At 50.8% G+C, this 70902-nt stretch overlaps 1 protein-coding gene across 2 annotated transcripts; it reads right to left on the reverse strand.

Moving 5' to 3' along the window:
* Nucleotides 1-3529: 3529 nt before the first annotated feature.
* SEMA5B (semaphorin 5B) lies at nucleotides 3530-44166 on the reverse strand. 2 transcript variants are annotated; one of them, XM_027106530.1, is made up of 22 exons: nucleotides 43970-44123; nucleotides 38693-38792; nucleotides 35347-35392; nucleotides 23304-23366; nucleotides 22841-22939; nucleotides 22161-22374; nucleotides 21209-21494; nucleotides 18543-18678; nucleotides 17163-17370; nucleotides 16836-17043; nucleotides 9907-10024; nucleotides 9576-9757; nucleotides 8326-8469; nucleotides 7977-8124; nucleotides 7614-7839; nucleotides 7208-7426; nucleotides 6937-6941; nucleotides 6575-6632; nucleotides 6323-6472; nucleotides 5867-5911; nucleotides 5229-5434; nucleotides 3530-4992 (listed from the first exon to the last, which is right to left on the reverse strand). In XM_027106530.1, exons 1-22 carry the CDS (start codon nucleotides 44121-44123, stop codon nucleotides 4834-4836), a joined length of 3174 nt encoding a protein of 1057 aa, XP_026962331.1. In that variant the 3' UTR covers nucleotides 3530-4833. The 2 variants fall into 2 exon arrangements, with proteins under 2 accessions (XP_026962331.1, XP_026962338.1); XM_027106537.1 differs by lacking the exon at nucleotides 6937-6941 and having other exon boundaries at nucleotides 3531-4992; nucleotides 6575-6745; nucleotides 43970-44166.
* Nucleotides 44167-70902: the final 26736 nt, after the last annotated feature.

Genomic DNA, 70902 nt, shown 5'->3' on the forward strand with positions numbered 1-70902 from the left:
GCCCACCAGGCAGATCTCAGCTTGTGGCGCCCTCAAGGCCAGGTCCCCAGACCCTGCCCAGCCATCACCACTGAGGACGCCGGGCACCCAGGACCCAGCCGGCCCTCAGGCTTTTCATTTACACTGGAGAGAATCATTTGTGTAGGATCATTTGTGATCCTACACAAAATCATTTGTGAAGGAGTACATGTTGTGGCGAATACCAACCAGGCGAATTCACAGCTCACCGTCGCCCTTCTTTGAGAACAGCCCACCACAGAGACGGACCTGAAGAAACGAAGGGTGACGTCCTTGCAGCCTAACCCTGACCTCTGGCCGCCTCCTAGGGGTAGACAACCGGTCTCAGCGTATCAATTTTTGAAACTTGAACAGAAAGACTGAAGCTGGTTGAAGCTGTTACCTTAATGGCAGTGTCCATATACTCCAGTTGCTGAGGCCTCCATGGACTGCGACCCATGGAGACTGTCACCGTTATCAGGTCGCAGAGCTGGGTCCTGGGCCCGGCCAGTGGTCGGCCGTGGCGAGGGCTCTGGAGCTCTGCGGGACACAGCCCTCAGCCTGTCCCCGGGCCCCCCAGCTCACCCACCGGCCCCGAGGCCAGGGGACACGGAGGGCCCCAGGTAGAAGGCCGGGATCCGCCTCTCACCGCACTCTGCCAGGAGAGCCCTGCGAGGCTGACTGCTGGCGGAGCCTGACCTCTAACTACTGCGCTAAGGTCTCACCCTAATGTGCGTGCACTCCACCCGTTACAGTTGAACTTCCAAAAGCAGAGGCTGAAGGCCAATTCACAGATTTTGGGCTGAATAGCAAGGTCAAAGCCAAACTTCAGTGACACACAAATACACATCATATGCATGTGTATCCACTGTCCACCTCTATCCGCCTCAATGAAGGGGAACTTGGGGCCCAGGAATCAAAAATGGGAGACTCTGAGGAAGACATTTCCCCAGGTTCCTGTGTGAGGACAGCGGGTTCAGGGTGCCTGGTTTCCCCTGAAGATGACCCAGCCCTGAGTAGCACAGCCGACTCTGAGACAAGTTAAAGGTGGCAGAGACAGGGCCAGAGTGACACTGGAGCACTTGGCTAGCACCAAAGAGGAAAAAGCACCACGTACAAGAATTTTTCCCAAAGCTCTAGGAATCACAGAAGTTGGTAGAGACTCTGGGCCCAACCCTGACATGACATAGGCCAGAAAACTGAAATCCAGAGAGGGAAGAGATTTGCTGAGGTCACACAGCTGGTGAGCAGCAAAGCTAGAGACTGAGCCATCCTCCCACACAATGAATAGGAAGAATGGCTGCTGGAGGAGGATTGCTTGTCCAGCTGTCAACGCAAGTTTGGTCAATATCCTCTCTCTCCAGACGATAGGCGCTAAATCAAACTCAAATTTAACTTTGAATATAGAGGCTTGAATTGTGCCGTGTGACTTTGGAACCAGGACTTGGAATCCAGCCTCTAGTCGGGGAAGCCCAGATCCTCACCCAGGTGTACTGCCTCCCGTCAAGGCCACCTGCCTGACCACGTGGGGAGATGATCTCTTTCATTGTTAATGGGCTCCTAGCCATCGATGCTTGAGGGTCATATTTGACCTGCTCAAGGACTGGGCTGTGAGACAAGGACCCTGTACTCTGGGTCCCAATGACTGTCCACCACATGGCCAGTGTCTGCCACCAGAGAGAGGAGCCCAGTTTTTGTTTCTTGTCTAAATCTCACCTGCCCTGACAGGTAGAGGGTACCCAGCTCTACTTCCTCCTCCCAGAGAAATGAACCTCTCAACACACACTCTGTTCTTTTTCTCCCTCTAAAGCACCCCTTCCTCTGGAGTGCATAAGGCTGTATGCTCCCCTAAGTCAAGTCCCAAACCAATAGATCCCCAGCCTGGATCCTGTCTTTGTTTAGAGTAACCGACACTATGCAGCATATGCAGAAGGAGAGAACTGTGTCCCCTAAAGCCTGCATCCCTGAGATTCATGGTGGTGACAGTGAGAAAACTCATTACTTCAGTTTCATTCAAGCAAAATCCGTATAGTTTCCTTTAAAAAAAAAAAACACAAAAAAACAGTAGTTCTATGTGAAAAATTCAAATATCTATGTATCAAAACAGGCATAGGATCAATTAAGGAAATATTTAAATCTTTTTTTTTTTTTTACCAAAGGTTAATATCTTTTAACCAAAGGTTAATATCTTCTACAAAGCAATAGGGAAAAGATGACCACCTAAGAGAAAAGGTACAAAATATCCTTCTTAAAAATAAGAAATGCAAATGGCCAATATGTAAATGGAGGGAAATGGTCACTCAGTAAATATTTTAAAAACTTAAACAATTACGCTTTAAAAAATTATCAAGCTGATAACAAGCAGTTGGACTGCCTGGGTTGAACCGTCACTGACTAGCTGTGTGACTGTAGGCAAGTTATTTAAATTTATTAAACCTCAGTTTCCTCATCTGTAAAGTGGGCATGGCAATAGTACTTTCCTCTCAGGATTGTTGTGAGAACTGAATAAGAGAAATGACCAGCACTTGGTATGGTGCTTGGAGGTGACAGCACTTATCAGAGTTAGCTACTAGCATTAGAAATAATGCAATGAGAACATGCTGCTGGTGGCTGTGTACTCCCATCAGCAAGAGATTTGGCCACAGAGGTTAAGGGCAATCGCTTCTGGGAATTTATCCTAAGGACATAGAGATACGGAGAAGAAGGTCCATAATAGCATTCTTTGGTAAAGAAAAATTTGAAACAAATCAGAGTGGTTTAAATAAATTATGATTAATTCATGTGAAGGACTGATACTTTTATGTAACAGATGGTGCGTGCATGCACACACACGCGGTGTGTATTTTGCCATGACACACATGGGTTTCCACTCCACTGATGCCATTCCAGTCAAAAGTGGCTGGGCATGACCCGGGAATTCTTCATGACTGCTTGCTACAGACCTGACCAGTGCCTGACATATATGAGTGGCCCCTGTGAAGCAGGCACCCTGGGCCCTAGAACACTCTTGAACTTCATTGGCTCTACCAGGTTCAAGGGAATCCAAAACCCCAAGATCTAACACAGGCCCCTACAGGCTCTGGATTCATGGGGTGAATAGAAACTCAGTGAGGAATCCCCAAACTGCAGAAATACTCATTATGTCCCCTGAGCTCTCACTGACTGGGCTCCACCTTGGCCTGAGGACACGGCTATTGCAGTTGAGCCAGTAAGCACAAGGGAGTCCAAGACACGAGGTCCAGGAGTGCTCCTTTCTTCCTCCTCCTCCCCTCCCCAAGATCCTCTACTTCCTCTACCACCGGGATATCACACTTTACAGCCTGACCTACGAATAGATTTTGCTGCAAATCCTGTAATTGATCCAGCCAATTAAGTCAGGAAATTCCTCTCTAAACTTAACATGTCCATCAATCTCATCCAAAATGGTGGCACGGATGTGGTGGGCTGAGGCTTTGAGGCTATTTTGATTTAATCCAGCCAAAACTACAGAGGGCTTCCCCCACCTCACAGATTTACTCATTTCTCAGTCAGTTCTGGTTTTATTAAACTCAGCAATGTAAGCACCTCATAAAATAATCTTCATCAATACTCCCCTGCTGGACTCACACATTTCCACTGTGGAAGTGTTGCCGATTAGAGCTGCTAAGGCAATGGGCAGAAATCTCCTGTTGTATTGCCTTTGGTGTACTTGTGTCCCTACTTGTGAATCTGTGATCATCCCTCTTTTCCAACAAGGGTTTAGGGCAACGTGTGTATGTGGAGATTTACTCACAAATGGAAAGTTATCCTCTATTAAAGTCAAACTCTACTGGGGTCATCTCCCCCACCCTGAGAAGACCATCTGTCACCCCAGTGCATTGCTCTAATTGACCAGACCGGGCCAAGAGGAGCCCACACACATATGCACGAAGACGACGTTACATTTGGAGACTGGATATCATCTTTAATAATGCCACAGCCCAACATCCTTTTTGTTGCTGCGGCAGATTGTGATTGTGTGTGTACATGTGTGCGTTCCTGAACAGATGAGGGCCCAGCAGAGACTCCCACGCAGGTCTCAGCCAACAGCTCTGTTGAGCAGCAACTGGAAAGCCATCTCCACTGGCCTCCCACCTCCCTTCCTCCTGGGTCACCTTTCGTGCACTCTGATTGAAAGGCCGAGGAATGTGCCAGCCCAGATTAAAGGACTTCTCAGCACAGTTCAGTCTCCAGCCCCCAGTCCTCACTGCCTCTGACCAGAGGGATGTCGCTGGGTAAAGCACAGACTGCTAGGCAAACGTGGACAACCTGCTCCAGCCTTGGTCCCCATGTCACACTGGGGCAGCACCACAATGACCCAGCCCTGGGCAGAGAATCCAGAACTACTGGGGTCATTTGACTAGTTTCTTTCAGAGATAATCAGGATGTAGCCCAGGCCCTTCCTGGGGCCAGCCAAAGAGGGGCAGACTCAGCCCCTGATAGCTACACGGGCTGTCATTTCCAACCCAAACCTAAAAGCCTGCCCTCCTGCCATCTCCACTCTCCAATTCCCTCACACGCCTAGTAGGTCCACAGCCCAGACATGGCAGGGGAGATCAGCATGACGGTGGGTTCCAAGGAGGCCATGAGAGACCCGGGCTGAGCTGGAACTGCAGCCGTGTGCCAGCCTGAAGCCAGCCCTCTCCCCCATGGTCACCGCCAGCCAGAGCTCTTTGAAGCCAGATGGGACCCCACAAGGCAAGGCAGCAAGTTCTTGGCCTAGTGCAGAGGGAGAAAACCAAACTGGCTCCACCGTCCCACCTCCACCTGCTCTGTGCCTTAGGAAGGCAAGGAGCCCAAGTCCCCAGGACAGTGGTATCAGCTGTTGGGGAAGCACCGTTGTCCAGGTGAGGCCTCGGGCCGGAAGCTGTGTTTGTTCAGTGGACTCGGGTAGTAGGTGGTCGTGTACACATTGGTCTGCTGCAATGGGTAGAAGTTGGCTCTGTCATCGGGGATCAGGTTATTCTTATTCAGGGTCTGTGGGAGAAGGAAAGAACAAGAGAGGAAGGGGTGAAGGGAGAGACGGGGAAAGAGGACAGGCCAGAGCAAGGAAATCAGGAGCCAGTCAATGAGAGAACGTCTGGCTGCTGACACAGTGTTCTGCCCACCATGCCACTGCTCTCTCCCGAGTGCCCAGCCTAGTTATGTCCAGCGTAGGGCCAGGACCACTGCACCCTTCACCCTGCCCTCTGCTTCTCCGAGAGGACTCCCACCTTGAATTCCATGGGTGTGTACTTCTCATTCTTGGGGGCACCCCCGCCCTTGTAATGCAGGTGGTTGGGGGTGGCGGGATGGACGAGCGTGGACTCCTGGGACTGGTGCCGGCAGTGCTGGCAGTACAGGTACACCGCCAAGGTCAGCAGCCCAGAGCCCACGAAGCAGGAGATGCCTGTGGCCACCAGGTGGAGGAGACTGAACTCTGGGAGAGGGAAGAGACAAGAGGTAAGAAAAGGGCCACTGTGAAGACCCCCAACTGCCCCCCAATAGGAGGCTCTGAGACATAAAGGGAAGGGCTTTGAAGCCAGAGTCATCAGAAACAGGAAGGCTGCGTGGCCTGTCACCAGGGGCCTGTCTCACAGGACCACCTGTGGCTTGGGTCGGAGGAGGCAGCCAGTGGTGTGGAGTTGGGTGACTCTTCTTGAATACAGACTTGACCACCACTTCTTAGCTGAGGGGCATGGATGGAATTGCCCAGACTCTCCTACACGTGGTCTAAAGCAGTGCGGGACCTCAACAAGGTTTGTGGGTCTGGAGCGAGAAGTGGAGAGACTCCAGGTTTCAGAGTAGGTGGGTCTCCTCCTTGGGGAGGGGGGGGCGTGGATCATCATGAGGTGGGGCAGGTTCCTTTTACCTCCACAGCCAGTGGCCTCATCCACACTGGAGGCAGGCAGGATCACTGCAGGAAGACAAGCAGAGTGGGTATAAGAGGCAGGGAGGAGAGGACGTGAGTCCCTCCAGGGCGGTGTGTGTTGGTGTGTGTCTCGGAGGGCCCCTGGGTCAGCGCCGACCTGTGGGACTGCACCTGGGGACCTTCATTTCCCTTGGTCTCCCCCCAGGCCCCACCTCTAAGAAAGGTAGGCCCATCCGTCAAATGAGGACGTGCAAAGGCCCAAAGTGTGTGAACCTCCCGCCCCGGTATTTCATCCTGCCCCCCGCAGGATGCTTCCGAAGGGGAAGGAAGCTGGGGCTCAGGGCAGGAAGGGTTGGTGTGAAGGTGCTGGCACCCCGCAGGATGCTTCAGAAGGGGAAGGAAGCTGGGGCTCAGGGCAGGAAGGGTTGGTGTGAAGGTGCTGGCTCCAAGACCTACCGGGCATCTCCCTGGAGGGGCAGGGGCGGCTCTGGCTGCTGTTTCCAGCACAAGTGCTGGGCCCGGGGACCAGCTCCTCGCAGTACCGGCCACGGCTTTGGACTCCATCCTCCGTGCACGCACTCCACTCAGACCATGGCGACCAGCCTTCTGTGTGTTGTGGGTTGGGATGAGGTTAACCACCCAGACCCCCTTAGTGGGGATGCGCAGGCTCCGCATTGCTCCCCAGGCCCTGCCAGATGCACTTCGTACCTGGGCAGGCCTGTGTGGCACACAGCGCCTCCTCCGTGTGCAGCCCGAGACAGATGTCCTCGCCCGGAGAGGGGGCAGGGCTGCTGCAGGAACGGGTGCGTTGATAGTGGCCGCCACCGCAGGAGGCTGAGCATGGGGACCAAGAGGTCCAGCAGGACCAGGCACCCCGCACTGCAAGGCGATGGGGTGGGTGAAGAGGGGCTGCAGGTGCAGGCATGGCCCAACCCAGGCTAGGCCTCTCAGGGCCACACTGCCCTCAACATCCGCCCTGCCCCAGCCCTACGGTCCACTGTTAGGGAGTCCCCCTCCCCTCAGGGGTGGCAGGAGAAATGCAGGCTGCAGAGGGGACACCAAAAACCAACCTCGCCTCAAATCAAGCTCCTTGTCTAGCTAACCCATTAAAGGAGAGAAAACAGCAACTCGGAGGGTGAGGAAATGCCCTGGTCCCTGCGAGTAGCTGCCGTGTCCATGTTCAGGGTAGAAAATTGCTCTGGGGGCCCTGTACAGAGTTGGCAGGGAGGAGAGGTCTCCAAGCAGGAGTTAGTTGTAGCCTGGGGAGGCCTCGGAGTCTCCCCGATGGGGGTTCCCTGGGCGAGGGGTTCCCTGGGCCAAGATTCCTTAGTGGAGGGTTACCTGGACAAGCTTGGGGGTTGCAGTCCTGGTACTCTGCAGCGTCACCCACGCACGGCAGGCCCCCGTTGCGGGGCTCCGGGTTTGTGCATGTTCTCTTGCGGACGCGGAAGCCCAGCTCACAGTCTCGGGAGCAGGAGGTCCACGGGCCCCAGGCGGCCCAGCCCCCGCTCACCGTGTGCGGGGAGGTGCCCCCGCTGCGCAGGAGCTCCTCCACCAAGGCTGGGGGGATACAGGGGGGCTGGCCTCAGCCACAGAGGGCTCCCACGGCAGCCCAAAGACCTCCCGCCTTCTTCCAAACCGCACATCCCCTCCCTGCCCCCTCCTCCCCCAGCTCTCACTCCCGGCCCCGCCCCATCGCTCTGGGCCTGGGAGGGAGGGTGGCGGGTGGGGAGACGCAGGGCTGTACCGTCTGTGTCGCAGGCTCCAGAGCCGTCCGCGGGGCAGATTCGGGTCTCCGTCCTCCTCCGGCCAAACTGCAGCCCGTGGGGGTCGGCCAGCGGCGCGCGGCACGTGAAGCGGAAGCGCTGCTCCTGCCGCGCCCCGCCCTGGGTCACGTTCACCGGTAGCCAGGGCGTCCACGGCGTGTTGCGCCGCACTTCGGGGCAGCCTTCATGGTTGCAAGTCTTGAACTCCTTCGGGAGGAGGACTGGTGCTGTTGCACAGCCTCGCAGCCCCAGGCCTGTCCCGCGCTCCGCCCCCCGCCCCTTCTCTGCACTCCCCTTGGCTCGAGGTCCAGGCATCCCGCGCCCGCCCCCGGCCCGGCCCTCACCACGCCGCAGCCCGGGCAGGAGTTGCCGTTCTCACAGGCCCGACGCCGCGATTGCACACCGCTCCCACAGTGGCTGCTGCACTTGCTCCAGGAGCCCCAGGATGCCCAGAAGATGGGCACCGGGCAAGGCGTGTTTTCGTTACAGAACCTGACGGGGAGAGGGGGAGGAGTCGTTACTCTAGGGAACAGGCACCCCTTTCCCTATGAGAGGTCACTGAGATTGCGAGACTGGGAAAACGAGGGTCCACTGGACCACCTGGAGAATCCAGGCCACCTTCTAGGGGGCCCGGGTAGTCGGCGACCTCGGGGCTGGCTTGTCGCAGAAACCAATAGCCACGCCCTAGCTCACCGTTCCTCCCGGCTCTTGCCCACGCAGATGCGGCCCCCGTGGCGTGGAGCAGGGTTGCTGCAACTTCGCTGGCGGACCTGGAATCCAATCCCACAGGAGGTGCTGCATAGGGCCCACGATGACCACGGTGTCCACGCCCCGTTCCTGGTGGGGCCGGAGGGGATAGAGACAAATGACCCTCTGAGCTCTAGCTTCTCAGATCTAATCACATCTGCACAGATGGATTTTGTATTGTTGTCAGGAAGTGCGATTGACAGGAGATAGTTCCTAACCAGGCCTTCTCAGGAATGACTTATTCATTCATTTGTTCACTCCTCAAACATGCATTGAGAGCCTTCTTCCATATATCAGGCTGTGCTTAGGGTTAGAGCACAAAGATATACCCACATGGCCTCTACTCGCAGGGGAAAAGGACATATTCTCTAGAGAAGGCCTTTGCCATCTGCAACCTTTGTTTCAGCCTCGGTGGTTGGCAGACCCTGGTATTCAAACCCATGCTCTCTCCCCCGTTCTACTACTGCACATGCTTTGCTCCAACCTCAAGACACCACCCACTCTTGTCTCCTTTGCCCCTAATTTTCAAATTTTGGCACTACCAATTACTGGCTGTTTAAGGCTGGGCAAATTACCAAAACCACCTGTGCCTCATCATACTCTTATCTTTAAAGTAAGGATAATGATTGTATTCCTACACCATGAGGTTGTGATGGTTAAATTAATAAATGTAGTGTATATAAAATTATTTTAAGAGTGTCAAGAATTATGGGTTATTTATTTTAATCACTTTAGGGAGTCCTCAGGTAGTAGGCAGTGTGCAAGCTCTCTCTCTCTTTCTCTCTCTCTCTAAATATATATATAATATGATCTCATTTAACCCTCCCAACAACCTTCAGGGTGGGCACTGTAACCCTCATTTAGAGAAGCTCAGAGTGGTTAGGTAGCTACAACCATCCCATGCTATCCTGTTTGGGACTGCAAGGCTTATTGAGGATATGATCTCGCTAGGGATAACCCCCACGCCTCTTTGTATGAAGAGCACCGCAAGGCAGAAAGTTCTCTCCCACTGGAGTGGAAACTCTCCAGGGCTCATGTTTCCTGCCTCAGACATCAGCCACCTGTCCAGTGCCCCGCACAGCCCTGAAGTGTTTTCTGTCCCTTAGTGCAAACAGCTGGCTGGGGATGCCCCGTTCCCTCCATCCCCCCTCCCCCATTCCAAGGCCACCGCCAGCAAGCCCTGCGTCTTCACATACCTGGAGCAGTTGGCAACGTGGATGGCTGGCCCCAGGCAGTCACAGCCCCCACAGCGGGGTCGGGGGGAGTCACAGGCCCGGGCCCGACACAGGCAAGAACCTGAGTTGTCCCCATCTAAGTGCTCACACGGTTGCCATGGTGACCATGGGCCGAAGCCCCCATCCCGAGTCACATTTCGCACCTGAAGACACACACCAGGAGCAGGACCCTGTCACACAAGGCAGGGGCAGGGAAGGTACAAGGTCCCAGGGCTGTGGGGACACTGATGGAGAGTCAGGGCCTGAATTCGGGGGAAGAGGTCCCTGGTGGGGGGTACAAAAGGGTTCTCACAGGACATGCTGTGATGTTCTGGGTCCAGAGGCTCATGTTGGAGCTGTCCTCAAGCGTGCTGCAACGTTGCTGCTTCCCGTCCCAGCCGCAGTACGGGTCCCGTGCCCCCAGGCATGCCCTGCCAGACAGAGGTCCAGAGACTCAAGCCCACTGGACTCCCACCATCACCTGCATCCCAAGAATACACCTGGACACTCTCCTCTGGGCACTTCTTTCATTCAGTTGTCCTCCACAATAATAACGAAGTTCACTGAGTACTTACTGTGTGCCAGGCAACGTTTTAAGCACTTTAGAAGCATGAATTAACTCAATACAACAACTCAATGCAGAAGGTACTGTTATTATCTTCATGTTACATGGAGGAAACCCAGAGCCGACCATGGACTCACACTATGGTGCTCCAGAACCCACACACTTAGCCAAGAGATTACTGCCTCCCCTGAGTCTGGGTGCCCCACAGTCCTCATCTAGGGCCACAGGTGAAGATGTGGTGAACAGAAATCCAAAGAGGTAGTTCCTCCCTGCTAGACACTGTGATTATAGTGATGGAAAGGCCCTTACAGATGATCTGGCCCAGTGGTTCTCAACCCTGGCTGCACGTTAGAATCACTAAAGGAGCTTTTTAAAAAAAATTTCCTTCATTAAAAAAAAATAGTAGGTATTTATTTATTTGGCTGCGCCGGGTCTTAGTTGCGGCGTGAGAGATCTGTTGCGGAATGCGGGCTCTTAGTTGAGGCATGTGGGATCTAGTTCCCTGTCCAGGGATCGAACCCAGGCCCTCTGCACTGGGAGTGCAGTCTTAACCACTGGACCACCAGGGAAGTCCCTAAAGGATCTTTTTTAAAAATACTGATACATGGGCCCACCCCAGACAAGAATTTCTGGGTGGGTGGGCTGGGGATTTAAAAGCTTGAGGGGGGGGGGCTTCCCTGGTGGCGCAGTGGCTGAGAGTCTGCCTGCCGATGCAGGGGACGCGGGTTCGTGCCCCGGCCCGGGAAGATCCCACATGCCGCAGAGCGGCTGGGCCCGTGAGCCATGGCCGCTGAGCCTGCGCGTCTGGAGCCTGTGCTCCGCAACAGGAGAGGCCACAGCAGTGAGAGGCCCGTGTACCGCAAAAAACAAAAATGCTTGAGGGTGATTCTAATGGGAGCCAGACTGAGAACCACTGGGATCCATAAAACAACCTTTTCATTGTACAACGGAAGAAACAGTCACAGAGAAGGGAACAGGCGTTTCCCCAGGATCACGCAAACTGTACGTGGCAGAGCTGAGGCGAGAACCTAGACCTCCCCACCACACTCTTCCCCTCATGCACCTGCTTCCCAGCTGGAGGCTGTGTCTTACTTCACACACTGAGAGAACGTGAGCCCGTGCCTCAAAACACAGGTGCAGGGTCAGGGGACACCTGGGCATAGTCCAGGGTCACCTGGGCATCCACACGTTTGTGCTGCTCAGTGGCAGGGCCCAGAGTCCAATGCACTGGCATCATAAGAATGAGCTCAGGCTGGCATGAGCCAGGGGTCACATCCCAGGTCCCCATTATTCCTAGGCAGGTCTATCTCAAATGAGCCCGGAGAGGTAACGGTTCACACGCTGATGCATGTCCCAAAGCCCCCACTTCTCATAACCTAGGCTCCTCTCTTCCCTTTTTACTTCTGACTTAGTCATTGTATCCTCTACAGTTTTTAACAACAACAAGAGTTAAATCTCTACTGGTAAGACTCCAAGGAGGGGAAAAACAATATGGGAATTGTGGAATCAGGATTTGCTGTCCATTGCTAAGTAAACAGAATATCAGATTCTGGAGCCTGAAGGAAGTTCCCTCCAATACCCAGAGAGCCCACTGCCAACCTCAGGGGATTCGCTGGGTCCCTTCTGCCTCCTTTCGCCAATTTCCACCCTCTCTGGCCAGGTCTGGCTGCTCTACAGCAGTGGGCCTGCTGCAGAGGGTCTAGGAGAGCACTGAGAGTGAGAGTGAGGCAGTAATTGGAGGTTAGAAAGCAGAAGAAGTTTGGGGTTAAGGAGGTGCTGGATGACAAAGAGGGTGGGGGAGCCCATGCGATGACATGAGTCTGCAGAGGGATTTTCCTTTGGCCAAAGGGGCTAAGGCTGCCCAGGGCTAAAGGGATACACAAAGGAGTCAAGGGGCTGCCCCTTTTGGTGTCTTCAGGATAGAATCTTTCTTTTCTCTTGAAACTTCAGGCAAAGTCACCTGTCAGGTGAGTTCTTTATTTTCAGTGAGTTCAATAGACCAAAGAGAAAAGAGGTTATACAGAGACCTTATAAAGAAGAGGGTGGGGCTTCCCTGGTGGCTCAGTGGTTGAGAGTCTGCCTGCCAATGCAGGGGACGCGGGTTCGAGCCCTGGTCCGGGAAGATCCCACATGCTGTGGAGCAACTAAGCCCGTGCGCTACAACTACTGAGCCTGCACTCTAGAGCCCGTGAGCCACAACTACTGAGCCCATGTGCCACAACTACTGAAGCCTGCATGCGTACAGCCCGTGCTCCGCAATAAGAGAAGCCACCGCAATGAGAAGCCTGCGCACCGCAGTGAAGAGTAGCCCCCGCTCATGACCTCCGATAAAGGAGGTGATGCGTGGGGTTTCAGTGAGTGACAGCCTCGCTGGACCCCAGTAAACATACCCTGGCCCACCTGGGAATCCAGAACACTCTTCTGTTTCTCAAGACTATGTTTCCATTTTATTCTCTCAAGGACAATTTGTGTGAATTATACAACATACGGGTGCTCGTATTTTCATTTGGGATCAATGGTTTGATTTAGCTGTGTTTCGCCAGCAAATACATCAAACTAGACATCATAGGACTGAATACAATACATGCGCAAAAGTAGTCTCAGCATCCTGTGGTTTTGAGGTTCTGCTTACTGGCTGACATTTGGGTCAAATTTGCTGCTAGCAGATTCAGCCAATCAGAACTCAGTAAAGCCCACTCCTGAGTGTATTTCCCTCAGTTCTCAGAAATGGGCATCAAACTCTAGAAGCATTGATACGGCACTTTATAAGCAACATAGATTAAATAGCTTAAAAAAAAACTAGCCATGATGAGTGATTAATAATAATAATAATACATACATATATACGATTCTATCCATCAAAAACAAATGTCTGCCAGTAGGGAGAATGGATGAGAGCAGATAATTTGAATTGATCTACACAAGATAAAAACAGAAGATTCTGGAGGAATGCAATTTGCCTCATGCTACTTCTTTCATCTAGGGCCTAACCAGTTCTAGAACAGTTGTTCCCAGTCTTGACAACAAATTAGAATCTCCTGGGGATCTTTTAAAAGGCTTAAGCAAACGAAACAAAAATTCCTCCTATTTCCGGGCCTTCTGGACTGGAGTAAGCCCAGGCACCAGAGTCTTTGAAACACTCCTCAGGTGATTGCAATGAACAGCATTAGAACTGTTCCAGGGCCACTTTTGTCAGGGTTCTCAAGCCAAGAGATGAAGTGCCTTGTCTTTCCAATCCATGACAGGATAAGAAAAGAGTGAAGAAAAACACAGAGTAGATGCTGGCCCCAGCCCCTCACTCAGGATCCCTTGCCCTCAGCCTCTCCTGCTCACAATTCTCCCGGAGAAGAAAGAGGAGACCAGATTCTCCATGGACACGCCTGCCCTGCCCTGCCCCAGTCCTGGCCGCCTGAGGGGACCTGCGAGACCCCCCTGGCACCAGCGCCTGAGCTCTTTTCTTCTCCACATTTGCTGCTTTTGGCCAAAGGCCACTCCAGAGCTTCCAGAGCAGAGAATGTTCTTAAGAAAATTAAAGCTCCAAGCACAGGAGAGTGAAAGTGTCTCTGACTATAGGAGTGGGTGGCAGTTTAGAGTTCCTTTCATAAAAGCAGCCATCAGACCAATAATATATCGTCATGTCTTTTTTACTGCAGTGTCTCAAGCAGCCATTACAAAAGGCAACAGGTTCATTTCATGGGCTCTAAAGCAGAACAGAGATGGATGGGGAAATGTGCACGCAGGCGGATTCCAGCACTGCGTAGCAAGGGTGTCACAATGGGAGCTGTCCAGGGTGGAGCTTGGGAGCAAGTGGCCATTACTTAAGATGGTAGTGGAACGGGGCCCAGACCCCCTGCCAGGGAGGGAGGTTGGGATAAGCTGGCAATAAGGGGCCCCTCCCTCCAGGGCAGCATGAAAGGCGTGCTGGAAGGAGGAAGGGGGCAGTTCTCCATGCATAAAACACCTGCTTTGTAGAGCCAGTCAGCCATTCACTCGCTCTGCTCGTCCTCCTGTGAGCACCAGTCTCTCTGGCCAGGCCAGGGTCCTGGTCGTGCCCCATGGGGCTGAGGTTTGCCTGAGTGAAAGGAGGGTGCTGGAGACAAGCCCCTGGATTCTGGACAGAGGAGGGGGCCTGAAGGGGCCTCTGCTTAACCACCCTCAGCTTCCTGCCAGCTTTGGAAGGAATGAGGATAGACGCAGGAAAGGTCTCTCATGGGACACAGTAAAACCCCGTGACAAACTGCCTCACAACAGCATACATTCTGATATAGTGTGATGGGCAGTTGGCTCCCAGACTCCCGGAGCGCACAGCTTGCTGGCAGCAGGGGCTTACTCTGGTCATTTTAGAACTTTGCAGTAATGAGACCGCACATTTTAGATCCACCTATAGCTTTATGGCAGGGTTTCCACTGTACATATCAAGGCCTCTTATCCCAAACTCAGGAAACCAAAAGTATCAGACGCCGCACTGACCTCTGTCTACCTTGCTGTTCTACCTGGCCATGTTTCGCGAACTCCCTGTCCCCTGTCTGCAGCACCACGTGAATGGGGAAACGTCCGGCATTGTCCCTCCTCTCGTTCCACTGCAGACCCCATCACGTCATATCTGGCCTAGAGCCACAGCAGCTCACGCTGGCCAACCATCTGCCCCGAGACAATGCTGCTCGCCACTGTCTGATTGATCTTTGTAAGGCACCTATTCACACTGCCCATCACACCACTCCCCCGTTCAAAGACCACTTCAGTGCCTCCAGTCACAGGATTCAAGTCAAAATCCTCCCTTGGCATTCTCAGCTGGCCTCAATCCACTTTCCAGTCCCATTCCCCACTCCTCTCCTGCACCAGCCTGCTCTCAGGCCAAGCAATCAATCAACTGCAGGATCAGTCATGTGTAGCAGGCCACTTTGTGGCTGGGGCTGGGCATGGCCCCCTGGTGGAGTATAAAAAATACTGGGACATTGGACTTGCCTTCAAGGATTTACAACCTCTTAAAGAACACGGTACATGTGAAAAGTTTAATAACGACACAGCAGTTAAAGAAGCACATAAGAGAGAAATGCCATGCTTCATTGCCAAGCAGTGCTGTCTGTATTCAGCGTCACAAATCCTGAGACTCCGGAGAGCCCAGGAGACTGGAGGGCCCCTAAATGCATTGGCGGAGATAAAAAAGGAATAAGGACACTAGCTACCAATGATGACTCGCTGGACTAGGCACTTCGTGAGCATTATTCCCGATCCTTACAGCTCGTCTGCCAAAAGTAAATACCATCTGCTTCGTCACATTTCCCCCTATTTTCCCCAGGAGAAAGCCACAGCTCAAAAGGTTAAGTAAGTAACTTGCTCAATATCATATAGCTGGCAGATGACGAAGCTGAGATGGGGTCCCAGGTACATCCAATTCCACCACGCAAGTCCCTCCCATTATACCCCATTCTCTCCCCACATGTCAGATTCAGGCCAAGGTCTCTCTCCCCAGCCAGACATCTAGAGCCCTGAGGGAAGTGAGAGTGTTCCAGACCTATTTCATCTTGCCTCCCTCTTCTCACACCGACAGCCCCGTGAAGTGCTCTGAGCGTGGGAGGGCTTCGCAAACGTTCGGTGCTTTGCTGATGGAGCCCTGTGCTGGGGCTGAGGGAAGCTTGGGTATCTGCCCACTACGCTCGCCTCCCCCCCACTCCCCGCTGTCACACCATGACTTTCTAGCCTCCTCCCTGGCCCTCCAGGCCTCTGATCAGATCCCAGCACACTCCGCCGGGGCTGGAAAACAACCCTTGGCAGCCTGGACGCCATTTGTCTCCCAAATCTTGAGGACAGATGGGCACAGCCAGGAGGTCCCTGTGTTGCAAAGGCCACAGAAGCCCACATGGCTGTGGCTATGCCAGCTAAAGGCCATTTCTGAATTATCTCCAAAGTGAACGGGTGCAGCTCAGGGTAGCCTCACATGCTTAGGAGTCTGAGATACATGTGCATTTGGCTTTGGAATAGGCTTTTGTTTCCCCCTTAAACGTCAATGTCATTATTGCCAAATTTGTGAATCCACCTGAAGCTAAGGTATGGCGAACTGATTGCAGAAGCTGTTGGGAAGACAACGTCCCATCTCCACATGTTTCCTCACCTCCAACCCACCCATGCCAGGCCTTTCTGCCTCTTCTAAGTGGGGAAGTTACAGAAGCAAACTTGGAGCTGACTCAAAGTATCATCTCCTATCTGCCCTCACATCTGCATAGCAAGTGCTGTGATTTCAAAGATAAAGACCACTCTCTGAACTGAAGGGACTGAGAGTAAATCACGTGGTCTAGAGATGGCCACCAGGCCCTAACTGTGGGCTTGACAACAGGGATAACGACAGCCACCACCGCTTGCTCAACACATATATTCCCCAGGTGAGTGCTAAGTGGTTTCGGCAGATTATCCCACTTATCCTTCACAAAAACCCTGCAGAGATTTTATGAGGAGGAAACCAAGGTTCAGAGAGGTTAAATGACTTGTCCAAAGGCACACAACTGGAGATTGCACCAGGAACGCCATCCCAGGACGACCTGACTCCAAAGCTCCACCTCTTAAGCGCCAGCTCCCAGTGCGATCGGCAGGCATCTGCGTCTGGAGGCGCACCCGCCCGGCCGCCTTCCCGGCGGCGCCTTCCCGCGGCGCCCGCTCGCCTTCCCGCGGCGCCCGCTTACCCCTGGCTGCGGTAGGCGGCACACCTCTCCAGCGGCACCCGCAGCACGCCGTCACTCAAGCCCACGAAGAGTGCGCGGGCGCTGTGCAGGATGCGCAGGCTGCGCAGCGGCTCCCGGCGCCCGGGGGGCAACACGTGCAGCTCCTCCAGGTAGCAGCCGCGGAGGCTGCGGCTCGTCGTGGACAGCGCCTTCAGGATGGTGCCGGACTCTGGAGGGGCCAGATCAGGGTGGCCTTAAAGGCCCCGGAACCTCGCGGCCCAGACCCTGCCGCTCAACCCCCTCCCACCCCGAGCGCCGGCGGGGCGGGGCGGGGCGGGGCGGCCTCACCCGTGCCGATGTAGAGCACGTGGTAGAGCGTATCCTTGGCCTGCACAAGGTCCACCACGAGGTGTGAGAAGCGCACGCTGTCCTGGGTGACACAGGGCTCGGGTGTCACCGGCTGCACGGCCTCGCTCATCAGGAACAGGCGCTGTGCGTCCTGCAGGCTTCGCTCTGTCAGGTTCTCGTTGGGGCCCACCTCGGGCAGGGTGCCGCACTGCGGCAGGGAACCGGGTCACGCGTGACCAGCCGCCGGGCTGCCGCGGTCCCGTATCCCTCCTTCCTCGCAACCCAGACTCTGATTCTCCAATCCCTTCTCCCTGCCCCACAAAATCCCCCGCTAAGTGCCCTGCACCCTCTTCCAGGAAGATGTCTCATCTTTGGGAACTAAGGGAAAATGAGGCTGGGAAGACAGGATGAGGGACCTACCAGGGATGGAGAAGAGGACAAGGAAGATGAAAGGGGGGCTGGATTATCTAGAAACGGATCATATGAGTGTGGATAACAAGTGTCCTGTTATTTCATGCTGTCGCTGTAGGTGCCCCTCCCCCATGTTGGGCCAAGCCCTGCCTTCCTTCTCCCATGTCCCTATCAGCTCAAGGTTCTTATGCCTTCTAAACCAAAGCTGGAAGGCAACTACCATTTATTGAGCACCTACTACATTCTACAGACCACCTCAGGTGCATATCAACCCTCCAACGTATCTATGAGGTCGATGGTATTATCCCCATGTGCCAGATAAGGGTAAAGAGGCTCAAGGAGGTTGAGTGACTTGCCCAAGGTGACACAGAGAGGGCTAGATCTGGGTCAGGATTGTACTACTGAAAAGCCTGAGGTCTTACCCTGCTCCATTCTGCCTCCTGGTCAGGAAGTTGGATGGATATGCAAATCAACCATCTGCAGTTTTCTCTGTCCCATGGCTACTTCCCCTTCTCCACACTGGGGATGCTCACACCACCCATGGCTGGGCTCTGACCACTCCTGGCACTCAGAGATCCTCCAGGCATTAGTACCCATACTGGGTAGACTGCAAGCAAACTCCAGCTAAAAATCCCTGAATTCTGGCCAGATAGCTTGTGATTGCTCTCCTGATTCCCTACACTGAGTAGAGCTGAGGTCCACCCTCCCTGCCTCTCTGGAGGTGAGGGGTCATATTTAGAGATGGCTCAGAGCAGGCTCCCTTGTTCTGCATCCCACCCACTCTCCCTTCCTTGCTCCACAGTCTTGAGGTTACCACCCTCTTAGGGAACCATCGCAGACCCCACAGATGGGCATAGATCAGCAGGGACACATTTGGTGGTTGCACTAAGTAGTTGGGAATCAGCTTGCGGTTGGTAGTCTGGGGGAGGGTGGTATGTGAGGAGAGGGAAAGGGGAGGAGAAGCTGTACCTGGAAATTGGGGATGGGGTTGGTGATGGGGAGCCAGGCAGCCCTGGGGTTCTCCTGGTAGCGAAACGGGCCATTGAAAGCCTGAGAGATGGCACTGAGGTTGAAGGCGCAGACAGCAGATGCGGCAATGCTGTTTCTGAAAGGCAAGAGATGGAGGCATGCTGCCTTCCCTGGAGGCCTCGGCACCTTCCCCTTAAATCCCATGGCCAGCTGTCAAATCACAGCATGGCACAGCTCCAAGGCTTACTAGGCACCTATGATGACTCTGGTTCCTTCCGCACCACAGGGGTATCACAGAAGGAGGAACATGGTTTTCACACCGTGGAAAGCCTCCGGTAAAGAAAGACCCACTGATGAGAAGCACTGGTAGATCCTTCTGTGCTACCTCCTCATCCCCTTCGTTTATTCAGTGGGAGGGTCAAATAAAGTCAATGGTTTTCAAACATTTTAGTCCCTGGCCCACTGTAAGAAATATATTTTATATTACAGCTCAGTAGGACACATACATACATATTTGCAATGAATTTTCATGAAGCAATATGTACCCTTACTAAATACATTATACTCTGATATTTTTATTCCGATCGATTCTGCTTTATTTATTTTATTTAAAAAAAAGAGGGCTTCCCTGGTGGCGCAGTGGTTGAGAGTCCGCCTGCCGATGCAGGGGACACGGGCTTGTGCCCTGGTCCGGGAGGATCCCACATGCCACGGAGTGGCTGGGCCCGTGAGCCATGGCCGCTGAGGCTGCGCATCCGGAGCCTGTGCTCCGCAACGGGAGGGGCCACAACAGTGAGAGGCCCGCGTACCGCAAAAAAAAAAAAAAAAAGAAAGAAAACCCAACAACAACTTCGTTGCCAAACCAGTAATCTATGCTGCAGCCCACCACCCGCAGCCAGATGACCTCTCAGATCCCTTTCAGTCATGGATTCAGACGTTTCTATGAGTCTGATGTGGGCAGTTCGGAGAGAGGATACCACTACACCAAGTGTTTCCAGGGCTGTTCTCTGCACTCAGTCCCTCTCCCAAATGTGTGCATTTCGCTCCCCTCTGCCTGGTCGCAGTCCCCACTGTCTCCTCCAGGATGCTGCACTGTCCCTGCAGCCCGTCCGGTCTCCTCTGATCCATTATCCACACAGCAGCCGGAGTGAGTGTTACAAAATGCACATCTGAGCTAGTCCCTGTCCTCCTTCAAACCCTCCAATAACATCTCCTTACTCTTAGGATAAAGATCAAAACCCTTAAAGCAGTCTACAAGGCCCTTCCAGGCATAATCCTCCCATGCCCACCCCTCGGCTGACTCTCCCGTCTTCACCTGCCAGGTTCCTGCCACACGGGTCTCCTCTCAGTTCCTCAAACATTTTTTCCCACCCCAAGCTTTGCACATGTTGTTCCCTCGGGCTGCAACGCTCCTCTCCCCTAGCTACAGGATAATTCCCAGTCATCCTGTAGATGTCACTTTCTACAGGAAGCCTTCCCTGATCATCGACCCTCCACACTGATCACAGCTTCTCTGCACACTGCCCTTTCCCTCTGTAGGATTTATTACAGTTAAAACTGGCCCTTCTCGAGAATGTAAGGTCCTTATGGGCAGAGTCAGGGCTGCTCTTGCCCACTGGTGTGTCCCCCATTCCCCTGACTTCCACCATGACAAGAACCTGGGGCACGGTGAAGGTGCACAATATATAAACAATTTGCAGTCTACACTAATGCTATTTTCCCTTGATGCGTCTGCAGTGACTCCTGCCCTGTGCTCACGGCCGCCCACCTTCTGCTGCTGACAGCGGGCTGGTCACTAAGTCCCCGCTGTCAGCTCATGGCCTGTGTGGGCTGTGCTGCATGTCTGTCCCCTGGCTTGGATGGCTTCTCTGCTCCAGCTTCCCCGCTTTACTCTCCTCCCTGTCCACCCCCTTAGACTATCCTTCCTGTAGCTAACCTGGCCCTCATCCAGTGCCTGCTATCTGGGGCCCTAGGTAAGCAAACTCCACTCTATGCTTCATATGTTTCTGTCCTTACAAAGAACCCAGCACAGCATCCTGTACAACAAATGTGTTTCTTGGTCTCTGCCGCCCATTCAGCATTCTCTATAAAAAAAATCACCTGAATGGGTCAGCCTTTAAACAGAAGAGGCTGTGGAAGGAGGGTCTCATGATCTCCATGAGGGTTACCCTTCCTCACACTTAGGAAACAAAAGGGGTTCTAATTCCCAGCCTGGGTTTTCCAGGGCAGTCGGGATTGCCAGAAGACTCTGATCGATTTAGCAGGATCATGGAGTCCTGAGGTTGGAAGGGTGAAGAGTCCCCTCTGAGCCTCCCCGACGGGAAGCTGCTGGACCCTCCTGAGGCTGCCATCCCCTCACTGAAGGCAGCCTATTTCCCTTTCATCACCAGCAAGTTCTTCCTTCCCGGAGCCACAATCTAGCCCCTTTTACTGTCTTCATATCTGGCCTAGGCCTGCCCGTCACAGCAACCCAGAACAAGGGCTCACCTCTCAGGAGGCAGCGAGTCACAAAATCCTCAGAGGACCCCGTGCAGAAGGCACAGCAATCCCCATTTTACAGAAAGAGAAACAAGGGCTCAGAAAGGGACCTGCCCAAAGCCATCAGGCTTCGAAGCAGTTCAGAGCGCATTCCTGACATCCGGGGTGGGGGGAGGACAGGGACTCACACATTAGTGGTGAAGACCCCGTAGATGAGGTCCTGCTCCGGCAGGTGGAAGGCACTCTGCAGCTCGTTGTAGTAGAAGGGGACCTCACCCGGGCGGGAGCAGTTGAGCCGGGCCTTCATGAACGTGGTCCAAGTGTCCTCCAGCAGGAACCGGCCCCCCATGTCATTCTTGCACACGCGGGCCACCCGAGAGTACACGGTGCGTCCACAGTCATGCTCCACCGCGTTCTCCCGCAGCAAGAAGTACGCGAACAGCCCGATATCATAGGCTGCTACAAAGTTTGGCTCTGGGGGCAGAAGAGGAACAAGGGGTGGGTCAGGCCAGGAGGGAGGAAGGGGCAGAGTTGGGAGTACTCGACTACTTCCATTTCCTCAGATGGGCATCCTGACAACCCCCCACCAGCTTGGTGACCTGGGGGCTCTAACCCTGTTCCCACCTCCAACGCAAAGTGCAGTTATAATAATAGTTAACTTGGATGACTGAGCACTCACTGTGTACCAGACACTGTTATAAGTACTTTATATGCATTAACCCGTTTGGTCCTCTTAACAAGCTATGAGGTATATACTATGATCGTCCCCATATTACAGATGAGACCATTGTGGCACAGAGAGGTCAAGTACTTGCTCAAGGCCACACAGCTCGTTAGTGGAGAAGCAGGGATTCAACTCCAAGGGGCAAGAAACTCAAATCACCCTCCTCCGATCTCTTCTTTCCCATAACCTTTCCTCCTCATCAATTCCTAACTCTTTCTCTCCCTTCGTAGCCTGCCCTCTGTCTGCTCTGGGTCCTCAGGACATCTGTGATTTCATCCACAGTCCCTCTCCAACATGCTGTGGTCCTTGGGCGACCATCTGCCCCACTCTGGTTGGGCAGGAAGGAAACTGATGGGGGTCAGGGTGGGCTGGCTGGCTTAGGACCAGGGGAGCCCCCCGGGGCTGGATCTCCTTACCATTGAGCCACTTGGAGTTATACTGGGCAGTACGAAGCGGTGGTCTGCTGCCCAGGCTGCGGTAGATGGCAGGGTCCCGACCTGAGAAGTCGATGACCGTGGCTGCGTAGAGCTCCCCCTGGGAGGAGATGACGGCTGTGGAGTTGTGGCGCGGGTCGTAGGGGCAGCGGGCCACACCATTGATCTTCTCCACTGTCCGGCTGAGGTTCCCCACCTGGGGATAATGGGGAGATGGGGCACTTTTCCCCGAGATCCTGGGGCTGCCTGTTCTTTCCCCCCCAGAGTTTTGTTTCCTCCTGGGTCCCTGGTCTCTCTAGGCCTCTGCTTCCCTCCCCCTCCTCCTCACTGCCCACCCCACAGTCCCTCTGAGGGAGCAGCCGTCATGGAGGGGAAGGTGTGTCAAGAGTCAGGGCAATTGCCATAACTGCCTCATCTCTAAGGTGAGGTTGAATTGTGATGAACAACGAATAGTTTTTTAGTGTAAGGATGCCCCCAATCTTGCCTGGGACATACTGATACTAACATACTGTTTGTTTTTTACCTGAAATTCAAATCTAACTGGGCATCCTTTTCGTTTTGGTTTTTGTGTTGAACTGACAGCCCCATTCCCAGGCTGTGTGCCTGAGTGAGGGAACCTCTTGGTGTCCCCCTCTGTCTGCCGGACGCCGCACAGCCCTCACCTGTCTGCTGGAGCACACTGGCGAAAAGGCATTTGTCCCACACATGAACACTTTCCGGCCAGTGACAATCAGGACTCGCACGTAATTCTGACACTCCTCCTGAAGCAACAAAGGGGAAGTAATAGAGGGACGAGCTCTCCAGCTGCAGAGCTGGGTGTCTTTCCGGCACGCCACTGCACCGCAAATATTCGAAAGCACTCTGCTCCAGATCCACCGCACTCTGAAGCTGAGGTTGCATCTGTGCATGTCTCCCCTCCCCCCACCTCCCTCCCAGGCCGGCTCCCTGCCTCACCACCCACTCAGATGCTCAGGCTGCATCCTCGCCTGCACCAGGAGCCCCTGGCTCCTCCAGGCTGGGCCTCTCATGCAGGTGGCCTCGTGCCCACACGGTGCCCCTCCACCCCTAGAACCACAAGCCTCCCGCCGGCTCTAAGCCAGGCCCCTGGCTGCCAAGGCCACGTACCTCGGTCTTCCCTTTGCTTTGGCAGGAGCGGCGCGTGTCCTCGTTGGAGGCCCACTCTGTGGCCTGTGGGAGGAGCACACAGACATCACACGGCTGTGCCCCTCACAGCCAGAGCAGGCAGCAGCCGTGGCTAGAGAGGACAGAGAGCTGGGAAAGGGCCAGCCACGGCCTGCAGGGTAAGGTTCCTCTCACAACATCCACGTGGACCCGGCAGGGCTGCCAGACTCCTTACCCCTAGACAACCCCTCAGCCCAAAACCCTCTACACCTGCTCGGGTCGGGGAAGCCTGGAATAAAAACCGCCTTAGCCCACATCGTCCCCACGCGGCTCTGGCCTGGGACCTCCCCACCCCTTCCTTCCCCAGGTTAGCCAAGGAACTTTGAGTGGCCAAGGACCTTCATTCCCACCCCAGGCCCTGAGTGGGAGATCGGAATTGTGCCTCCAGTATGTGCCAGATGTCCCTCGAATGAATGGGAGGCAGGGAGGGAGGAAAGGTTAGATCGGCCAATCTTAGATACAGGAGATCGATTTCACCTGCCCACTACAACGCTGCAAAGTTCTGCATGACTTGCCGCTGGTATGTGGTAGAGCAGAGATTGGAACCCACATCCCTGGTTCAAAGGCTACGTGTTTTTTTCCTCTTCATCCCACTGTCTCAAGGACCTAGGACTTCCCCTTTCTTACTTGCTACCCTCGCCCCACCTCTGTACAGGCTGCTTCCTTGTTTCCCTGTAGTATCACTCATGCTCTATCGTGGGGTCATGTTTTGGGGACACAGCTTCCACTCAGGGACTCAAAGGACATTGCATGTTCTCCAGTGCCCAGGGCTTTAGGAGAGGGCTGTCCCCACCAGAAAACGCTGTTCCCCTTCATCTGTTCTGCCTGTACTCTCTGAGAGCCCTCCCAGTCACCGAAGAGCAGCTGGAGGGAGAAGTGCTACCCTTCATGTCCAGGCAGTGTCAGCCCTGGAGTGTGGCTCACTATATACTTCTGGGTCACATGTACAAACATGAACTGCCCACCTGTCCTGAGAGAGGGAGCCCTGAGCAAGCAGCTCCTCTATCCAAATGGGCAAACAAAAAGAAAAAGAAAAAGAAAAAGAAAGAAAAACAACCCACCTGCTTTTAATTTCTAACAAAGCTCCTTCTAGGCATGCAGTCACTGCCTGCCGAGCTCCAGGACCCAGGATGTGGGAGGGGAAGAGGTGCTGGGAGCCGTAGCGGCTGGGCTGCTCTCTGCAGTCCAGGCTGCAGCTCACCCACAGCCCCAGGGCGCCTGCCTGGTGGGGCAGTGGGAGGGCTGACTTCTGCAGACCCTGGATTTGGGAGCTGGGTGGTGAGTTTGGTCATGCCTCCATCAGATCGATGACCAGGCTGGGCTCTTCCTGCCATGCCAGGCCTGGAGCTCAGGTCTCTGCTCCCAGACCTTGGAGAAGGGCAAATGACCCCTGACATCTGGCCACAGAGCCATGGGCTTCTGGCCAGGAACAATGGAGCCATTGTCATACTCAACACCACATCAGCTCCAAGACTGAGCCTGATGTGAGAAGAAAGAGGGATATGAACAAGCAAACTCAGGGCCTCTGGGGGCAGAAAAGGGCAATGACCCACATATACTGCCGATGTCCAGGCCTAAAGCTCTGGACAGTGGGTGGCTGCAGGGGGACTGTGTGGACAAAGGGGCCTTGGGGTCCCTGAGCACTGGGGCACTTTAAAGGGGTCAGCCTTATTTCTAAGGGGGTGGGAAACCCATTGTGAGGGTTGGGGCTCATGGGGGACAGCTGTGTACAATCAAAAGGTGTAGACAAAGTCACATGGAGCTGAGCACCAGGACAGGCACTTGACACACCTCTCTCTTCATTTTACAGGTGAGGAAAATGAAGCTCAGAGAAGTTGAGCAATTTTCCCAAGGTCACAAAGCTAGTAAGCAACAAACCCAAGATGCAAACGCAGACAGCTGACACTAGAGCTAAGCTCTCTCTGTTACATCCTGCAGCCTCTCACAGTGAGTAGATTTCTCAAACCAAAAGTTAGAACATATGGCCTGAAAAGAATATGTATATTTATAATGACAACAGCACAGAACAGGCTTGAGTCATTTTATTTATTTTTATTTTAAAAAATATTTTTATCAAAATAATGATGCGCAGAGTTGAAAAAGTTAAATAGTATGAAAAAGTAATTTAAGAAGCCCCCAGCAACCGACTCCTCCCACACCCCAGCCCCATTTCCCAAGGAAACTACTTGAGACTCCTTTAGCTATTTTTCTGTATGTGTTTTTTTAAAAATCCAATTTCTCAAAAATATGTGTCATGGGCTTCCCTGGTGGCGCAGTGGTTGAGAGTCCGCCTGCCGAAGCAGGTGACACGGGTTCGTGCCCCGGTCCGGGAAGATCCCACATGCCGCGGAGCGGCTGGGCCTGTGGGCCATGGCCGCTGAGCCTGCGCGTCCGGAGCCTGTGCTCCGCAACGGGAGAGGCCACAACAGTGAGAGGCCCGCGTACCGCAAAATAAAAAAATATATATGTGTCAATCTCAGACTTCATCTTCTGACTTCCTGTTACGGAGGTGAAGATTTTTTTCCACTTACCCATCCCCATTTCTCCCCACCCCAAAGCACACATACATTTCCCCTCTCCCTGTCCTCCCATTATAATTATGTAATATTAATTATTTAATATTTTAATATAATTATTTAATACTTTAAAATCAACACCAGTATTTACTTTATTGTGAATGTGTGAAAATTGTTCACTGCTACCAACTAGAACCCCAGAGTTCACTGAATGTAAGACACCATCTATCGTAATAGGAACCATGAAGAAAGAAAACATACTGCCGAACTCCTTTATTACTTATATTTTTAAAGTAAGTTTATTGGAAGTGCTCTTATTTAGATATATATTTAATCAGATATTAATCTTGTGCACACAAAAAAGAAAAATGTAAGCAAAATTAATTAAATATTCTTAAACCTTCTCTGAATTCAGAGTTCATCTCTTCTGAATCACTTTTCTATTGTCATCAGTGCTCATTTTCTGTTGTTTTGTTTGTTTGCTTGTTTTAGACTATCGTTTTTTGAACCACCCAGGAGGCCAGTGATGCAGCAATTCTTCAAGAGTATTCCTCTCTGGTTTCCAGAATTTTCTTCCAAGTCATGGCCCCCATTCTGCAGGTTGGATGCTGGCACCTTCTTGATCTTACCAGCAGGTGTCCACAGAAGGTTTTCTGACCAACCAGGACTCCTAGTTCCTCCTCATATGATTCTAAAATGGTTTGTGGGCTGAGATATCAATGGGTGGCTGTTGCTGGGTGAGAACACCAGGAATAATGACCAAGTTCACACCTTCACAGGTAGAGACAACTCCATCAGGACTGTGGTCTGGCCAATGGTGACTGTAAGATGCCTTTGACAGAAAGACATGGCCTGACTTCAGACTCAGTAAAATGTGAAAACATATGCCTCTGAGAATCAATGAAATATACCTATTCTGATGAGGTATCCTTTCTTGACCAACTTTTTGTTTTTCCTGGACTGAATAATTGTCTTGATTTTCTTCATTGGCTTGTTTTACAACGTACCTATCACTGATTTTTCCCTAATGCCCAACAGTCCCTCTCAATATCATCTGCTAACTGTACACACAAATGGTTCAGATAACCTATTAATTCCCATTCTCTTCCTCCTGCCAGCCTCCAGCCTCCTGCCCCAGTGTGACCTGGTTGCTCTTGAGGTCTCCTGTTTGGCTGTTAACCTGGGACTTACCTCCACTCCTCTCCTGTTTGCTGAATCCTGTGTTTCCCCTTTCTTGAGTTACTTGCTTATTTTGGTAGAACACATCTCCAGTATCTTCCTATGAAAAGGAACATGGTAGATCAATTTTTTAAAATTCTTGCATGTCTGATTCATTCTATCTTCATACTTCATTGATCATTTTGATATAGAATTCTAAGTTGAAAATAATTTTCACTCAGAATTGTAAAGGCATTTATTCCTCCATTGTCTTCTAGATTCCAGTGTTGCTACTGAGAAGTCTGGTGTAATTCTTATTCCCAATCTTTTGTAGTGATCGTTTTCTTTTCCTTTTTCTCTTTAGAAAAAAAAGCTAAAAGCTTTTAGAATCACCTTTGATAACAGTATCCTGAAATTCACAGTGATGTGCCTTAGTGCAGGGTCTCTTTTGGGAACTCAGTCAGCCCTTTCAATGTGAAGACTCATCCTCTATTTTGGCAAATTTTCTTATGTTATTTCATCCATAATTTCTTCCTCATTTTTTTCTCTGTTCTCTTTTTTGTAACTCTTATTAATCCAATCCACTGTTGGCCCTTGTGCATTGATCCTCTAGTTTTCTGTTATTTCTCATTTTTTCTCTGTTTTTCATTTCTTTTTTTTGTCGTTCTAATTTCTGAGAGATATTTCTTCAACTTTATCTTCTAATCCTTCCATTCAATTTTTATTTCCCCAATCACTTTTTAAATTTTCATTTTTAATTTAATGTTTTATAAACAAAATATATTCTTATATCTCAGAAGATTCTAATTAGTTTTTAAAATTAATTTACAAAGTGTTTTCTTGTATGTCTTGCATTGTCCCTGTTTCTTACAGCTTCCTTCATTCTGTTTGCTTGTTTGTTTTGATCTTTCCCTTTCACTGTAGAGGCTTTCCTCAAATGTCTGGTGATTTTTGGCTATTGATATTTTAAAATAAATCATTAACCATTTCCCACTGAAAGGAGCCAAGGTTTCTTGGAGTAACGACTAATTCTAGGTCTGGGGCAGGAAATGTACAAGGTGAGCCTAGATATCTCCTCACACCAAATAGTAAGGAAGCAAAGACCACTAGGGTCATAGTGTCACAGGGCCAGGAGCCAATTTGAAGAGGCCCCCTACTGGCGAAAGATGGGATAGTCGTGAGAGATAAATGTAATAGGTTGCAACACCCACAACGTTTAAAGCCATGAGTCTGTAATAATAATAAAATTAAATTAACTGATCATCATTGACAGATACTTCCAAGCCAGTTCATTATTTGAAAACTGGTGAATAAAGACAGAGTATCAAAATATTTATGCTGCCTTTTCTATATGACTGTATCATTGGGTAATCAAATAGGAGATGAGGAGAAGTTTCTCCTTGTAGAAGTAGTCCGGCTAATATACTGTAATACCTAAAGAATTAATGGATCTGGGAAACAATCATCAATGGCTGCTAACATTAAAAAAAAAACAGAGAAAATCAGATACTATGTACCACCTAAAAAAGTACACAATAACACCTCTGAAGTAATCTTGCCAGAATCTAAACTAAATAAAGTCTTTAAATCTAACAATCAATTCACAGATGATACAGGGAACAGAGGAATACATTAAATTGTACCATTTGGATTACAATCAGCAAAGTCAGGATTGTGGGAAACACTATAGGACAAATGACCAGTTTTCTTCAATAAATAAATTGCACAAAGAGAGAAAAAGAAATATTGTTCTAGCCCCGTACCCCATCAGTGCGATTTCACCTTTCCTGGAATCTCCAAATTTGGAGGCTCACCAGTTGGGTCTTTAAAGAAAGGGTCTTAAAGCAGGAGGCATAACCCTCCCAGACTTCAGACAATACTACAAAGCTACAGTAATCAAAACAACGTGGCATTGGCACAAAAACAGACAGATGGATAAGTGGAACAGAATAGAGAGCCCAGAAAAAAACCCACACCGTAGGGTCAATTAATCTTTGACAAAGGAGGCAAGAATATAAAATGGGAAAAAAGTCTCTTCAGCAAGTCGTGCTGGGGAAGTTGGACAGCTGCATGCAAATCAATGAAGTTAGAAGACACCCTTACACCATGCACAAAAATAAACTCAAACAGCTTAAAGACTTAAACATAAGATATGACACCATAAAACTCCTAGAAGAGAGCATAGGCAAGACATTCTCTGACATAAACTATACCAATGTTTTCTTAGGTCAGTCTCCAAAGGCAATAGAAGTAAAAACAAAAATAAACAAATGGGACCTACTCAAACTTACAAGTTTTTGCACAGCAAAGGAAACCACAAACAAAATGAAAAGACAACCTACAGACTGGGAGAAAATATGTGCAAATGATGCGACCAACGAGGGCTTAATTTCCAAAATATACAAACAGCTCATGCAACTCAACAACAAAAAAACCCAGACAACCCAATCAAAAAATGGGCAGAAGACCTAAATAGACATTTCTCCAAAGAAGACATACAGATGGCCAATAGGCACATCAAAAGATGCTCAGTATTGCTAATTATTAGAGAAATGCAAATCAAAACTACAACAAGGTACCAGCTCACACCTGTCAGAATGTCCATCATTAAAAAGTTTATAAATAACAAATGCTGGAGAGGGTGTGGAGAACAGGGAACACTCTTACACTGTTGGTGGGAATGTAAACTGGTGCAGCAGCTATGGAAAAAGTATGGAGGTTCCTCAAAAAAACTAAAACTAGAGTTGCCACATGATCCAGCAATTCCACTCCTGGGTGTATACCCAGACAAAAGTATAATTCAAGAAGATACATGCACCCCTATGTTCACAGCAGCACTATTTACAATAGCCAAGACATGGAAACAACCTAAATGTCCATCAACAGATGAATGAATAAAGAAGATGTGGCATATATAGACAATGGAACGTTACTCAGCCATCAAAAAAGAATGAAATAATGCCATTTGCAGCAACATGGATGAACCTAGAGATTAGCATAATGAACAAAGTAAGTCAGAAAGAGAAAGACAAATACCGTATGATATCACTTATATGTGGAATCTAAAATACGGCACAAATGAACATATCTACAATACAGAACGACTCACAGACATAGAGAATAGAGTTGTGGTTGCCAAGGTGGGGGAGGGGAGGGAAGGAATGGGAGTTTGGGATTAGCAGAGGCAAATTATTATATACAGGATGGATAAACAACAAGGTCCTACTGTATAGCACAGGGGACTATATTCAATATCCTGTGACAAAACAAAATGGAAAGGACTATGAAAAAGTATATATATATATGTATAACTGAGTCACTTTGCTGCACAGAAGAAATTAGCACAACTTTGCAAATCAACTACACTTCAATAAAATTTTTTTTTAATGAAAAAAAAAGGGTCTTAATCTCCCTTTATTGGGGGAGGGGGAAATGGAGGAAGGGATTACTGTGTGGGATGGGACAGGAGATGTGGGTTCTGACCTCTCAATTTAGATAATTTCAACCATTTCCCCCTTTTAGCCTTGTACCTCATCCTCACATTCCACAATATCCAACACCCCAATTTCTGAGGCCTTCTGGGGAGTCATCATGCTTCTCTGGCATATCTCCCTCTGTAAAACTGTTCTACTCTACTAAATTGGTTATGATTTGCTCCATCCATTTTCCACCTTCCCAGAATACATTTAATCTCTTCTCTACTGACATCTCTTTTGTTCTCTCTGTCATTGCAGATCTGTACCTTTTAAAATTTCTCACTGTCCTTTTAGTGAATTTTGTGAAGGAGTGGAGATAAGATGTGTATGATAATCGGCCATGCAGAACGCCTTAAACTAGGACTGTCCCAGAAATTCCAGGACGGCAGTCTCTAGCAAAGAGAAACGGCATGGTTTTCTGGTATGGGGAGAGCAGTTGAGACAGCCAGGAATTGGATAATCTCCTTACAGACTCAGCAGCACCCCTGGACACCAGAGACGACGGCTGAACATTAAAACAGCTGAGCATTAAGTCCACCGCTCATCAGAGTTTAGATTTCAAAAAACTATGGAGCTGCCAGCTTAGTTTGGACAATGTGGAGACAACGAGAAAAGAGCTCAGGATCAGCCTCACCATCTGCCCAGGCGCAAACAAAGCCCCATGTGCATCCTGATGCGTATGTGCAGAACAGTCCCCATGTCTGCACGTGCAGGACACGTGGCAGCCCAAGATCATACATCCATTGCAATTAGGCCTCCAGCCATGTCATCCTCTGGAACTGCTGTGGCACAGGTGGCTCATGAGCTCCTGATTGACCAATCCAAGTAAGCTTATCATTCAGCATCCCCCTGACACTGTCGACCACTCGCCACCTTTTCTTTCCCACACCAGTTTAGTAAGTTACAGTGATAAATGACAATCACTGGTGAGTTGATTTGGTTTCCCCTCCCCTTCTGCAAGCACGGGCGTGCGCGCGCGCACACGCACACACACACACACACACACACACACACACACACACGCAGGCACGCACGCACCCTGCCCCCTCTGCCGCTACCTGCATCTCTCCTCCCTCGTTGCTTAGAGACTTGGAAGGAAGCTGGGTTTTTCTATTTTCCTTAAGGCAGAGTAGTTTACACAAATTATTTAACAGGGGTTAGGTACTTAGAAGTCCTTTTAATGGACACTGGTTTGCATAAACTGTTTGCATTTAGATTTTTCTTTAAGGGATGTTAATTATTTAAACTATCAATAAAGCACTGAGGTTTAAGTTTGGTTAAATCATACCCTGGGGCCACGTGGGAGGATCAGTTGTCTGTAATGGAGATTTATAACTGCGTGTGTGCACCAGGCAGGATGGAGAGTAAAGGAAGCTGGGCTGGGGAGCAGGGAGGCCTTGACCCTGTCTCCTCTTTTCAGCAAAGGGGTGCAGCTCATTTTTAGCAGTTAGTTGCTGTGAGCCAATTGTGATAGCAGATGCTGTGGACTGAAAGCTTATAAACAGGAACCCAAAGCCCCAGACAGGGCAATGGAGGAGCGCTCAATGAAGTCCAGCTTTCATGGTCAAAAGGCAGGGCTTTCTCATCAGAGTACAAACCAGGAGACCAGAGGCTGAGGTCGGCCTCCTGCCTGGTCGAGGGGATGCTGGACAGCCCGCTCTAACTTCTCTCTCGTTCCCTCCTCTTTGTGGCTAGGTGGTTCCCCCTATGGTGGGGAGGTGGGGATGTGAACATGAATTGTATTTATTTATCTCCTTAGCTCTGTTACAAAGAATCCAATCTGAACTCCTGGAGTCAGGCCCTAAGAGACACCCTGGGAAGGTGGTAAAACCAATTCCTGGTGCAGCTGTGGCTGGTCTGCAGAAAAGCCTTCAGAAAAGCCCCAGAGGCCCAGCTCCTGCCTCAATCATGAGTGATAGGGCTGGCAGAAGGTACCTTCCCATGGCTGAGACCAGATCCACACGGAGTAGAATGAACCAAACGCCAGGCCTCAGCATCAAGCCGGAGGGTCCTAACATCTGGTAAGGGACGGGACCCAGGACCTGCAGGTCAACTGTCAAGGACACCTGGGGAAGCCGAACCAGTTGGGCAGCATCTACAAAAAAGGCCTTAACATCCTAGAGCAGTGGTTCCTATATCTGGCTGCACAAAGGAATCACCTGGGAGCCTTTAAAAATCCCAGTGCCCGGCTGGCTGTACCCTAGAACAGAACCTCTTGGGCATCAGTGCTTTGTAAAGCTCCTCTGGTGATTCTAGCGGGCAACCGAGGGAGAACCAGTGTCTAGAGTCAGGCTAGCTCCAGTCCCATCCTGATTTATGCTACCCAGCTCTGCAAGCCAGAAACCTAGATGGTACCACTGTAGTCCAAGCCTTCGCGAAGCCCTCCAGGGCTGCCAGCTTCCCAACTCTAGGGGTCACCTTCACGCAGAAGACAATGTGCCTGGTGCTCTGTGGAGCCGTGTGATGCTGTGACGCTATGATTCTGCCACCTGGAGATCATTTCCTTTCTTCTCTCCACCCCCACTCTGCTGCCTTAATTCAATTGTCCCCATCAATTACCGGGATTGTTGCCGTTTCTCCTAACGAGCTCCTCTGCTAATGCATTCTCTGCATTGGGCTGGGTGATCTGAACACCAAATCTGTTCATGCCACTTCTCGGCTTATACCTCTTTGCCTTCAAAATAAAATATGGACCCTTCTGCTCAGCCATGAAGACCCTCTGTGATGTAGCCTCTCTCTCTTCCTGGGCCTCATCTCCTACCTTTATCCCACTCCCACCCCATGATCCTGCCACACTGCCCCCCTCAGTGCTCCATGCTATTTCACACCTTGTCTCCTCCTTAGCTGCCTGGCCAACCCCCATCCTTCAAACTGCTGCCCAAGGGCAGCTCTCTGGGAAGACTTTTCAGACCCTGCGGAGCCTGGGGGTTCCTCATGCCTCTGGGCACCTGGCACCTGGCATGCACCCCTTCTTACATGCTTCCCACAGCACTGCCATTATTTCTGTGCATCTGTCTCTCTTTCCCCACTTTGGCCACTTTACTGTTCCAGAAGACTTTCATTTGCTGACCATGGGAACTTAATAAAAAGCCAACTTTCTCCTGAGCATAAGGCAGGACCCTTGGATCCACTTCCTCCCACCCACTTTGGACCATCTGTGCACTGGCTGCCCCCAGGCCCTGACCTGCAGGGTTTGGCATCTTGGTTTCATTTCCCATGGAAGTCACTTGGAAACTAGGCTCTGGCTGGGCTGCTTGTGACCAACCAAGCTGGCAGGACATGGGATGCTGCCTCTGGGAATTTACTCCACCTTGCTCCAGCCCAGGCCCCAGGAACATGTCCCATCCAGGAAAGGGAATCATTTATGAACTCTTATATGCTTGCTCCTTCAGGCAAGGGACAGAGCCTGATTCACCTTGGGATCTCAAATGCCTAGTACCGTGCCTGGGACAGCACCCAGCATATAGTAGGTATTCCATAAATGTTTGTTAATGTTTATTAATGTTTATTAAAAATGGATGAATGGAATTTCTTTTCAATTTCCCCTAGTTCTTCCTGGCTCCTCCTTTCGGATGGTCACACCTTTTCTGCTCCCTGTGGAGCACCTCCTCTGTGGCAACCAGCTGCAATGGCCCCTGGGGGTCTAGACCCAGGTGCAGCTAGAAGAAACTAGACCAGAGTGTCACACTAGCTCACCAAGGAGGTCTCCCCTTCCCCAACTGCCCTTTGTAGTGAAACACGATACCAAATAGCCCAGGCCCTGACTAACTCCTTGTACCATTCTCTAATTAGGTTCTGTGTATCACTCATCATCTTTTCCTGGCTGTGCTGTGAGCCCTAGCGGCCAGAGACTCTGCTTGTCTTATAGCCCCTCCTCCCCCAGCTCACTTTTTTTTTTTTTTTTTGCGGTACGCGGGCCTCTCACTGTTGTGGTCTCTCCCGTTGCGGAGCACAGGCTCCGGACGCGCAGGCTCAGCGGCCATGGCTCACGGGCCCAGCCGCTCTGCGGCATGTGGGATCTTCCCGGACCGGGGCACGAACCTGTGTCCCCTGCATCGGCAGGCGGACTCTCAACCACTGCGCCACCAGGGAAGCCCCCAGCTCACTTTTGATACACAGCAAGTGCTCAAGGAACACTTGATCGCTGGAGACCAGCAAGCCTCCCCTGGACGCAGGAACTGAGGCCTCCCCTCACTGACAAAGAGATGGCCTTCCTTTCTCTAGAACGTCCAGCCTCTGCAGAGGTGATACGGCATCTGTTTCTCAATCTGGGATAAATGTTCTGGATCCAGGAGTCCCATCAAAGTGCCTCCCAAAGCACTCAGGGAATGATGCTGGGGGAGTCCTTCCTGGCAGCAGAGAACAAATCAGTCGCAGCTCAGTGAAAACGCTGAGCTACAATGGGATCACTCAGGCCAGGCTAAGAAAGGAACCAGGGCCACCCTTTCCCTCGAGGCCCAAACCCAGAGACCCTCCTGTGGATTTAGCAGCTGGACTTAGCATGACCAGCCGTTCCAGTTTGCCCAGTACTGTACTGGTTCTAGTGAAAGTCCTGCGTCCTGGGACCCCTCAGTCTAGGCAAACAGGAGCACCTAGCTCCTGTCCTCACAACGCAGGAGCCCCGCGTGTGCCCCCGTGTTTCTGTGGCCACGCCCCCACTTCCAAATATCTTCCCAGCCATTACCCCCACTGCCAGTGTGAGTCCACAGCCAGTGAAAAGAACACAGGGCTCCTGTTTTCAACCCTGGGGGTTGAATTCTGAATCTCACTCCTTGTGCTGCCCTGGCCCCAGCCCCCAAATACCAGGGAAATTACAGGGAAGGGAAGCAAATGTACCTGAAGGAGGGAGACATTGGCAAGGCTGAGTCTGAAGAGGTAGTTCCTGTGAAAACAGAAACAGAGATGGTAAGTCAGGCTGGTTCTGCAGGTAGGTCTCCAGGAACAGCTTCCTGGCTCCTGCCTCATGGGGTGCCAGGACTGGGTGCCGACTGCAGACGGCTGACAGTGGGCCGACCCCAGGGAGAGCTTCACCTCCATTTGCTCATTTAATCTGCACTGCCACGCCGGGAGTAGAGAGAAAACTCCATTTTACAGAAGAGGAAACAGTTTGGGTAAATGGCCCAAATCACAGAGATAGTAAGTGCAGGATGTGGGATTGAAACCCAGACGCATCTGCTCCCAAAGCCCACACTGTCTCTGTTCCCCGCCATCCCAGCAGGCCCTGGGCACAGCCTCCCACACCCCCTTCCCAACCATGGAACCTGTTTCTGTTCAACATAAAGCCTCATGGAGCTCTTGTGGGGACCCAGGCAGGTCATCTTCCTCCTTCCCTCGGCCACCTCCCTGGCCCAGCCTGTCTCCTCTTGCCCAAACTGCCCCTCTGCCACTTCGTGCTTCCTCTCCTCCACATCGCCACCTGCACGGGGCTGCCAGATTCATCCTCCTCAAACACTGTTTTCATCATATCAGCCTGCTGCTCGAAAACCTTAAATAAGGAAACTTATATCCACACAAAAACCTGCACACGGATGTTTATAACAGCTTTATTCATAATTGCCAGAACTTGGAAGCAACCAAAATGTCCTTCAGTAGTTGCGTGGGTAAACTGTGGTGCATCAGGACAATGGAATATTATTCAGTGTTAAAAAGAAATGAGCTATCAAGCCATGGAAAGACGTAGGGAAGCTTAAATACATATTACTAAGTGAAAAAAGCCAATTTGGAAAGGTTATATGCTGTATGATTTCATTATATGGTATTCTGGGAAAAGGCAGAACTATGGAGACATTAAAACGATCAGCGGTTGCCAGGGGGTGGGGTGGCGGCGGGGATGAACAGGCAGAGCACAGGGGACTTTTAGGGCAGTGAAACTACTGGGTATGTTACCCTAATGATGAGTACATGATATTATACGTTTGTCCAGACCCACAGATGTACACCACCAAGAGTGAACCTTAAGGTAAACGCTGGGCTTTGGGTGATGATGATGTGTCAGTGTAGGTTCATCAATTGTAACAAATGCACCTGTGGTGGAGGCTACTGGTGGTGAGGGAAGCTGGGCCTGCCTGGGGCGGGGGTGTCTATGGGAACTCTCTGTACCTTCCTGTCAAGTTTGCTGCCAACCTAAAACTGCTCTAAAAAACAAAAGTCTTAATTAAAAAAAAAAAAGTATAGCTTATACTCCATGTAAAGTTATTATAAAATATTGGCTTTATTTCCCTGTGCTGTACAGTTTATTCTTGTGGCTTATTTATTCTATAGATAATAGTTTCTCTTAATCCCCGACTCCTGTCTCGCCCCCCTCCTTTCCTCTCCCCACTGGTAACCAGTAGTTTGTCCTCTATATCTGTGAGTCTGTTTCTGTTTTGCTATATGAATTCGTTTGTTTTATTTTTTAGATTCCACATATAAATGATAACATTCGGTGTTTGTCTTTCTCTGTCTTATTTCAAAGGCATCAGGAGTCTAAAAACTACATATGTAAAGCTGGTGGACTCTGAATCAGGTGGAAGGATGGCATTAATGTCAGCTTCCTGACTGCAGTGTTGTATTATGGTTATACAAGATGTTACCACTGTGTGGGGGGGAATGGGGTGAAGGATATAAGGATGCGATCTCTGTATTATTTCTTACAACTGCACGTAAATCTACCATTATCTCAACATAAAAAGTAAAACAATGATTCTCTTTGCTTGGAAAATAAGGTCCACACTCTTGTATACTTGCATATGTAGAGATTACTTTCGAGAGGACATGCAAACTCACCACAGGGCACGCCTCCAGTGAGGGGTCCTGCTTGGTGTATAGTGGGCTGGCCCTGCTTTTCACTTTTGTACCTTCTGAATGTTATACCATAACACATATCACTGATGCAAAGTAATAAGTTAATTTCAAAATTAAAAAAATAAAATGCATTCAGCCCCAGCTTCTTAATAGCTCTGTGATGTTGGCAGCATCACATAACCCGGACTTTACGGATGAGGAAACTGAGGCTCACAGGTCAAGATTACCCAGGACAAGAATGCAGCTCATCTGGTCCAGAGCTCCGTCCTCGACTTGCCTCCTTTTCACGTGGCAAATGAAGGGGTGGGGCCACTCAGGAAAGCCCAGAAGTCAAGGATGGTCAGCTACACAGTGGAGCCTGGAGGCATCCAACCCAGTGACCATCCTCCCTCACCCCAGACCTGCTGAATCAGAACCCCTGGGGCGAAGAGCTTCTGAAAAACAGCAGTGCAGTTGGAGGTGGTAACGTGGGTTGGCAGAGAAAACTCTAGCCCTGAGGTTAGGGGACCTGGGTTCTCGTCCCCAGACTCTGTTGTCATCTTGTTTACGTGGTCTTGGGAAGGTCACCTTCCCCACTCCAGCCTCTGCTTCCTCATGTTGAAAATGAGGACAGTTGGATTAGGCCAGTGATTCTGAAACTCCAGTGTTCATCAGGCTTACCTGGAGTGCTTGTTAAAACACAGGTTGCTGGGCCCCACCTCCAGAGTTTCTGACTCATCAGGTCTGGGGTAGGGCCCAAGAATTTGATTTCTAACAAGTTTCCCAATGCTGCTGATGCTTCTGGTCCCACTGGAACAGACCATCTCTAAGCTCCCTTCCCTACCAGAGCTGAAGGTCTAGGATTTTGAGGACTCTCTCCTCCTACTCTGCTCTGTAAAGTCTCTACAAGTCCTCCCTAGAGTGTATTACCCCTTGAATACCAGATCTGGGCAGTGGGGCTAACTGATATCAGGCAACGGGGAGGTGAGGTCCTTCATAAAAGAAGCACATGGCCCGTGTCTCATGTCCCAGGTGCAGGCAGCCAGCCAGCCAGCAGGGGGCTCCTGGGCACCTTCTCTGCATGGGGAGGACACCAGCTAGGTAGGTCCTGGCAGGATGGCAGGGACAGGGGCTGGGAGGTTCCAGCAGGCATTCCTGCCCTTGATAACTGCCAGACCCTGAGGAATGTGTCTTGCTGAGATCTGGAGGTCACTTCCTTCCCACCTCCCCCCACCTACCCATCCACTGCTTCCTTTTCTGGGGGACTGACATTCAGACACAGAGAGGGCCTGGTAGGGCGGAATAGGAGCCCAGGGTGAGGGTCTGCCCACAGAGGGTCATGCCAAATGATATTCCCTCCACTCAGTTCGCTTAGAATTGATCCCCCAGTCCTGGCCCCAACCCTCCTGTACCTCATTACCTGGCTCCCACGATGAGCTGGTTTCTGGAAGGATCCAGAGCGAGCTGGGAGAAATCTTGGGCTCCAGGGTAGGTGAAGTTAGAGACCCATGGCTTCAGATCTGGGGGAGGGAGAAGCAGCCATTCGGTTACTGTTGGCCCAGGGGCTCCCAGCTGCACCAGCATCGGACCCAAGAACGGAAGGGCTGCAGTGAGGCAGGGGCACCCCGGAGATCTGGGTTCTGCCTGCCCACCTCTGTGAGCAGCCGGCTGGGGGACAGGGAGTGGGGGTGGTGTCACTGCTCCTGCTTTGTTCCCTAGCTCAGAGAAGGGCTCCACCCACCCCCTAGCTGCACAAAGGGACACCTGTAATCATCCTTGACCCCCCGAGACCCTCACCAGCCACGCCAAACATACTGGCAAATCCTGTCCGTTCTCTGAAATCCATCCATCTCGCCCTCTGCACCCTATTCCCCAGCCAAGCCACCATCATCTCTTGCCTGGACTGGCGCCAACAGCATCCTAACAGGCATGGCTTCCACTCTTGCCCCTCCAGCCCATTTCCCACAAGGCAACAAAGTGATCTCTCTAAAATGCGAATCTGGTTATGTCACTCTCTAGCTTAGAACTCTTTAATAGCTCCCAGTTTCCTCCAGGAAAAGTCCCAACTCCTTTGGGTTCTGGTCCACTGTCCTCCCACGTAGAATGAATGCCTGGCACATTAGTGATCTAGTGATCCACTGAAAGAATGCAGCTTCTGCTTATACATTCCCCCTTAAACCCTCCACTCCAGCCACACTCAACCAGAACACAGTGCACATCTCCAGATCTATCCCGCAGGAGCCTGCAAACCTTTGCAATTCTATTCTTCCTCAGTGGAACAGTTCCTGTTTGTCCCCGTCCCCACCCCACCTTCTCCAAGAAGCCTTCCTTGACTCCCCCACGCAAGGTGACGGGCTCCCATAGACCTCTTCTTGACTGCCATCAAAGCTCCTATCTCACTGGGTGTCTAATCGGGTAGTTTGCCCTGGGGGACAAGGAAAATCTTGCTTCCGGGAGCTCTAGCCTCCTCCCAGCAGCTGGAAGTATTTGAATGAATGTATGAATAATCGTCAACTCCCTTTTGTACAAGAAGCCTCAGGTTTTCAGACAAGACTCCACAGAGGTGGAAGGAATGGAGAGTGGGTGGGCAGCGCCCATCTCTGTCTCCAAGAAGAATCTTCCCAGCCAAGGCCAAAGTCTTTCATGGGGACCAGGTGGGCAGAGGAGACCTCGAAGCCCTCTGGATGGATGGGGCAGTGGTCTGGAGAGGGTACACCTGGGGAACAGTGCCCAGCTGACTTTCCCTCCAAATGGAGAACCACTTCCCCCATCTTGGCTCACAGTCCCTTAATAGCTCTCCTTCAGCTCCTTCTTCATGGATGTGAGGGAACTGACCAGTAAAGAGAGAAAGCTGTGGGGCAGAGGAACTTTCCCGCCGATAGGGTAAAGATGAGGGGAATGTGAGGAGGCCCTGAGATTTCTTCCTCACAGTGTATTAGTAACTGGCTCCCAGAAGGCCCAGAGTAGTGTGTGTGTGTGTGTGTGTGTGTGCGTGTGTGTGTGTGTGTGTGATCCAAGGGAAATAAATCAGTGCTCATTATCCCTCCACTACAGAGTAAAAGCAGTGCTTCATTTCTGCACGGCAGGCAAACACTTAATCGCTCCCTGGAGAACTGAAGGTTTTGCGAGTTGGATGTTTTTCAGAAAACTGTGATATGGACGATTACAAAAAAGAAGAAAGAAAAACTGCAGCAAAATGAAGCAAATCCTTTGTGTCTGCCTCTGCCCTCAGCAGGTGACTATAGGTTGGCAAGAACCATCACGAAGTTGCAATGGCATTTGGGTGATCACAGTATAAGGAGTGGATGTGGAGTCGGGTAGGCCGGGTTTTTAGCTGACCTCAGGGCTGCTCTCAGAAACCCTGATAGGATATCATGGTACCTTAGAGACTAAGCCAAGGGTCCTCCTTCTCCAGGAAGCCTTCCTGGATTATAACCTCTCCATCCTGATCTTATTTTGTTCCCTATTCTCTCCACCCTTCGTGTTCCATTCATACTGCATGTTTTTGTCACTCTGAATGTGCTCATCTGTTTTCCGGGTGGGGTGTGTGTGTATGTGTGTGTGTGTATGTGTGTGTGTGAGGGGTTGCCATCCCCAGCATACTGGGTGTTCTTCAATAGTAGCAACTGGCTTGCACTTTAATCCCCTTCTTCCATTCTGACAGGGGTATTCCAGATGTGGGCAGCTGAACAGGGGAAGACGTGGTATGACTGGTCTGCAGCAAACCAGGAGAAACTCCATCTGGAGATGGCTCAGCTCAGCCTTCATTCCAACCCTTTCTTGGGGAGAAGGGAGAGGAAGAGGAAAAAGGGCAGGAGCCAGGAAGACAGTGGGAGGTGGGGGTGGAGGAGGGGGGGCGGTCCCTTCCAGTTTCTGTCCCTCTTCCTTACCCCGAAGTGACTGACAAGGGCAAGGAGGAAGGGGCAAGGGGGGGAGATGCAGCGGGCACAGCGTGGTGATCCTGGGGGAGCTGTCTTTGGAAGGGAGCCAGCTTCCTCTTATTACACAGGCAAACAGGACCAGAGGGAAGGCTGTTGTTAAAACACCGAGCACGTTCTGAGCTCCATGTGCAGTGAACGCTTTGGACAGTGACTTTAAGAGAAAAATGACATTCTCCATGACGTGCCTGTGATTTTAATTATAGTCAATTCAATTACCCACTTTGTGGATTAACCACTGCCAGTGTGAACTCCATACTGGCTTCTCCCCGCCACCTCGACAGACCAAGCTGTGGCAAAAGGAATAACGTGCAGGCCAGAGAGACACACAGGTGGATCCCCTTAAAAGAAACCCATAGGAGAAAATTTAACCTTACAAAACAGAAGAACGTCTGTCAGATTCTGCAATTGGCAGCTCCTCTGGGGTATTTAGGGGTTATTCACAGATCAGCCAGGTGTCAGGGGAGACGGAAACTCACAGCTACAGGGTTAGAAGCCTACTCAACTGTCAGAAGTAAAATGTAACATCTGGAAGCTGGGGGCTGGTGCAGGGCTGGGTTATGGCAGCTTCTCTGGAACACGGCATCACCCAGAACATAGTCACCCAACATGAATGGAGTCCCTAGTCTGTGCCCAGCAGAACTAAAGGATGCGGGGAGACAAGAGGACCAGCCCTCATCCAGGACTAACTGCACTGGGGGACCAAAGGGAGCGACATTTAAGGAACAACAGGGACATGAGTACTCAAAGGAAACTTCTTCACCTCTGAGGCCCCGCAGCGTCCAGCTCCGTGCCTGGAGTCAGGTATTGGGTCAGGGGCCCAAGAAAAATTTGGCCAATAGACAGGAAAACCCAAAGCCAACAGAAAGAGGGAACGGGTGAATTTTGGGGAGGCCAGGAGGCCTGAGGAGGAAAAACAGAGATGACGCCCGTCTCCAGGGCTGTCAGTCTAGGACGGACCATCTCTGCTCACCTGGGGCTCAGGGGATTTCTTAGTCACTCTGTGTCAACTGCCTATGTCACTCTGGGCCTCATTCCTTCCTTCTGAAAGGGGGTGGGGTGGGAAGTCAGTTTCATTCAAGTAATTTACAGCTGAAGATCAGAAATGGTGTCAAGGAAGCCAGGCTTTCAAGGAACACATCCTCCACCTCTCCACCCTCCTCCCATCACCAGCCAGTTTGTTCCAGTACAGATCCGCCTGGCTGGGTGACAGGGATTTCCCTGCTCTCCTTCCATTGTCCATGGCCCCAGGATCAGCCAGGCCAGCCGTGCCCCAGCAAAGCCCCTGAGAAGAAAGGGCTCATTAGGAGCTGCCGCAGGCGGCCCCCGCATGAGGACACGCTCAGGATTCTGCTCGTTGGTCCCTCCCTGCAGTGACAGCCTCCAGAAGCCATCAGAAGTCGGAGGGTGTGCGTGCGTTTTGTAGGTTTAAGGACATTACTAATTTGCTCTAATCCACTTAAGCCTTCGAAGCCTCAGATCCCAGCTCAAACAAGACAGCACGGAGAAGACAGCTGGAAACCCTCCTCCCGGAGACAGGAGCCAGCCCACAGCTGGGAATCCCACACATCTGAAACGCCTCCAGCCTCCCCACCTCGCTGCCCCAACTCCTATCCATACTGCCTTCCCCACCCGCCGAATCCCATGCCCGCCTCGGTCTTATGGATTCATTTCTCCACTCTGGTTTCCATCTTGCCTCTCTCAGCTGGCTGTGTGGAATCACAGAGGATGGGCTGCCGCGCATCTGACGGTGGACGCACCTGGTCCCTTTGCGGCGGGTAATGGGAAGAGCCCGGGATGGAGTCAGGAAGCAGACACGGAGATCTGGCTCTGACAAGTCGCTCCAACCGTCTACACCTCAGCCCTCCCCATTTGTAAACAGAGGTGACAGCCCTTGCCCTGCCTCGCTGCCAGTGTTATTGTGAAGAGGAAATAGGATGGGTGTTTATCACTTAAGAACATGGGGACCCCTGAGACCACATCTGCAGATCCCAGTGTGAGCTCCATCATGGAGGTGACGGATCCTGAAGTGTCGATGTGGTCCTAACACCCCCAGTGACCACCAAACCGGCTAACAGGTTGAGGGAGAACGTGCAGGATGCTCCAGGATTTGTGTTTTGTTATGATTTTAGATTATCATCAAATGTATATACTAATTTTAGAAACTTATTAAGAACTTATGGACCCCTCAGAATATGTCCAGCGACTCACAAACTCCAGTCTGGGAAAGACTATGATAAGACACTCTCATGCCCTTCCTTGACAGAAGGAGTTATTTGTCATCAAGGCCCCTTTCCCTGGGGGCTCCCAAGGCGCCAGACAGGCATCCCTGCAGCCATCTTAGAGCACAGGGAACCTTTCCAGAGATCTCTAGGCACTTCCTAATGAGCGAGTCAGCTTCATTCTTTCCCAGGGTAGCCAAGAAATAGAGCTTGTGCTTCCAGAAGAGCTGGAAGCACAAGATGACCAACCAACCCTTGGCTACAGCACCCTGGGCATCTATAACCTCATTCTCCGGCAAAGGAATTCCAGAGAAAGACCACCTCCTCCCCCAGGGAAAAATGGATGAAGGGCCTGAACAAATTGTCTGGAGACTAAAATCAGACCTCGAGCCCATGGCTGCCCATCCTTCTTACATCTATCCCCAGAGGAAGAGTCTCCCGTACCCTACAAGAAATGACTTCCAACAGCCAAAGAGACACTAAGTCCTTCAGGACACAGTCATTGCAAAAAAGGACCGAGAGGGAAGTGGCTCTCACCTGCAAAGGCCACGATGGGGTGTTCCCTCAGGGAGCACAGCTGCTGCTCACTGCTGGGTTCACTGGCGACATCCTGGGAGCTGGCGAGGTGCACCACCAGCAGTGTGAGGCTGGGCGGCAGCAGGGTGACAGCCAGGGGTCCCGGGAACACCATGGTGGGCCCCTCTGTACTCCCAGCTCCTGGAGGCGGGCAAGGGGGAGACCTGAAATGCAAACACTCACTCTCACCACACACTCCCTCGGCGGTGCCCACCTCTCCCGATCTCCTCCGTGCCTGTCGGTAGCCCCACGGGATCTGTTTGTTTGTCTGTTTAAATAAATTTAATTTTTTTTACCATACTTAAGAGTTTGCTCTGCTCTAGTAATGTAAAGTTATAGATCATACCTTGAAAGCTAATTTCCCTTGTAATGGTATTCTGGACAAAACTGACAAATTATAGAGCTTTTTCTATTATGATCCCAAATGGCTTAAAATTTATTTTAATGATAAAGGTGGTATCTTAGGGATTTTAATAAATGGAGTTAGGACAAGTGGGTAGTCATTTGTAAAAAGATAAATTTAGATCCATAACTCACACCAACTAGGAAAAATTCCACTGGATGAAAGGTTTAAATGTTAAGGATAAAACCAGAAAAATACTAGAAGAAAATGTGGGCAGAATTCTTCATAACCTTAGAGTGGAGAACCACGACTCCAAATCCAAAAGCTATTAAAGAAAAGATTGACTAATTTACCTACATAAAACCCACAAACTTCTGCATGCTCCCTCTCTCCCCAAAACAAACATCAAGCAAAATCAAACGGCAAATGACAAGAAAGGGAAAAAGATTTGCAGTTCATATCAGAGACAAGGGGCTAATATTCCTAATATACAAAGAATTCCTGAGAATTAAGAGGAGAAAGACCAACAGTCCAGTAGAAAAATGGCAAAGAATATAAATACAAACAGGACTTAAAAATATGAACGATGCTATTCTCACTCATAATAAGAGCAACACAAATGAAAACTTGGACTGAGATATCGTTGTTCACCTGTCAGTTTAGCACATATCCAAGTGAGATGACAGCTCTTGGTGAGGCAGTGGAAAAAGGGGCGCTCTCATATACTGCTGGTGGGTGGGCAAAATTGTACAACCCGATGGAGAGGGATTTGGCAACATCTGGCAAAACAACAGAGGCGTCTACCCTTTGACCTAATTCCTGGGAGTAAAGCGGTCACCCGATCCACAAGCTGTGACCAGTCTGAGATAACATAAATGAATTTGGAGAGTGGTTTTTAAAACCTTTATAGTAATTTGACAGAGCAAATTTTTATTTTTATTTTTTTTTTTGCGGTACGCGGGCCTCTCACTGCTGTGGCCTCTCCCGTTGTGGAGCACAGGCTCCGGACGCGCAGGCTCAGCGGCCATGGCTCACGGGCCCAGCTGCTCCGTGGCATGTGGGATCTTCCCAGACCCGGGCACGAACCCGTGTCCCCTGCATCAGCAGGCGGACTCTCAACCACTGCGCCACCAGGGAAACCCGACAGAGCAATTTTTATGTCTATTGGATGTAATAACAAAATATGTGGACTCGTATTTTGCCTAGATTTTTTTTTTCAATTCACTCCTCAAGGAATTTGCTTTTATTGAATTTTACATAAGTATCCATCTGCGACAGATTGTAAATTGAAAGGGAAAACCTGCTCCTTCACCACAGTTAGTTAAGAAACAAAAATAGACTATAAGCGCACCTGCACACAGGCAAAGTGACTTAGGCACAAGATTATTCCTTGTGGTATTTTTTGAAATAACAAAAGACAGGAAACAACCAAATATCCAGCAACTGGAGACTGCTTAAATAAGCCACACTATGTCTTTGGAAGGGAATATGATGCAGCTCCAGAAAAGAATGGGGGTTTGCACCAGATCTTGCTATGGAGGAATCTCCAGGTATATTAAGTGAAAAAAGAAAGGTGCAAAACAGTGTAATAGCACCTTTGGTGTAAAAAAAGAGGGTAGAGGACTTCCCTGGTGGCGCAGTGGTTGAGAATCCGCCTGCCAATGCAGGGGACATGGGTTCAAGCCCTGGTCTGGGAAGATCTCACATGTCGCAGAGCAACTAAGTCTGTAGGCCACAACTACTGAGCCTGTGCTCTAGAGCCCATGAGCCACAACTGCTGAGCCCGTGTGCCCAGAGCCCGTGCTCCGCAATAAGAGAAGCCCCCGCTCACCGCAACTAGAGAAAAACCCGTGCGCAGCAACGAAGACCCAACGCAGCCAAAAATAAAAATAAATAAGTAATAGATAAATTTCTTAAAAAAGAGTGTAGAAATAAGAATATATATTTATATTTGCTCTATTAGCATTACGATACAATGGAAAAATAAACCAAAACTAATTCTTTAAAAAATGGTTACTTAAAAGTAGCAAAATGGTGATCCAGTCTTCTCAATATATACCTTTTTATTTTATTTTCATTTTTGAATATTAAATATGTTTAATACCTATTCAATAAAAATTTTAAAACCTTTTAAAAATTAGTGTTGGTTCCCTGAAACTTCTAATATGGAGCTGCCCAACGGTTCCTCTGGAGCCTGACCCAGACCCTCTGAATCAGTTCCCACCTCTTTCCTTCCCCGGGCCATCCAATGTGTCACCAAGCCCTGTTGATCCCACATCCCTCACATGTCCTTAACCCACTCAGTGACCTCTTTGATGTCACTTTCATTATTTGTGAAGTGAAAGGTTGAACTAGATCAGTGATTCCCCGTTGGGATAGGAGCAAATCAGAATCACTTCCACTGGGGGCGGAGTCCTGGGGCCAGCAGGTAAGTGATCCCAAAGGTGATTGTGATGAGCCTCCCCAAGCCCTAGAGGCCCCTGGGTTTCCTTCATGCTCTTTTTGCTCCTAACCCCTCCTCTCTCTTCCCTCCCTACTGCCACTACTTACTCAAGGTCTGGAAAGCTACAGCAGGATGATTTTCTTCTTAAGTTTCCTCACTTGTGTGTGCAATGGTATTAAAACCTATTACTGCATTGCTGCAAGGCTTCCAGAAGTACCCCAGTGACTACACCATCCATGCACCCTTACCCTACCCCATCCTGCACCCCACAGGTCATTAGTCCCCAGAGCACCTCTTTCATTCCTTCATTCTCAGGCTCAATTCTGTCCCTCCCCAGGAGAGCCTGGCCATCTCTCTGAGCAGAGACTCTCTGGGAGGGAGGTTTGGCTCAAACTTATTCCCTGAAACGATGTTTCACACACTTGCTCACTAGAACTTATTCCTCAGTGCTAAGCTGGGTCCTTCCTGCTGCAAAGGGCTTGGCACTGCTGTCCTGTCCTGGGTGCCCATCATCTCCTTTCCTTGACTCTGATTCCTGGCCTTGGGGGAGTGTGGAATCAACAGGCAAGGCCAACCCTCTGGAGCCAGTCAACCTGAGTTTAAATCCCAGCCTTCTCCTTACCAGTTGTGCGACTCTAGGAAAAAATACTTAACCTCTCCCTGCCTTAGTTTCCCCGAATTGGGAGTGAGCATAACAACATCAACTCCCTCAGCAGTTGTAAAAGTTAAGGGAGTTACAGGTGGCTATATCTGCGGCTTCTGCCTCTAACCAACCATGGAGCGAAAATATTTGGGGGAAAAAAATTCCAGAAAGTTCCAAAAAGCAAAACTTGAACTTGCCATGCTCCCAGCAACTATTTACATAGCATTTGCATTGCATTAGGTATTATAAGTAATCTAGAGATGATTTAAAGTATATGAGAGGATGTGCATAGGTTATATGCAGATACTACACCATTTTATATAAGGTAGTTTTGGTATGGGGGCGCTGTTTCTGGAACCAATCCCCCATGGATACTGGAGTGTATTACCTTTTTTTGTTTTTTTTAAACATCTTTATTGGAGTATAATTGCTTTACAATGGTGTGTTAGTTTCTGCTGTATAACAAAGTGAATCAGCTATACACATACATATATCCCCACATCTCCTCCCTCTTGCGTCTCCCTCCCTACCTTTTAAAGGCCTAGAACAGTGCCCGGCAGAGAGTGAGCATCAATTAGAGCTATTCTGGTGCCCTGAAGGAAGAGAAGGGGAGGGGGGAAACACGGGACTGGGGAAATCCCCTTGCGCCCTTGCGGTGGATGCCTTTTATTCTTTCCTCCACTCTCCCTCCCCCTCCCTGTTCTGTGTCTGGACTGCATCGGGGGCCTCCTTCCCTCTGGTCAATGGGGGAAACTGGCAGAAGATGGGGAGGGGGAGGGAGGGAGGGAGGGAGGAAGGAGGCAGCAGAGTGGGCCGCTGCATCCCTCCACAGAGGGTCAGAGCTCATTCCTGCAGCTTCTCGGCCTCCAGGTTTCCACAATCGCTCCCCACTTCCTCCCTTCAGGGTGGGGGTGTACTGCCCCCTGGTTATCAGCCCGAGGGTATTGCACAGTGAGCCTTCCCATATGGTTCCCCAAACCCTTCCCACACCTCTGTCAACAGTTCCTTTATTAAACTGGCCTCACATTTCCCAGTTTGCATGTGCCATCTGTTTCCTATGGGGACCCTGACTGATATTAACACCTAATTGTCAATGTTCAATGCATATGCAAGCATACTCTTTTTAGACCTTAGCTGGGGCTTTTCTTCCTTTGGCCTCTCAGGACATGGAAGGTGGTAAGGCAGCTGCCCTCCCCCCATTATTCCCAACCCTCCCCCTGCCCTACGCTTCTTTCCCAGGCCTCCCTGCCACTCCCAGAGTCCCCAGGTCTGGCCCTCTGCGTGGCCAGATTCTGAGTCCCCCCCCAGCCTGAATTAGGAGCACATCCTAGGCCCCTTCCTCTCCCCCAGACCCCAGGCCTAAAAATACCTAATTTCTGCAGCAGAAGTTCTGCTCACATTACGGTTTTCATGTAAATATGTCCTCCAAGTCCCTCCTGAATCAATAGTTGCTAGATTAATATCACTCTGTCCACCTGGCCCCAGCACAGCACATCTGCTGCCTGAGGAGAAGGGAAGGGTACACGGCACAGGAATTAGGGCGGGAAGGACTGAGGGCAGAACCTGGATTCCCATCTCCGCTGCTCAGGCGAGGGAGGAGGAAAGAGGGAGAGAGAGCCCGAGCAGTCAATGGATATGGAAGCGGCTCGCAGACCACAGTCACCCAGCGACAGGCAGACTCTGATCAGGGAGCAGACAGGAAGAGTCTTTGTTCCGGTGAGGGTTCTGATCCTGAGGGTGCGGGGTGGCGGAGGTGCTGACTTCGCAATGCCACAGGGGCCGTGCCCAGCCTATTTGACCACCACCTTCAAGGACCTCCTCTGCCCTTGGCAAAGAAGCCGGGAGATCCTAAGAGGGGAACAGAGGAGGGACAGAAGGAACCGGGTGGCAAGGGATGGGGCGGGAGCATGGGGTGCAGATGGCCAGGGCTCCGTGAACCAGGGCCTGGAGATGCCAGCAGAGCAGGGGCTGCCATAGTGAAAAAAGGAGGCAGTTAACCTCCACATCACTGAGAGGGTTACAGGGTCTGACCTCCTGAACCCTTTCTAGATCCTTGGGGTGGGGCCTGACTTCCCAACTCCCGAGAATTCCCCATCTTTGGAAATGATCTACGCCCCCATCCACACGTTAAAGGGGTGGACCCTCAGCAGCCTTACACACCTTATCCCCGCCCCCCCACCATAGCTGCCTGCACCCAGGGAAGTCACGTGGTCAAAACAGACCAATCAGATGCTCTCCCTGGCCATTTGGGTGTATGCTTCCCACCCCCAACCCCAGGGTCAAGTCAGTCTTTTCAGAGGAACCTGGAACACTAATGGCCCCATGGGGGCGCTGTCTTCCACCCGTCCTGTGGGCTGAGGACAGGAGCAGAAGTCAGAGACCAGTGGCAGGAGAGAGCAGTCTCCCTGGGACGCTGCCAGCCTTCTAGTTCCCAGTTCTAGCCCTTTCCTGAGGTCTGACTACCTTCTACTTCCGTGAGCCACCCGCTCCCAGATCCTTGTAATCAAAGTCCCTGTTTTTGCCTAAGCTTGTTGGAGTTGTGTCAGACCAGGAGTCGCCTACACACTCTTGCCTCTTGGGTGTCCATTCTTGCCCTCCTTCTTCCTAAAGGCGCCTGTGCATCACTGGGGGTGAGGTGGGGGCAGCTTGCCCTGCTCAGGGCCTGTCCTGGCCTTCAGACCAGTGGCCAATGAGATGCGCAAGGAAGTCGCTTGGGGCCTGCGGGGACGTATCTGAGAAGGCTCCTTCCCCGCCTGGCCTGAAGATAGGACAGCCTTGCATCTTTAGGTGACCTCTAGCCACATGATAAGGATCGTGGTGCAGAAAGACAGGTGGAACCTGGGCTGTTGATGACAGAATGAGCTCTGCTCTGCCTACCGCCAGGCGTCTTTCTCATGTTTGACCATCACACTTCTGTGTCTGTTCCTTGTTTGTAAAATGGGGAGAATAATAATACCTCCCTCACAGAGTTGCTGCAAACATTGAGTTATTTTGTCTAGTAGGCTTAGATGAGCACCTGCCACAAAGCAGATGCTGTATAAGGGTTGGCTATTATTATTATTATTGAATAATTCACTCCTAGTTTAAGCCCTTTTCTTCAGGCCTCAGATATCATTAGCCAAGCACGATTCCTATTCCACACAGTTTGGTTTCTCATACCTACAACCAACACGCCTAAGACAAACAGAAATTTCTATTTCTATTATGTTTTTCTAGTCTGACATGAAAATAATCACAGATTTCTCCACTAGCAGTGCATAGCGGAGGTCATCCCACCTTCTTGAGGCTAGTAGAGTACCACGGCAAGTCTGGAGCTTGGCAGGCTGCAGGACCTGAGTGCAAATCTTAGTTCTGTCACCTGTAAAATACGGCTAATATGTCCTTGCCTTGGACAGAATGATTGTCACGCTCCCAGAACTAAGTCTAGCACAGAGTAGGTCTTTTATGAAATCCATTTGTATGAAAGTTTCATGTACATAAAACATTCAACTAGTCACTTAAATGTCTTCCCAGGTTCACCCATGCATTTGTTAATACGATACTTTACTGAGCATTTGCTGAATACCTACTATGTGCAGGTTCCTATATAGATAAAGGATGTGAGGGAGGTGGAACATCACAGGATAAAAGTTTGGCCCCTACCTTCAAGGAGCTTACGGTTCACTAGAGGAGCGGAGACAGTTGCCCATGGCATGAGAAGTCACTAGGCAGAGACGGTGACCTGGACCTGGGGTCTGGATGGTAAGGGGTCACTGGAAGCCTGTACTTCACCCTGTCTCCAAGCGCTTGGCACTGGCACTGGGGTGGGGTGCTCTAGGAGAGGGGGAGGGAGAGCAGCACAAGCCGACTCTTGCTATTTTCGGAAACCCTCAGTGACAAGGAAAGCATTTTCCCAAAGCCTTGGCCAGAGCTTCTGTTGCCTTCTCTCCCGCTGCTGCCCCAATTCCCTGTGGTCCTCAATATGGGGTCACTGTAATGGTGCCTGGAGCCGTGTGAATGTGTGTGTGTGTGTGTGTGCGTGTGTGAGAGAGAGAGAATGCATACTCACGCGGACCGCCCCTTGAGACTCCTCGCCTCTATGGGACTTTTCCAGGGCTCATTTTCCCAGCTCAGATAGTGGGAGGAGGATTAGCTGCAACTGTGGGAGGGGATGAAATTGCTGACAGAGAGTGAAGGAGAGAGAAAGAAGGGCAGAGGGCCAGGTCTGGGGCTGTTGGAAGGCCCACAGTCCTAGAGGGACCTTTGCTCCTGTCTGGCTCTCTGGGGCGAAGGAGGAGGGAGACAGGGGTGGAGAGAGAGAGAGAGAGAGAGAGAGAGAGAGAGAGGGAGAGAGAGTGTGTGTGTGTGTGTGTGTGTGTGTGTGTGTGTGTGTGTGTGTGATGCACAACCGGGCCCTCCCTGCTTGCCAGAGCCCACTGCCCACACCTGCCTCTGGCAGGAGACGCTGAAAGGCCGCACTGAGGACCATCGGATCATCTGCCATTCCATTCAGTTTAAGGATGAACGAGGGGGTGTCCCAGTTCTCCTGCAGGTTATGGTCCCACAAGAGATTGAAGCATGAGGAGAGGATGAGCAGGAAGCAGATTCCAAGGTGCCCTGGGAAAGGGAAGTGAGAGGATGCCAGTGGGATGAAGGTCTATATCCTCATGTAGAAGGTAGAACTCAAATAGGGCCTTGAGGGAAGAAGAGGAGCTCGCCCAGCCGTCGGGGCAAAGCGCATTCCAGACTGTCGGAATGGTAAGTGCACAGGCAGAGACTTGGCCCTTTTCCATCCTCGCATAATCTAGCGAGGCTGGAGAAATGGGCAGCAGGAGATGAGTCTGCAAAGGAAGACCAAGGCAAAATCATGGAGACTTTAGCATGAACCTGAAGCATCAGGAGGTTTTCTTCTGCTGAAAAGGAGGACATGTCGACGGTTTGGGGCAGGGGAAGGATGTGGCTGGATCTGTGCTTTGGAAAGTTAGGTGGCAGCAGGCAGCGGGTGGGATGGGTTAGAGCAGGCCACCTGTCTGCAGGACAACTCTGAGAAGTGGAATTAGGTGCACTCAGAGCACAGGTGGATCTCAGCCCCCACTGGCACCCAGTGGAGAACACAACAGCCCAACTGCAGTGGGTGGCCCTGCATAGAAGCTGGGAGGGTCTGGACGACCAGGTAGGAGGGACATGAGTCACAGAGCTGAACCAAGGCAGCAGTGGAGACCACTCAAATTACTGCTGCAAGGGGGTTGTCTCCAGAGCAGCCAGGGATCTCTTTTCGTTTGACTGATTAAAAAAAGGTATAATGAGAAAGGAAAAGACAACCTATGACCTCGAATAAACGTGGCTGCTGCCTGTTGAGATTGTGCCAGGCACTGTGCTAAGCTCTTTCCCTGCAAGATCTCACAGCAGTTTGGCAAGAAAGCTGAGAGCTGCCAAGAGATCACCATTCTCAGCTGATGAGAGGAAACAGAGGTGAGCAAAACTGAGGAGCATGCCCAAGCTCCCAGCACCAGGTGATAACAGAGTGGGGATTTGAATCCGGGACTGTGTGCTGCAGAAGCCCACTTCTCGACCACTCCACACACCGCCCTCCCACGAGGAGGACTGGCCCCAGCCCTCCTGGCACCTGCCGAGCCCTGGCTGCGTACACTCTCTAAGCAGCCTTTGGAGTTTCATTTGGTTTCCTGAGTCGGCTTCCAGGCCAGGGAGAGCGCTTTCCGGCGATTAAGCCGACTTCCGGCCGCAAATCAGTCTCCTGTGAGTTTGGCTGTGGAGGCCAGTTTTTCCAGGTCCTGAGCGACTCTGGAGAAAGACATTCCAGAGGTTGGACGGTCAGGGCAGGGTCCAGAGCCCCACACCCAGGGCACTGACAGTTGCTTGGCAGCCCTGGGCTTCAGCCTAGACTGGACAGCCAGGGGCCAGGGTGGGTGGGAGAGAGTGAGATGCTCCTTTCCGTCCCCACCTCAGCTCAGCCCTCGAGCCCTTGGGGACCCTCAGGGAAGGGGGCTCAGCTGGTTCTCCTTCCCGGGCCCCTCCCTCCTTGCTTCGATTCAAAGTCTCCACTTGGCTGCCTGCCTGGGAAAGGAGAAAAAGAGAAGGAAAAGAAAAGAAGAGGAAATAGAGGAAACCAAGAGCAGGAAAGAATGCAATCTGCCTGCGGTCTGGTGGGGAGGGAAAGGTGTGGGGAGGGGGGGCGCTCCTCCCTCCCCCTCCCCCTCCCCCTCCCCCTGCCCAGGACCAGGAATGCCATCTTCCCACCCACCCATCACTCACCACTTGGGGGGCAAAGCTTAGCCAAGCTCAGCACAAAGATAAAATTGAGATGCAGATTCCTTCCCATTGCTCTGAATAGAGCAGATTGGATACGGATTTCTCTCTTTTCTTCCCATCTAGACCATCTGGTCGACGGGGCCCCAGAGAAGGTTGGGACCAGGTGGGGGAGGGGCAGAGGCTCCGAAAGACTTCCCAGCACTTTTCAGCTCTGGAACCTGAGGGTGAGGGTATGGGATGCCACCCCCACCCCTACCCCCTTTCCCAGGGGCAAGTTCATTCCCTGTCTTTGCACTCTGCTGTCCGGGCTGGGCCGGGCTAGGCTGGCGTCTCCTCTCCTTGGTCTATTCCTAGCAAACTCCAAGTCATGCATTTGTCCCATCAATGTTTGGCATGCTTCCTGCAGTCCCACCTGCATCCCCCTAACTGCAAGTAAACCTATGGGGAAGATAAAAGGAAAAGTGTGATCACAGAAGGTTTAATAGGAAGGGCTCTTAAAGATCATTTGGTTCAACCCTGTATTTTATAGATGAGGAAAGTGAAACTTGAGATTGGGCAGGGAGCTGGTGGGAAAACCAAGACTAAATAATAACAACAAAGACCATGTTATTATGTATCAGGCAGTGCTCTACGCTCTTTATATTATGCCATTTAATCACACAATAATCCTATGGAGCAGGTACTATTCTCATCCCCATTTCATGCGGAAACTGAGGTGCAGACCAGCTAAGTAACTCACATAAGGTCAAACAGGTAGAAGTCAGACCCAAACCCAGGCGGCCGAGCTCCAGAGCCTGCCCCTTGCACAGTCTCAGTGCACCACACAGGAAAATGGCATTATTGGACAAAGCCTTGTGAGCAGAGTCCGGGCCTGGAGGGCTTCTTGCCGGAGCTCAGGCTGCTCCGGCAAACATCTGCAGACGGGGAAAGCTTAAAAGTGCAGTCCACAGCCATTCTGCATTTATCATCAGTCTGGACTTGCTCCTATGAACAGAGTATGTCAACACGAGGTCAGGACTGAAAACAAGAATAGAAAGGGAATATTTACATCACTTTGCACAACAAGCAAGTGTGAACCTCGTGAGGGCAACTCTGTAGGGGACGGCATGTGGGTGGAGGCGGGCGGACCAGACACAGGAGAAGAGAACCTGGCATTCAGGGACACGCCACGGATTGGAACCAGGATCCTGCCTCACGGTTGCAGCGCAGCTTAAATGAAATAAAGTGAGCAGCATATTTGGTTCATACCTTGTCGACAAATACTGTGAACGGTGGTGGCGGTGCTCACCCTAAGGTGGTATGTCCATGAGTAGGAATTTTTTTCTGTTTTCCAAACATTCTATAATATTTAATTGTTTTGGCAAGGAGAAGGAAACAAAGGAGACTTGCCTACTTTAATTGCTGGAATTAAATGCTAAGTATGTTGCCAAAAGCAAATCAAGCTTATCTATTCATTAGAGCAGCCTCCTTTTTCTCCTCCCCGTGGGCAAGCTCCCCATGGAAATATTTTGCTATCAGATAGGCAGTTTCTGTATAAAATGACAACTGCATTTGAAAACATTCCTACAGCTCAAAAACAGCCCACGAATCCAGCTAAAGGCCTGGGCTTCCTTGGGGTTTCAATGACAGATCCGCTTGCTCAAAAGAAACCTTTGTGGGGAGGGTCCATTTCTATTCACTCACCAGAGCATGGTTCTCAACACCTGGAGAGGCAGTTCTAGAACCCAAAGAACCCCTACAGGAAGGTGTGGTGCTGATGGTCACCCACAGCGTGAGTGTTCCTAATCCCACTGACTTTAAAATGGTTAAAATAGGTTGGTGGGACTGTAAAACGGTGCAGCTGCCATGGAAAACAGCATGGCAGTGCCTCAGGAAAAATATAAATAGAATTACCATGTGATCCAGCGATTTCACTTCTGGGTACAGGCATACGTCATCGTATTGCGCTTTGCTTTGTCGTGCCTATCGCAGATACTGTTTTGTTTTTGCTTGTTTGTTTGTTTGTTTGAACAAATTGAAGGTTTGTGGCAACCCTACCTTGAATGAATCTATCCGTGCCATTTTCCAACAGCATTTGCTCACTTCATTTCCTCTGCTCTCTGTCACATTTTGGTAATTCTTGCAATATTTCAAACTTTTGCATTATTATTATATTTGTTATGGTGACCTGTGATCAGTGCCCTCTGAGGTTACTATTGTCATTGTTTTGGCTTTTTTTTTTTTCTTTTTTTTTCCCGCTTGTGCGGCTTGTGGGCTGTTAGTTTCACACCAGGGACTGAACCCAGGCCCCGGCAGTGAAAGCGCTGAGTCCTAACCACTGGATCACCAGGGAACTTCCTGTTTTGGCTTTTTCTTTTCCTTTTTTTGTGGTACGCGGGCCTCTCACTGTTGTGGCCCCTCCCGTTGTGGAGCACAGGCTCCGGACGCACAGGCTCAGCGGCCATGGCTCACAGGCCCAGCCACTCCGCGGCATGTGGGATCCTCCCGGACCGGGGCACGAACCTGTGTCCCCTGCATCAGCAGGCGGACTCTCAACCACTGCGCCACCAGGGAAGCCCTGTTTTGGCATTTTTTAGCAATAAAGTATTTTAAATCAAGGTATGTACCATTTTGTAGACATAATGCTGTTGCACACAATAGACTACAGTATAGTGTAAACGTAACTCTCATACCCACTGTGAAACCAAAAAATTCGTGTGACTTGCTTTATCGCAATATTCACTTAATTCCTGTGACCTGGAACTGAACCCACAACATCTCCAAGCTATGCCTGTATATACCCCCAAAAATTGAAAGCAGGGACTCGAAAAGATATTTGTACACCCACGTTCATAACAGCATTACTCTCAACAGCCAAAAGGGGAAGCAACCCAAGTGTCTATCAAAAGATGAATGAATAAACAAAATGTGGTATAAACATACAATGGAATATTATTCAGCCTTACAAAGGAAGAAACCTTTATACACGCTACAATATGACAAACCTGGAAGACATTATGGTGAATGACATAAGCCAGACACAAAAGGACAAATATTGTATGATTCTACTCATATGAAGGGTAGACAGATTCACAGAGACAGAAAGTAGAATGATGGTTGCCAGGGGGCTGGGGAGAGAGGAGAGTGGAGAGCTGCTGTTTACTGGGTACAGGGTTTCAGTTTGCAGGATGAAAAGAGTTCTGCAGATGGGTGACGGTTGAACAACAATGTAAATGTTCATACTACTACTGAACTGTACACAAAAATGGTTAAGATGGTAAGTTTTATGTTGTGTGTATGCTACCACAATTTTTTAAAAAAGAGCTCCTAAGATCCACGGGATTGAGGACCAGGAGATCCCAGGGGGTGTGTGGCTGACCCCCCAGCCCCACCCCAGAGGATCGGGTCTTCTCCCACTCTCCCTGCAGTGTGGCGTCCACTGCCAGACCCTCACTCCCCCGCAGGGCGTGCTTGCTACGGATCAGTGAGTGAAGTGAGCCCCCTACTGTCCATCGCACCTTGGCTACCTGGCTGGGGCATCACGCAGCCCAGTCCTAGGTGTGGGCAACAGGAGTTAGATGCAGACCCAGGACTAGCTGAAACCACAGGGGGCAATTCTGGGTGAGTCCCTGGATATCCAGTGAACAAGGCAAAAGAGACAGGTTAGGTGTGAGGCCTGACGTCCAGGCGAACCGTGCGCTGGCCGCTGTCTTCATTTCCTGTTCCTGCTGTAACCAATTACCATGGACCTGGTGGCTTCAAAGAACACACATTTATTCTCTTCCAGTCTGTAGGTTAGAAGTCTGCCATGGGTCTCACTGGACTGAAATCACAGTGTAGGCAGAGCTGCATTCCTTTCTGGAGGCTCTAGGGGAGGATCCATTTCCTTGCTTTTTCCAGCTTCTAGAGGCCGCCCACATTCCATCTTCAGAGCCAGCGAAACTGCCTCTCTCTAACCCTTCTTTGGTAGTTACACGGCCCTCTATCACAGCTGGGAAAGCTTCTCTACTTTTAAGGACCCTTGTGATCACAATGGGACAACCTGGATACTCCAGGATGCTCTCCCATCTCAAGGTCCTTAACTGAATCACAGCTGCAAAGCCCTTCTGCTACATAAGGTAACACAGTCACAGGTTCCAGGGATAAGGACAGGGATGTCTTGGGTGGGCCATTATTCTGCCTCCTACACCCACCACACGTACTCCCACCCAGTCATTCAAACGCAGCAAAGATTTCTGGCATCTGGAGACTCATCTGTGCCTGAATTTCTAAAGAAGGAAGAGAAGTAGCAGGTAAAAGATCACCATTAAGTCACCGCCACAGTCTTGGGGAGGAAGAAAGAGGCTACTGCTGAGGGGACGGCCAGGGAGCTCAGAGGCTGAGGGGGTGAGGAGAGAGGACCAGAGATGGGAGATGACAGCGCAGGGAAGGGGAGCAGTGTGTCCCCTGGGAAAGAAGGAGGTCACAAAATGCAAAGGGAACACCGCAGGGAAAGACCTTACAGGTGAACTGCACTCCAGACAAAGAAATTCATGAACACTGGCACAAAAGTTTTACCAAAGGGTGATTATTATTCACTTCCCAAAAGGATTTTCTAAAGCATTCTTCAAGTAATGAGTTCCACTGTGTTCTTAAAATAGGATTTACACCCAATTTTTCAGTAACACATAAAGGGATGCTTGTAAATCTATGGAAATGAAGTGAAACCAGTAACATCTGCTGCCTTCTGTGCTGGTGGCGTCTGAGGGAGCAGGAAGGAACTGCCGGTGGGAGGGACGGGCTCAGACTCCAGCCTCCACTTAATCCTCAGGCAACCTTCCCTCATTTCACACATGCACGACCCAAGGGTAGAGGTGAGGGAAGGAAAGCCACAGGTCAGGCTCTCTGACTCCAGAGCCTGGTTCCTTCTGCCTTTCCTTCGAGAGATTTTTTTGGAGCAGTGGAGCTGTGTGTCTGTGTCAGCAGCAGAAGCTACATCCTTCCTATGTGCACACAACCTGCTTCCCCATTTCTGGGATGATACTGAAATTTCCAGTTAGGGAAAAAGCCTTTCATTCTAAAGTTATTAGACAGAAGGCTCCAAATGGCCTGAAAGGGGTGAAACTGCCATGATGTAAATGGCTGGCTTCCTGTCTCTTTGGGGAGTCAGCAAACACGCCACACCAGCAGGAACAAGGGCTTTGGCCATACAGCCTGCTGGAAACACTCCTTGGGCTGCACAGCAGATAATATAGATGGCAGTGCCATAAAAATCTTGGACCCTGGGCTTCCCTGGTGGCACGGTGGTTGAGAGTCCGCCTGCCGATGCAGGGGACACGGGTTTGTGCTCCGGTCCAGGAAGATCCCACATGCCGCGGAGCGGCTGGGCCCGTGAGCCATGGCCGCTGAGCCTGCGTGTCCGGAGCCTATGCTCCGCAACAGGAGAGGCCACAACAGTGAGAGGCCCGTGTACTGCAAAAAAAAAAAAAAATCTTGGACCCTGTACCTACTTTTCTGTCATGACACTGTCCAGGTTCCCTGAAACCTCTCACTTGGCCGTAACTCTCATTTCTAGTTCTTTCTCCCAGATCTGTGATTCTCCAAGGCTCTCCTCTCAATCCCCTCTTCTCTCACTCTGACTGCTCTGGGAGGTCCCTGCTCCTTCCTCTCCAGGGTTTCCACTTCCACCCCAGCTCCATCACCTCCACCTCGCCAGCCCTACTCTTCTGGACTCCAGACCACAAGGCCATCTCCATCTCAGTGGCACCCAGACATTTCTACTGCAGCCTGCCCGAAATGAAACTGTCACCTTTCTCCCTTAACCTGCTCCTCCCACATCCCCCATTTCTGTCAATGGGACCTCCCCCAGCCCCACCCCCTGCCCCTCAGGTATCCTGACTCACATCTCAGCATTCCCAGATCCCCTCTCCCTCATCTCCCATGTCCAACCCATTGTCAAGTCCTGGCACTTGTACTTCAACACTGGATCCCAAACCCAGGGATGGCGGGCAACACATGAGCTAAGTGCACGGGGTGGGGTGGGGGGGGGGGGGGGGAGGGACAGGGGCAGGGGAGGGGGGACAGGACATCCCCATCTGGACAGGACAGCTGGGACTCAGCTCTCCTCTTCTCCAGACTGTTGCCTTCCCAGGACAGGGGCCCAGATCCATGCATTTGTAAAGAAAGTCTGTGCTTCTGGATTTCTGTGAAATTCCTTTATTTTTAAGTGCAAGCAATTACTTGCATTTTCGGAAATCCCGATGTGTGCCAAACAAAACTTGTCTGTCTGTGACCTCAGGGCTCTTTCCCCTTCAGTCTCTCTCCCGCTCTTCCTTCTCTCCGTCCCCAGTGCCAGTATGCCAATATGTCCTCACCACCTCCCGGCCAAGGGGACCACCTCCTCAAGGTCTCCCTGGGCCATTTTCTTCCATCTTCCCTCTGCTGATCTCAGGCCCCATTGAACCAATGTTGGGCTTTTCAGCCTTAGGGTCAGGCCCTCCAGAGGCGGGGAGAATGGTGAGGGTGAAAGAGACAGAGAAGAGGAGGCTGATGCCACTCAGGGTGACAGAGCCATTAATTAACAAAGTTAAACATCTGGTGTTTAATTAACACCTTCCCTCCTCTTTCATCCTCCCTCCCGTCTTCCTTTTCCAGGGACTCCCTGGTGGGTGAAACTGAAGCAGAAACCAGGAGGGCAGACTTGGGAAATGGGATGGGTGGTCCTGGCTGGAGGCAGGGCAGAGGAGGGAAGAGGAGTGATGGTCCCCGTGCGCTGAAGGGGAAGAGGACAGGCTGGGAAGAAGCAGCTTTGTGCTTCATCAGGAGTCACTCCAATTCATCCAGAAGTCTCTTTCTTTCTTTCTTTTCTTAAATTTATTTATCTATTTTTGGCTGCTTTGGGTCTTTGTTGCTGCGTGTGGGCTTTCTCTAGTTGCATTGAGCGGGGGCTACTCTTCGTTGCAGTGTGTGGGCTTCTCATTGCGGTGGCTTCTCCTGTTGTGGAGCGCAGGCTATATCTAGGCGCGTGGGCTTCAGTAGTTGTGGCATGTGGGCTCTAGAGTGCAGGCTCAGTAGTTGTGGTGCACGGGCTTAGTTGCTCCGCAGCACGTGGGATCTTCCTGGACCAGGGCTAGAACCCGTGTCCCCTGCATTAGCAGGTGGATTCTTAACCACTGTGCCACCAGGGAAGCCCCATCCAGAAGTTTCTTGAGCAGGAGCTCAGTGCCTAGGATTGCACAAGGAAGTCCACAGCTCTCCTGCAGCAAGACTGCTGGTTGCCTCCCTGATATTCATTCCCCCATCGCCCTCGGTAACAAACCCCATGTTGCACAGAGTGGCAACGTTCTCAGTGCCAGGTGAGATGCTTCCCAACCTCTCCTGCAGTTAGGGGTGGCCATGTGCATAGTTCTGGCCAATGAGAACTAAGCAGGCAACTACAGATTCTGGAAAAGTGCTGCTTTCTTTACAAGAGACTAGACTCAGCTGTCTCTAACCCCTTCCTTCCTGCCATGCAGAAAAATGCGATGTCCTGAGCTATAGCAGCCATTTCAATACTATGAGAGACAGACCAGGAAGACAAAAGGCTCCCCTGATGCTGCTGAGCCGGTGAGCGAAGACCAGCAGCTGCTGCCACCTCCAAACCTCTTGTTAAGTGATTAAATAAGTCCTTATGTCTAAAGTTATTTTAAGCAGTGTTTTCCGTTTCTTGCAGCCAGAAACATTCCTAAGTGATACACTCCCTCCTGCAGAACCTCTGCTTTCCGGAGAGATATCGAACCAACCCCTTGTTTAATTAGAGTTGAGTGAAGTCAAGAGCAGACACTGGTGCTCAGAGCATTTGCCAGCCTGAACTGCCCAGGACCTGGGATGAGGGACTGGACAATTGACAGCAGTGTGGGCCATGTCTGCATTAGACTGTGAGCTCCGAGGGGAGCCCTCTCATCACTGCCTCCCCAGAGCCAAGCACAGAGCTTGCCATGCAGTGGGAGCTCAGCTGACATGTGTTTGTGAATGAATACATAAATGGATGGATGTGCCACTTCCTGGCACAGGTGTCCCAGTGACAACCAGCTGGCAGGAAGGGACTGTCTAGCAGCTAGCTTGAATCTAACTGATTCAAGACCCATCCTTCTCCGAAAGCCAGCCTGGAATCCCTCTCCCCTTCAGAAGCTTCCCCATACTCTGTTCCTACTATGCCCACCTACCGTCTTATTTGGCGATAGATCAAACCTCCCCATTTGTTACATATTTGGCTCCTAGATTAGACTGAAAGCCTCTTAGGCATACGCCGCAACCCTTTTAAAGCCCCCACAAAATACCAGTGTCTTGAACACAGAAGATTGTTGATAAATATTTTCATTTGAGGTTGATGCTTTGGAAGGGTGCTAAGACGTTGATGATTTAAAGAGTTGTTCAGAAAAGAGTTCCCTTAAAAGGAATAGTTCCCTGATATCTGTAGTACACCTGAAATTTTACTATTAGAAATGGACTACTTTGACTAGCTAAGTCACCATAAAGTAAAACACTTAACCACCTTAGCAGCAGTTTGTATAATGGGAATAATAATAACAAAACGGGTTCTTAGTGCCCTCATGAGAATCCAATTAACATGAAAATTCATTTTAAGAATGCTTATTAAAATAAGCATTTAATAGTCAAGGAAGAATTACCCCAGCAATTAATCACTTTTATTAAAATAAATGTATTTATTTTATTTATTTATTTTTGGCCATGTTGGGTCTTCGTTGCTGCACGCGGGCTTTCTCTAGTTGCAGCGAGCGGGGGCTACTCTTTGTTGCGGTACATGGGCTTCTCGTTGCGGTGGCTTCTCTTTGTTGCAGAGAACAGGCGCTAGGTACTCGGGCTTCAGTAGTTGTGGCACATGGGCTCAGTAGTTGTGGCGCATGAGCTTAGTTGCTCTGCTGCATGTGGGATCTTCCTGGAGCAGGGCTCGAACCCGTGTCCCCTGCATTGGCAGGCGGATTCTTAACCGCTGCACCACCAGGGAAGTCCCTATGAGGAATTTCTTGAGTTTAATTAATGTGATGTTTCATGGAGAGAAAGAGGAGAGGACAAATGTGGGAGTGGAAGAGCTCTGTAGCAGGTGCTGTTGGTGCCCTGCCAGACCCCCATTTCTGGGCCAGCGTACCCATTCCCCATCTCCTAGCAAACTCCTCCAGAGGCCAGCCCTTAGCCTAGGACAGTCTCCTCACGGAGACAAGGCTGGGAGACTAGTGGGCAATCACTGACTGATGTAGGAGTATAAAAGCCCAGCCCCGTCTCCGTGTAGCAACTTCTGTGGTGCAACTCTCACTTCAGGGCTCCCAGTCGGATCAGGCAGTCTTCCTCAATAGCGCATTTTCCCCTGGCTTTGTCCTCTGCTCTGTGCTGCTTCCCTCACGCCCTCTCAGATGCTTCACAAACACACTCCTAGCCAACCACTTACATGAGAATCTCACTCAGGCTCTGCTTCTAGGGAACCTGCCCGAAGACAAGCCCTTAGGAGGCCTTCGCACAGCAAGGCCAACAAGGAGGTAGGGGAAGAAGTGAACCAGGGTCAGGACCAAACTGCACATTTGTTTGGCCCAGGGCTCTGCCCCTTCACCATGTATGCAAAGCACAGTATGGGCCGGGCCAGCCCTCAACCCCCTCCAGGGCTGGAGCCTTGAGCAGAGCTGCCGTCTGCACCTTCATGGCCCCATGCTCTCCTGATCTCCAAGGCCCCACGACGTTTTCCTGGAAAGCTGTAAATCCAAAAATCAACTGGTCTCCACATCACCAGATATCAGGATGGGTCCCCAGGCACGTTTAGCCGCATAGATTCACACAGGATTAGCATAGAAAGGGCCTTGGGAGACAGTGTAACTCCCCTTCATACTTTAATCTGGATTATACGTCTGCATCCGTGTTCTCCCCTCTCATTATAATTGTGATAATTATGGTCTGCTTTATCCTGCTCTAAACCGTTTACACAGCTGGACAGATTTAGAAATGCACGGATGCTAATCCCCCTCCCTTGGCCCTTTTCTCAGGGCTTATCTCCCCAGAAGCAATGAACCTGAGTTAGAAGGGATGGCGGTCCTGGGGGTGACTTGCAGTGCAGTGGGGTGCGTGTTGAAAGGGCCCAGGTGCTCTGCCTCTTAGCTTGGAGCTGGGGAAGGTGGCTGTCTGCATCCCAACCTCCCCTCCAACACAACTGGAAATACCAAGTTTTGTAAGAGAGGGCAGAGGGAAATCAGGTAAATTTGGAGCTTCCTGAGGTTAGTAATGCCTCGTGAGGACCTCTGAGGTCATCCTGTCCGTTCCCCCAGGCTCCAGGTAGGACAGCTCCTGTCCACGGCGGGGCAACTGGATTTGGGGATGGGAGGGGTCACTTCACATCAACCGCATCTCTTACTGGCCGCATCAGTGTCTGGCACTCATCAGTGTCAGGACATTGTGTCTTTTCTGCACCAGGAACCAAGGCTTATCAAGGGCCCTAATAAATGCCAAGGGCCTCAAGAATTGGTGGAGGACACTTTCTGTCTCTTTGGGGACAGATAATTCCATGGTCTTCTGCTCACTGGTTAATACTTACATCTGAATCCATTTTCCTCACCAATGACCCGCAACCTGCCAAATCCCAGATACCAGGTCTTCTGGTGATAATACCTGATTTCTGCTCTCTAATAATTATAATTATATCTAAGCTTTATTGTTTTCTTTATTCTATGACAGTGTGCTAATTGTTTTACAAATGTTATCTTATTTGATCCTCACCATATGCCTATAAAATAGGCTTTATTAAATAGACCTTTCACCAAAGAAGATATACAGATTGCCAACAGACACATGAAAGAATGCTCAACATCATTAATCATTAGAGAAATGCAAATCAAAACTACAGTGAGACACCATCTCACACCGGTCAGAATGGCCATCATCAAAAAATCTACAAACAATAAATGCTGGAGAGGGTGTGGAGAAAAGGGAACCCTCTTGCACTGTTGGTGGGAATGTAAATTGATATAGCCACTATGGAGAACAGTACAGAGGTTCCTTAAAAAACTAAAAATAGAACTACCATACGACCTAGCAATCTCACTACTGGGCATATACCCTGAGAAAACCATAATTCAAAGTCATGTACCAAAATGTTCATTGCAGCTCTATTTACAATAGCCAGGACGTGGAAGCAACCGAAGCGTCCATCGACAGATGAATGGATAAAGAAGATATGGCACATACATACAATGGAATATTACTCAGCCATTAAAAGGAACGAAACTGAGTTATTTGTAGTGAGGTGGATGGACCTAGAGTCTGTCATACAGCGTGAAGTAAGTCAGAAAGAGAAAAACAAATACTGTATGCTAACACATATATATGGAATCTAAAAAAAAAAAAAGTCATGAAGAACCTAGGGGCAAGACAGGAATAAAGATGCAGACCTACTAGAGAATGGACTTGAGGACACGGGGAGGGGGAAGGGTAAGCTGGGACAAAGTGGGAGAGTGGCATGTACATATATACGCTACCAAACGTGAAATAGATAGCTAATGGGAAGCAGCCGCATAGCACAGGGAGATCAGCTTGGTGCTTTGTGACCGCCTAGAGGGGTGGTAGGGAGGGTGGGAGGGAGGGAGATGCAAGAGGGAAGAGATATGAGAACGTATGTATATGTATAACTGATTCACTTTGTTATAAAGCAGAAACTAACACACCATTGTAAAGCAATTGTACTCCAGTAAAGATGTTAAAAAAAAAAAAAAAAAAGAAGACTTTATTGTCTTTTGACAGGTGAGAAAGCTGAGAGGTTGGGTTGCTTGCCCAGAGTCACAGGATCTGGCCTCAGGTCCATTCAAGGCTAAAGCCCATGTGCTTAGCCAGCCTGCTTCCCATCTCCTTACAGGGCTACTGGAGAGTCAATTCCCTCAGGAAGGAAGGAGGGGGGCTTGGTGCTCTGTCCAGCTGTGGAGGTGCAGAGCTGGGAAGCTTCCCGGGCCTTCTCCTCACCTCTGTCCCCAAGGCTGCACCCAGCTCAGCTCCTCTCCCACTGCCCAGAGCTTCTTCCCTACATCCCATCCCGTGCTGGGTTCTGGATCCATTTTCTTTAGCTCTCCTGGCTGGGAATGCCTGCTGCTGTCAGGGCAATTGATCATTATTTTCTGTTCCAACACCTCTCCCATCTTGAGAGCTCCCATCTTGCTCCACCCCCAGACATCACAGCCCCTGGGTCCTCGCAGCCCTCCCGGAGTCCACCCGTATTTACACTTGTGGGGTAAGCAAAGTCCTCCGTGGCCTCCTGAGCTGCTTACTGGTGCAGGACCTGGTGCCACTGGCCCCTTCCGCTCCTCCACGTTAGCCATCCCTTTCCAGTCACTGCTCATCAGCCGGCCAACTGCGGAGGTGGCAGAGAGCAGCGAGGCAGATAATCCAAGGTAGCAGGGAATGTAAAAAATCATCTCTCTTTGGCTGTGGAGGGTATTTTTGGACCTACAGTTAAATGTGGGTGTGTGTGATGTGCTGGCAATTCACAACACTTCAAACCAAATCCTGAAGTGAAATCAGCAGAACCTGACTGCTGGGTTTAGGAATTAGAAAATCATCTACCCTGTTCCTATTTCCTGCTGGGCTGGGTAGCTCAGTGTCTCAGCTGACGTTCAGGATCAGCTGAAGCAGAGCTGCTGACTCTCTGGAAGACAGACCCACACCGTCCCCTGACCTGGAGCCCGCGCCGCAAACTTGGATGCCGCTAGGGGCTGGGCAGCCACGTGAGTGAGGCCAGCTGGGGTAACACGGGAGGGCGTGGCCAAGTGAGGACTGGACCCCTCAGAAGGGCACGGCCACGCCTCAGGGCAGCTGCTGCTCATCTCCAGCTGATGACAGGAGCCCAACAAAACACATCTGTGAAGGCATTTGGCCCACTGACAACCGGTTTGCAATCTCTAGCCCCATGGTTCTCACACTTTAGCGTGCATCAGAATCTCCTGGGGGGCTTGTTAAAGTCAATTGCTGGGACTCGTCCCCAGAGTTTCTGATTTGGTAGTTCTGAGGTGGAGCCCAAGAATTTGCATTTCTAACAAGTTCCCAGGTGATGCCGAGTCCAGGACCACACTGTGGGAATAACTGTTCTAGCCTAGTAGTTATATAACAGGGGAATCTTACACTTCCTTACCTTTAATATTTAATATCCCTCCTGTGTGAACTCAACAGGTAACCATGTCCTTAAGAAGCTGGAAGTCAGATGTACGCTGAGGAAGGATGGGCACATGTTTATGAAATGTCAACTATGCCTCAGAAGGGTTCTTCAACAATACCTTATTTAATCACTGCAGCATTCCTGCAAGGGAAGTGTTACTGCCCCACTTCCCTGCTGAGGATCTAAGGCATAGAGATGTTCATGACTTGCCCAAGGCACACAGCTAGTAAGTGACAGTTCTGGGACTAAGCCTAACTCCAGTGCCCATGCTTTTGCCAAGCCATCTAACTCCACAGAGAAACAAGTTCCCTCTTCAGGGCACGCCTTCTTTCTGGGGGTGGAGCAGAATAGCCTCCTCTCTGGGGGTCCTCTAAGTCTGTCCACTGGGGCAACTCTCACAGGAAGGGCTGGAACAAGAGGCAGAAGACACTATAGGCATCCTCTGCCTCCTTCTAAAGGGAAGGATCAACAAAGACCTGCCCAGTGGCTATGATTCCCAGAAGACAGGATGGGCCAACTCTGGGGCAGCAGTGGCCCTAGGAATGCCGTGCCTGAGGAAGCCACTCTTCAACAAAGCACCTTAGTCCTTGGCAATACAGCAGAGCAAGATGGGGCAAGTGTCTGGTTAATGTCTGTAAACTCCTAAGGAAAGGAACTTTGTCTGTTTTGCTCAGCCTATATCCCTAGCTTCTAACACATCACCTGATGTGTAGTTGACACTGAATTATTTGTTGAATGAGAGAATGACTGAATGGTGGAACAAAGGGTAGGGAATCTTTGCTCTTAGCCAAAGGGACTTTGGATAATGTGCCCACTCATGGCTGAAAGTCTAGACACTCATAAAGCAGCCAGCCTTGAAAAAGAATATGTGGCAGGTGACAATTCTACTCCAAGTAATGGACTGGAAATGTTTTCCAAATCCAGTGTGGGCTGAGAAGCAAAGACATTAAGAGGTCCGCCAAGAGCTGACAAGAATAATGTCATGTTCACCTTTGGATCCCCAGCCCCTATGCGTGTTAAATGAATGAGTGAGAGTCTCCCATGCTGAATGCCCCAATGGGGACAGTTCACACAGTGCTGCAAGAGGGTGGCATGCCTCTGCGGAGGAAGCTTCCCCGAGGCTTTCGGGAAGGCAAATAGGGTGGGGCGAGTAGGGCGTGGACTTGAGTGGAAAGGCCTGGCTCTCCCTGAACTAGTCAACAGTCACCCCCAGCGGGAGCAGTGCCTGGCACTGTGCTCTTAATCACCAGGCCATTGCCTCCCTTCTCTTTAAAAGAGGGATAACAATAACAATGACAAACACAACAATAGCACCAATAACAACTACTTCATAGACTTGTGGTAAAGATGAAAAGCTTGTTGACCCTATGAATTCACTGAGGGTCAGGCCAGGTCTAGGTCACTTCCCAATCTGCGTAGGTTTGAGAAGAGTCCCTCCCCCCTCCAGGCAGAAAGTTCTTCCACTATCTAACTTGCCTTCCTCTTACAGCAACTTCAACCATCTTACTCCGCTGTCCATGGTGACAGGGGCTAGGATGGCAGTTGGTGGGACCTTTCTACAATACGGGTTCTCCAGCACTCCCAGAAAACCAGCAGTAGCCGCCTGGCCGGAGTCATGCATTAATATTGTGTGTGCGCTGACTTAACGTACGATTTGTGCAAATCAATGCAACTCTAAACTACATGGTAACATATGGGTTCGTTGCCCAGTGTGCAGCATGCCAGCCCTTTTCCATGCCATCCAGCACACTCCTGATCAATCCCCTCATTGTGTGCACAAAACTCAGCCTGGGCCAGTCATCCCCAGAACTGGAATCAAAGAAAAGTTGTTCTTGGACTATACACTATTTGGCATTATCTGTGCTATGGTTTGACTTTATTCAGCTCTTCGTTTAATCCACTAGTTCCAGATGATCCCATTGATGCTCTTGGGCAACTAGGTCCAGCACTGGGGAGAGAGGAGTCAGTGAGAGTGGTTGGGATGCTGGGTTGGGTAGGTTGAGATGTCTCAGCAGAAAGGAGAGTGTTAGGGATCACGCATATTCCCTTCCCTGGATGGGCTCTTGCCATTCCTCACAACCAGGACCCCATCAGATCCCCTGTAAATTCTGCAGGCAGGTTGCCATCGCTTCCATTTAACAGATGAGAATTTGGAGGCCCTGAGAGGGGCCACAGATCCAAAGGTTCCGAGTGGGAAGTTGACCCAGATCTGCCCTCCCCACTGCATCCAGCTCCTGGACGCAGCAGCCTTTTCCCCAAGTCAAGCACTGATGCCTCACACTGGCTTCGAGCAACTTGGGGCTGGGGGCCTGAAATTAAGAGAGCCCCTACTGACCGATGACAGGTAATTCAGAGTGTCTACATACATTGTTTCAGAAATCTGGGCGCTAGAAGGGACTGAATCCCAAGGTCCCCAGAAAAACCACTCTTAACACCCTCTTTGGGGAGTGAGTGGCATTGTGACTAGGACAGGAACAAGAATCGATGGCTACTCACTCCAGTCTGGGTCCCAGTCTGGCCTCCCTGACTCCAGCCTGTGTTCAGGTTACATTTTGTCCTTCTCTCCCCTCCCACCCCCGGCTTCCCAGTCAGGGATGCCAAGCGGGCCTGGGCCTCCAGACCCCTGAGAGAGCCAGCCGATGAGCTTCCAAGTCCAGGGTGCATGAGCTGGTCCCGCTCAGCTTCTGAGATGCAGCCAGCTGAGGACAGGACCCCAAACCTCTGTGCTGCAAGTGTGTCTCCTCCCCTACCCCAAGGTGAGGAGGGAAGAGAAGGCCAGCTATAGAAGGTGCTGGAGTCTGCCCCTTTCTCCTTGTAGAGAGGAAGAATGAAAAGGAGTTGGGAGTGGTGGAGGGAGAAGGAGGGAGGGGTGAATAAGGACAGGGACTAGAAGAGAACAAGGAAAACAACAGTTCACCTGTTAAGGAGCTTTTTTCCTTTTGGTTTATGTTATTGCTCTTATTATGGTGTTTGGGCAACAAATAAAACAGTGAAGGGATAAGAGGCTAGAGTCTGTGTCGGAGTCCTGTGATGCTGCAGACTTGGTGGGCTGCAGGTTCCCAGGGTGGGCAGACAGCTTGGAGTCCAGTGTGGGGATGGAGGCAAGGAGGCAGGGAGTGATCCCAGGATTCCTCAGGTCCCCTCTAGGGTGTCCTACTGGTAGCCTGAGAGTTTCCATCACCAGGCTGTGTCTGGTGATCTGGGTCCTGCCAGCTCAGATTCCTGAACTTCCAAAACATAATTGTGTCCCACCTCCTCGGGATAAGGTCAGGGGCTATCTGGGAGACAACTGTCATTCCCCGAGCACACTACATCAGCGCCCAGATCCACCCGGCAGCAAACGTTGGCTGAGGGAAGCCGGGAGAAAGGGCTCGGGCACACCATCCCCCTTCTGTTGGCCACACATGCCTCGTGCTGCAGCCCGGGGAGGGAGAAGGCTCACAGGTGGTTGAGTGATGGGGCGGGTCAGCTGCCACAGAGACCAGGGTCCCGCAGCCCCACTGTCCAGCTCCAGCGAGAAGCCTTTCCGGGAACTGCCCCCCCCCCCACGCCTCGCCGCGCCTTGCCAGCCAAGCCCCATCTCTCCTGCACAGAATATGGGTCTGAATAAAGACAAGGCCTGAGGCTGCATCCCCACCACTGCCCCAAACACACCCTCAACCTGCAAGTGTGCATGCACTGACCTGTGCACACGCACACCCGCTCAGAGGCCTGAGGTTCAGCTTCATTCCCATGCGGCTTCTCCTGCAGGTACAATAACGGAGCCTCACTACTGCCTCAGCCCTTGGCACCTACGAACCAGGTGACTGGTCCTTCTAGTTTGGGGGTGGGGGTGTAGGGCATGTGCTCGGGGACCTTTTAGGTGCACAGGCCGTGGGGCCTGGTGAGGGGCAGAACAGAGCTTTCGCCTTGGGCCAGCGGATGAGAGGAGAGGAGGGGGTTCTTTAAGAGAAGTACAGTGAGCTCTTTCTGACCCAGTATGAAAGCAGCCCTTCTTAGAGACAGAAAGATGGTCAAGCTCTGACAAAGCCCTTCTGGTGCTTAATGAATGTCTCTCTTTAAACCTGGTCATTGGTGC

This window comes from Aethalodelphis obliquidens, unplaced genomic scaffold, assembly GCF_003676395.1.
Source record: "Aethalodelphis obliquidens isolate GAN/ISIS:26980383/991018 unplaced genomic scaffold, ASM367639v1 scaffold1, whole genome shotgun sequence".
Lineage (NCBI taxonomy): Eukaryota > Metazoa > Chordata > Mammalia > Artiodactyla > Delphinidae > Aethalodelphis > Aethalodelphis obliquidens.

Coding starts and splice junctions, on each gene's coding strand:
- SEMA5B (XM_027106537.1), bottom strand. CDS start 44,123: ATGGTGTTCCCGGGACCCCTGGCTGTCACCCTGCTGCCGCCCAGCCTC. Junction 6,473..6,574: donor TGCCACACAGGCCTGCCCAG/GTACGAAGTGCA, acceptor CACAACACACAG/AAGGCTGGTCGCCATGGTCT. Junction 5,435..5,866: donor TGAGGCCACTGGCTGTGGAG/GTAAAAGGAACC, acceptor TCCCTCTCCCAG/AGTTCAGTCTCCTCCACCTG.